General features: G+C 39.9%; 2 protein-coding genes and 1 long non-coding RNA gene across 5 annotated transcripts; 1 reads left to right on the forward strand and 2 right to left on the reverse strand.

Moving 5' to 3' along the window:
- Window positions 1-23,556: 23,556 nt before the first annotated feature.
- On the forward strand, window positions 23,557-30,495 carry LOC137744895 (transducin family protein / WD-40 repeat family protein). Of its 2 annotated transcripts, none has more exons than XM_068484708.2 (13): window positions 23,557-23,710; window positions 23,972-24,213; window positions 25,110-25,325; window positions 25,477-26,598; window positions 26,794-26,916; window positions 27,481-27,662; window positions 27,743-27,974; window positions 28,148-28,357; window positions 28,466-28,594; window positions 29,076-29,144; window positions 29,429-29,548; window positions 29,761-29,811; window positions 29,889-30,495. In XM_068484708.2, the coding sequence occupies exons 2-13, from the start codon at window positions 23,980-23,982 to the stop codon at window positions 30,069-30,071; spliced, it is 2,871 nt and encodes a 956-aa protein (XP_068340809.2). In that variant the 5' UTR covers window positions 23,557-23,710; window positions 23,972-23,979; the 3' UTR covers window positions 30,072-30,495. The 2 variants fall into 2 exon arrangements, with proteins under 2 accessions (XP_068340809.2, XP_088537528.1); XM_088681402.1 differs by having other exon boundaries at window positions 23,599-23,710; window positions 23,931-24,213.
- A 1,784-nt stretch (window positions 30,496-32,279) lies between these two features.
- On the reverse strand, window positions 32,280-33,490 carry LOC148692345 (expansin-A9-like). 2 transcript variants are annotated; one of them, XM_088682005.1, is made up of 3 exons: window positions 33,408-33,485; window positions 32,965-33,362; window positions 32,280-32,727 (listed from the first exon to the last, which is right to left on the reverse strand). In XM_088682005.1, the coding sequence occupies exons 1-3, from the start codon at window positions 33,483-33,485 to the stop codon at window positions 32,418-32,420; spliced, it is 786 nt and encodes a 261-aa protein (XP_088538131.1). In that variant the 3' UTR covers window positions 32,280-32,417. The 2 variants fall into 2 exon arrangements, with proteins under 2 accessions (XP_088538131.1, XP_088538130.1); XM_088682004.1 differs by having other exon boundaries at window positions 32,965-33,490.
- A 3,732-nt stretch (window positions 33,491-37,222) lies between these two features.
- On the reverse strand, window positions 37,223-40,912 carry LOC148692346 (uncharacterized). Its single transcript, XR_015954079.1, has 3 exons — window positions 40,676-40,912; window positions 39,768-39,853; window positions 37,223-37,857 (listed from the first exon to the last, which is right to left on the reverse strand). It is a non-coding gene; the product is annotated as an uncharacterized LOC148692346 (long non-coding RNA).
- Between the last annotated feature and the right edge of the window lie 31,177 nt (window positions 40,913-72,089).

Here is a 72,089-nt window from a genome sequence, read left to right on the forward strand (position 1 = left end):
ATCCCGACGTCCAAACTCGTCCAACGAAGTGTTCCGAGGTTCCTTGGGACCTCACTAAGACATCTACAAGCTTAGAAATTCCAAAAACACACTAGTTTAAGGTTTGCATGAATAGTAACTAAAACGGACCTCGTCGAAACGACGTGAAAACGTTAGAATTCTTACCTGAAATTGGTATGGTTGTGCTCCTCACAACCTCACGAGTTCAATGGTGCAATTGGTTTCTTGATTTGTGAAGGTTTGAGTATATGTGTGTGTTGTCCGTATATTGAAGAAAGAAGAAGAAGAAGAATGAAGAACTCGGGGAGAGAGAGAGAGAGAGAGAGAGAGAGAGAGAGAGACAGGAAAGAGACAAAGAGTGAGGGAATCCCGGGAGAGAGATAGGGTGTATGAGTGTGTGTGGTCCTACAACACCACACAACACAAAACTACACGTAAAGTAACGAACTAGGGGGTAAAATGGTAATTTCACACATACGTTCTAATAATCCCGGGACGGGATGTCACAGATTAGTCATTAATATGTATTAAATAAATGAATAGTTTATCATGAAGACGCTAATTGTCAGTCTGTTCAACACACATATGGATGGATGAACCCTAAATTGAATTTTTCTTTTTTATAGAGATGATATTTGGATGATGATAAAATTAAAAAAATACATGAATCGCACTAATCATAAAAATTGTGCACTAAAAATAGTTTAATAACAAGTGAGAATAAATAATCAGTTAATATAGGGTGGTTCTTTCAACAAATCCAATGGGTGCTCAAGTTAAATAATAAATAACATGAATATGACTTACCATGTTTAGAAGAGTTTAATATACTTAATAATTAAATTAATAACTAGACGATAAAAACGTTGCTTGCATATACCTTTGGCTCACGTAGCAACTCCCATTTTTTGAGGATTATGATTTTCTCTCTTCCTATTTTCATTCCCTTCCATCACATTCTTTATTTTGTTTTTCTTTTTTCTGAACCTAGGTTTTGAGTTTGACCTCATGGAGCTGTTATAGCGATGCCTGACCCACTAGTTCATCTTTTACGTGACATTGCAGTGTGATAGGTTCCTCACCGATAACCTTCGTACTGCATGTTGGTTCCAAAAATGTCGATGGCTTCTCTTATAATCAAAATTTTAATATGTTGATAGGGAGAAATTCTCTCCTGTGCGCGTGGGTGGGTTGTGCATAACTTGGATCGATAACGTACTTCTATTATATTAACAATATAATAACGATATAATATCTCTATATTATGTAAAAATATGTTGTTAATACATTATTATTACGGGTCATGCATAACTCATTCACACAATTCGCATGCGCAGGAGAGAAAATTTGAAGTGTTAGGTAATGATAAAAGTAGAGCTTTTGTTTATAGTTAGTGAAGGAGATATTTATAATCCTTTGGTTTATACGCGTCGTATTGTACATGTTGTCCATGAATAATATAGACTAGATTCTGGAGTTGTATTAAAATATAAAAGGATATGATAAAGATAATATTGTTAAGGATATATTGAATAATATTCAAATGGGCTTGGAGGGCATGATTATGCAATGATAAGCTAGATTAATTCTGAACTATTATTTTTGTCCTATGGTTAAAGAAAATCTAGGAAGGCTTGGCAGATTAAAATAAATTAAACTTTGGTGCATACGGAAAGGTCAATGGGTTGAAGAACCAATCGTGGCAAAAGAGAACATAAGAAACTTCCTTAATGTATGAGAGCTTATGCTGAACATTAATTAGCAAAGGAATATGAACAAGGAAGAGACGAGCAAAAAGAATTGGATATGGAAGTTAATTAGGAGAAGTAATCAATTTGATTTTTGTAGGTTATGTTTTCAATTTTGGGACGTAAATGGCTAACCCACGGTACAAGGATTACTATGAGTCCGTTAATGGTATATCAAGAACCAAATTAGCAAAAATTCACTAGATGAACTCCATGGTACTAGTCCAAGAAATACTTGGATAAAAATGAACTAACTATTACGATAAAATTTCTCCTGATGTTGAAAAGAACTGACTCCTAATCAACTGACTCCTAATCATGAACCTACTCTAATCATAACTTTTATCGTAAGTTTAATTCATTACCACTCTCTGTTATCGATTGACTATAACCTCAAGCACTTCTAAGGGAGTACATATTTTTTCAGACTTGAAATTAAAATATCCCCCTTCACCACTGTGCTTATTATTAGCACCTACCTTGGCCTATCTCTAACTCGTTTGGATGTGTTTTAAAATGACTGAAAGTGTTTTTTGTGAAAATATTTTTAAAACCAATTTTTAATAAAAATGCAAGTGAATCCTGGAGAAGCACTTAAAGTGCTTCTTGCATAAAACAATTCAAGTGCTTTTGGAACCTAAAACAATTTTCTTTAAAAGCATTTTCAGTCATTTTAAAATCAAAATCCAAACGAGGTGACAAATATGATCCCTTATGATTTGTCCAAACCAAAAAAATTTAGTAATATATTTATCTAAATAGAAAGAGATAGATACACATTAGCTAAAATTAATATGGGTCGGTAATTAAATTTGAATCGGTAAGTTGGTATGCAGCAAAACAATTGTCACTTTCCAACTCCCGTTTCCATTTTCAACTTCATCGATCATCAATCATGATCTCATTGTTAATTTGATGCCGGCAACCGACCATTTCCACCATCGATTTTAGGCTTGTTATTAATTCCAACTCTAATATTTATATTTGTGGTTTTGTTTCTATGTGTATGTTTCTTTCTCTCACACTGCACGGGGCATATAATTTCATGGAAAAATATCTCTCTGTCCTTTTTTTTCTTTTTGAAAACAAATATCTCTTTGTCTTGGACTCTTGGCCCTTAGTTCGGTTTTATAAATTGACATAAACAAGACTAAACTTACAAGTCATGACACGGTTAACACCTCGATCAATTTTTAGTAAGGATATATGATCTTATAGTACAGATCATATGTTCAAGTAAGGTCGTACAATTTATTTAACTGCAAAGTTATATTTTTTTAGTACAAATGATATTTTACACTAATCTATGCTAAGAAGTAAAAAGAGAAAGAAATAAGTTGAATAGAAATACGTAATCCCTGGAATATTCCACCACCTACCAATAATGATCAATTTTCCTTTTTTTTTTTACTTTTTAAACAAGCTATTATGGAACAATGTGACAACTATTCCTCCGTCATACAATGTTCATAGTTGTAATTTTATAAAAAATATTCATGAAGTCATTTCATTAGTTTTCCTTATTATTTAACTATCAAATCTCTATCCTATTCAACCAAACACGTATATATATAGCAACGCTCCTTTTTGCATGTAACTTTCACTAGTTGGCTTTGTTGACAATCTCATTTCATAACTTATGTTTAACTGACAAATCACATTCATCACAAGTGCGTAATTTTGGTGAAGGATTATAATTATATATGACTTGTCTTGTTTTTTTCATTTGTTTTCATTTGGATTACCGAACGATTAAATAGAGGAGCCCAAATCCAAAATTAAAACTTTCAGGTTCGGTTTGGTTTCGGGTACCAAATGTTTTGGGAATTTCGGTTTGGGCATTTTTTGGTCCAATTTCGAGATGGGATTGGGATTTTCTGGCATTTTTTCCACCCCTAGGTGGAGTGGTGCTGATTTTTAGTTGGGTGAACTAAAAATCAAGAGTGTATTTTTGCTCATTGTCTAAAATGAGGGTGAGGCTCATCCCATATTGATTACTATTAGAATAGTTTAAATTTCAAGATTCGTGTCTTAGATTAATGAAACCCAACTAATCTAATAACGGTAGTCAATGAGAGGTGAACATCACCCCACTTCAAGGGGAGGCAAAACACTCAAAAATCAACTACCCTAAGTTTTGCATTGGCTAGAGCCCACCGTAGCCTAAGGGTGGCTCCTCGGCTGGCTTTTACATGGAAAGATACATCCATTTGCCAAAAGGTATGGCTCTGAAGAAATATATCTTCCAATTCACTTATCTTTCCGTGCGATCTGTAATCTAACAACATATCTTTCCACCATAAAAGATCATATTTTCATTAACAAACACATGATTTACAAGCAGCTCAAATAAAATATTGGTAGAGCGAGTACAGCAAAATCTTGATTACATGTGTAGGTGCAAGGAGAACTCGACCATTTACAACTTTTTCCTTCAATTTTAAAGTTATGCATAAGCAGAGTTGTTTTTAGGTTTAATTCTTGAATTGTAGATCATCCTCACACGAGCAAGACGTTTGGATTAATCTAACTTTTCTTATCCACCAATTTTGCCATCCTCCTACGTTAAAATTTTAGATAGACGGGCCAAATGGTCCACCATTAATATTGTCCTCAATTTAATTAACCACATGCAGACTGTAGTCCAAGAGGTGCGAGGTTTTATCCTGAAAAACTTCAGTCTAATTAAAAATGGAACAATTTGTATATATATAAATGATAATTTGTTTTTGTCAAATTTCCGGTGTGAGATTTCTAACATCCTGAGTCATGATCTTGCATGTATGCATGCATGAAAACAATTAATAAATATATAACATGTACCAGTTTAAGAATAACAACTAATGTACGAACAGTGTGAATGTAGGCAACCTATCATTTCAGTCACATGATCGAATTAATTGAAGAGAATCAAAGAATATAAAATTACAAGAGAAATATGAGAGGTAAAAAGAGGTGTGTGAATAACATTACCCTAAATTTTTACATGACAAAACCCTCAAATATGAGGATATTCCAGTGGATTATGAAAATATTTGGTGCATATATTGTAGATACTATTTATATCTCTCACAGAAGCTAGTGGAGATTTATTTAGTGACACCATCTAATGTGATAATATTATTCAGAAACAAAAGGGAAATGACAGCTAGATTCAGCTAAGATTCACAAAATCCTTAATTAATTGATTAATTAATATATTAAAATGATGTTTGTGGAGCTTAAAATAATTCAAAAAATTCTAGAGGCGACACGTCAACTTTTGCTCAAGAAAAACAAGATTGCCCTCAATAAATGGGCAGGCTCCTCTTATACTTCCACGCGCAGTTCACACCCCTGAAGGTCCCAACAGCTGAATACGACTGCCCACAGCTCATCTGCCTTTGGCAAGGAAAAGTCAAGGCATTAAAGATAAGAATTAATTACCCAAATCCTATCAAAGCATTAAAGATAAGAATTAATTACCCAAATCCTATCTTTAATACATTCTCAATTGAAAATTGACTCCGTTCAACTAAGTAATCCCAATTTAAATCAATTAGGGATAATTACTTCATTATCTCAAGATATTATTACCTAGTTAATATCTTGAGAATATTTCTCCATAAACCTTGGCCAAAAGGATGCCGTCATGTGTAGGTTAAAACCCTAACACTATGGCAGGCCTTCTCCTCCTATATATACCCCATATTCTACCAAATTTAAGAAGCTTTTGCTACCCTAAAAAAGCCCTACACACTTTACTCTCCTTAGAGAAACTGACTTAGGCATTAGAGATCCATTGGCCTAACCCTCCACCTATTGGGCACGTGAGGCTTAGGTCTTTGTTCAAATGTGTTGATTGTTTTGCAGGTGCATTTTCGTCAAAACTGAAGACGGCGGAAATTTATATCGACAAAGTGGTGCTTCATTGAGAGCTAATTCAAATACTCGAAGAAGCCTCTTGCATTTGTTTCTTGAATTTTTTGTTACGTTGAATTTCCCACACATCGTATCAATTAATTTTTCCTAGAAACGTTTCCCAATCAATCCTTGGAGAAAAGATACAATGGTAGGAAATTTGAAAACCATGACGAACGGAACCTCGTATGTACAAGGATTTGGACTGGAGAATAAAGACGATGACATAGCCCTACTACGGCGATCCTCAAGGCTCAACTCGACCCAGCAACCACGGCAAGGCCACTAGGCCACGACCCAAGCTCCTGCAATTCTGTCCTTACAGCAGCCCAATCCCTAAAAGGCAGAGGGCCCATGTCTACTTCTTAGCTCACATGCAGGAGGCCTAGAGCCTGGCAGCTACCACAGCAGGCCTAGGGCAGAAGGCTTCGCCCACCACAGTAGCAAGCCAAGCTGCACCACAGGTTCAGGCCTACTGGAACCCAGCAAAGTTGCCTCAGCCAGTAGAAGCAGCCTATAGGCAGGTGACCTAAGCCCAGCTTACTACCAGCCGAACCCAGCCCATTGCATGTAGAGCCAAGCTCCTGAAGAGTAAGGCACTGCCCAATGTCAGCCAGCCTACGCACGACCCCAGCGCGCCTCCACGCATGCTTCGACCACCCAGTCGAGTTTGCCAGCCCGCAACCCGCTTCAACAACCTGCCCTGGGCCCCATCCAATCCAATCCAAAGCTACCTCCGGCGATCCAAATTCTGATCACCGAACTCGTGATCAACTCAGGGTTATTTTCACCCCACTTTTCTACAAGAATGCCCACTCTAGGCTCAAGCTTTGTACCTGTAGTCCACTACACTTCCACCACACATGGAGATGCCCCACTATCCAGATTCTTCCAATCCAAATGGTAAGCACCACCTGCCCGGCAAGTCACCAATGTAACAAGCGTCATCGTGCAGTAGACTATCTTGGTGAACTAGCTCCTAGATTGCATCGAGACGTAGTGTGCCCTTGACGAGGTGTCCCAAAGAAGGACGAGGGCAGAAGAACGTGACTCATTCCAACGATATCTCGGCAAAGAGTTGCTCAACCTGCCACGAACCATGTGTTCGGGTAGTGTGCACTCTTGTTTATGCCCTCGAGAAAACGTCTTTTCCCGCCTAGATGCGCAGAGAAACGTTCATTCCCAACTTTGCTCACGAGCTAGTGTGCATTCGAGCTTGGGTCCACACCTTGACAAGCACTCAGGACAATCCAGGCGAAGCGTCCATTCAAGGATAAGCCCACAAGGAAATCCTCCTACAAGGCACCAGAGTAGGCAGCCACATGGCCGACCAAGGAAAGCACGAGAACAGTCTAGTTTAAGTTCCACTAATAGCCCCCGCCAAGTTACGGCGAGCAGCATAGACGAGTAGGACATACTGAAGAGTAACATGGACCAGTAGGTCAACACCGGGGGCAATTGGAGGCTCCGCTGCCCCCACCAAGCACAAATCTATGAGGAAATACAAATGATCAGAGCAGAGCAGCTGTGCGGATTCCAGCGTATTAATATTACCTATGATGCCTTTCGTAGAGACATGGCCAACATAAGCAGGTCACCGTTTACAGACAAGATCGAGCAGACGAAGCCACCACGGAAGTTCAACCCGCCACATTTCACCTTGTTCAAAGGAGATGAGGATCCAGACAGACACTTAATACACTATCGAAGCACCATGACCCTTTACTGCAGCAATGACTCTCTCATGTGCAAAATCTTTTCCATTATGCTCCATGGTTATACGCAAGACTGGTTCCATACCCTGCTGCCATGATCAATCTGGAACTTCAGTGAACTTTCTTTAGTTTTCACTAAGGAATATTCATCCTACCGCTCGATCAAGAAGAAATCTGGCCACCTCTTCAACATGAAGAAAGACCCATCAGATACAATGATAGCATTGCATCCTCAGCCTTCTGGAAGGGGCTCCTAGCAGATCACCCACTTTTCGGAGAATTGATCATGGGCGAGAACTTAACCCTGGCAGACTCTTATGCTTTGGCAGAAAAGCACTCCCTCTAGGATAAGGCCAAATGCTCCCAGAAGTTGCTTGAACAGCCGCGCAAAGATGCAGAGCCAACTCAAAAGAAAGTAAGTGATAAACTGCTCAATAACAAGGGCAAGCCAAGAAGCAGACGCAGGAACCAGTCCCCGGCAAAGGAAGGCTCAGGGCCCAAGACGTACACCAAGGCTCAGCGTAAAGGAAGGCAAGTGCAACTAGTATGTTGACAAGCCAGCTGCCAGACCAAGGTGAGAAACAGGTGATAGGAACATATTTATGCTATTTAGTTATGTTGTTTCCTTGCATTTAGTTACTTAATTACTATCTATTTTAGTCTTTTAAGCTATTTTCGTATGTTTTTAGGTCCTAATGGCAAAAGGAGCAAGAAAGTGCATTTTGAGGCTATTTGGAGCAGTTTTGGGCATGGATTGGATAGCTTAACAATGGAGTAAAGAGGATGGACGAAATTGAAGTCAAGAAGGGCTAGGAAAGGCTACAAATCTGGAGAAAGAAGTCCAAATGCAAAGAAGATAAGGAAATAGCAAGAAATAAGGAACCTTATCCAACCTCATCTTATCCTATCCTAACCAACCTTATCCTTTCCTAACTCTAACATTATCTTATCTTATCCTATCCTAATCTTTTCCTACCTTAATTCCAACTTCAAAGAGGACTCATTTTCACATTAAATCACCTAAATATCAAGTTCTAGAAGCCCTATTTTCGTGCATTAAGTTTATGCCACATGTAACCCTTCTAGAAGTTCTAGAATCTGCCACAAGGACCATTCCTTGTCCTCCTTGGAATCTGATTGAAAGTATCCTTGTTCTTTGGTGATTTGGAGTCCTAATTCCTCTTCTTTTCAGCCCAAATTCGTGCCTCCCCTTCACCCTATAAATACTTGATGCCACAACACTAAAAAACCACCACCCTCTACCACAAATTCACACCACACCATCCACCACACCTCAAGAGCCTAAATTCACACAAATCCCCATTGTTGGCAGCAAGGAAGGAAGAAGGAGCCACCTGGAGCGTTTCTAGGTGTATTCAATCTTTGTTTTCAATGTTTAATTTATATTCTCTTTGTTTTGTTGTAAACATGAGGAACTAAGTTTGTTTTGGCTAGGGGAGACTTTGAAACCATGATTATATTTGCAATATGAATTGATTAATTCCAGTTGTGATTTCATAAATTGTGAATGCAATTTACTTAACCATTTGATGGATAACTTATTCTTGTTTGTTGATTAAGGGTGCACACTTAGTTTGCATGCATGAATTTGGGGCTAGAATATAAGGAAGTTTCACATAATCGTTACAAACTTATATTCACAAGTAGTTAAGGTTGTTTTCACAATCATGTTAAGTAAATTCCTAGCATGAGTATCGTAATGTCATAGTTACAAGTGCTTTGTCAATACTTATGATTTTCATAGAACGTAATGATCCTTGATTGTATCCCTATTATGATGTCATGTAGGGGACTTTTGAAGAATGCTTTGGGTTGTCGTATGATGTCATCCAATCCAATAACTTAAGGAGAATCTGAGGGTTAATTAGTGATGTCACGGTTAATCTGAGGTGTTGAGGTTCATGGTTTATCGGAAAAGCAACTGGAAATCAATTTGTATGCAAGTGTGTCATGTGTGGAGAAGAATCCTCTAGCTATCTAATCATCCATCGTTTTTCCCAAATTCGTCCAAATCCTATTCAAGTCTTTTAGTTACTTGTTTTTATCTTAAATTCGTCAAAAACCCAATCCCCTTTATTTAGTTGTGTCAAATCTGTCCTAATTAGTGTTTTTGAGTGTTTTGAGTCAAAACCAAACCTATTTTCGTCCAAGTTGAGTCTTAGAGTCTAGTTTGAGTCTTTTTGATTGTTTTGTGTTGTTTAGAGTCTTTTAAGTTTGTTTTGAGTCATATAAGTTTAGTTAAGAGTCTTTTGAGTTTGTTTAAGTGTTTTTAAGCATATTTTTGTATCTTTGAGTCAGTTTTCATTAGATTAGCAATCCCTCCTAATCCCCGGCCTAGAACGATCCCTACTTATATCTATACTACAATTGTCAAAAAGAGGGTTTTAATTTGAGTGTGCTATTATATATCACATCAACAGGCGTCGATGCTGAATCCCTAGCCAAGACGATCCAAATCAACATCTTTTACGAATTCGAGCATCTGAAGGCCACCAACAGTTCCAAGAAGAGGAAGATCCAGCAGGTGAGATTGGTCTTTTAGGTTCAAGCCATATATGCTATACATGAACCAATCGTCGGCTTCACCGAGCAGGACATTGAGGGAGTAGACTTTCCCCATAATAACGCCTTGGTGGATTCTGTTTAACTGGCCTATGCCATCGTTGATAGAATTATGGTAGACAACAGCAGCTCAATTAACATCCTACAACTGTCAGTCATCCAGAAGATGGGCCTGGAAAACACGATCAATCATAAAGCGGAGGTCTTGACCAGATTCAACAAACTTACCTCAACTGCCATTGGCACTATCGCGTTCGACGTAACCAGCCTTCCAATTATCTCATCGTAGACCTTCATGATTGTTAGCGACCTATCTCCGCATAATGGGATATTGGTCTAACCTTGGCTAGTGAATATTGGAGCTGTGACCTCGATCGAGTATTAGAATATCTAATTTTGCATCCGGGGAGGAGCAGTTGGAGAGATCAAAGGTAATCAGGGCATGTCTCGGTGATGTACTGTACAAGTTCTCAAATAGGCGAAGAAGAAGTCTTTCACCCTAACAGTAGCAGCTGAAGTGCAAAAAGACGATTCTACCTCCACCAAATAGCATTTATAACAGGCAGGTCAAGAAGATGGCGTCAAGGTCGACAATGCCTTGGTAGATGAATTAAGATGGAAACCCGAAGAGAACACTGAAAACATCATTCTTGACCCCCACCAACTGAAAAAAATGGCTAGGATTGGCTTACATCTGAGCTTGACAGAGAAGAAGAAACTCACGACTTTCTTTGACGTATTCACATGGTCACCTTTTAACATGCCCGATATCAATCCAGCGATAACTTATCACAAACTGAACGTTGATCCCGCAACCAAACCTGTAATCCAGAAAATGTGACATTTCGCACCCGAGCAAGTAGTGATTATTGAGGCAGAGATTGACAAGTTATTAGAAGCCGAATTTATTAAGGCAGTGATGTACTCAGCGTGTCTGGCCAACGTTGTGCTAGTGATGAAAAAAGACAAGGGCAAATGAAGAGTATGCGTGGATTACACTGACCTCAACAAAGCGAACCCCAAAGACAATTACCCGGTTCCCCGGATCGACCTGCTCGTTAACTCTACATCCGGAAACTAACTACTCAGCTTCTTGGACGCATACTCAGGTTATAATCAGATTGTGATACACGAGCCTGATCAGGTTATAATCAGATTGTGATACATTTGTGATCAAGCGAGACACATACTGCTACAAGGTCATGCCCTTTGGCCTCAAGCACGCAAGAGCAACCTACCAATGATTCGTAAACACGATGTTCAAGAAGCAAATTGGAATAACCATGGAAGTCTATGTCAACGACATCATGTTGAAAAACAAACAGTGGTCAGACCACATCAGTAACTTGGCAGAAACTTTTGACATCCTCCAAGAATACAAAATGAAGTTCAACCCAGCCAAGTGCATTTTTGGCATTTCCTCATGCCGATTCTTTGGGTACCTTGTAACCTAGCAAGGAATCGAGGCTCATCCCAAGCAGATCAAAGCGATCATGGACATGAAATCCCCCATAACTCTAAAAGAGATCCAAAGTCTAACTGGACGAGCAGTTGTACTTAATCGTTTCCTTTTACGATCCACCGACTGATGCAAGCCATTCTTCAAGGGAATTAAGAGGACTCAGAAAGACAAATGGGACGATGAGTGCGAGAAAACATTTTAGGACCTGAAATAGTACTTGACGTCACCTCCACTACTATCTAAGTCGGAAGCAGCAGAGAACCTGTACATCTATCTATCAATATCAGAAGTAGCAGTGAGCTCTGCCCTCATACGAAAAGAGCTGGGGGCCTAACTGCCTGTATTTTATACATCCAAAGCTCTCCTCGAATTCAAAACCGGATACACAAAGATTGAAAAGCTAATTTTGGCGTTAGTTGTTGCAGCCCGGAAGCTCAGACCTTACTTTCAATGGCATCCAATCATTGTCATGACCTAGTACTCACTGTGATTAGTTTTGCATAGTCCAGACGCTTCTCAACGAGTGATGAAGTGGGCATTGGAACTTGACCAATACGGCTTAGCATACCAACCCCAAACAGCAATAAAGGCCCAGGCATTAGTGGACTTCATAGCAGAATTCATCTGAAGCCTGAAAGACACAGCAACTCAGCTCAAAAAGTGCCCCAGAGGTAGTCGAGTGGGCCGTAGCTGCACCAATAAGAGATTTTTGGCATTTGAACGTCGACGGATCATCCAACTACCAGGGATCGGGAGTAGGCCTAGTTCTCACTACCCCGGATGGTTCCATGCTCGAGCAGACGATCACTCTAAGTTTTAAGGCGTCAAACAATGAAGCAGAGTATGAAGCCCTACTAGTAGGTTTTCGATTGGCAAAAGACCTAGCAGTGAAGAAGCTCGCGATCTATTCTGATTCCTAGCTGATCACCAACAAAACTTCAGGGGAGTACACAGTAAAGCATCTAAAGATAACCCGATACCTTGAGACGGTACAATAGTATCTTATGACGTTCCAGGCGTACATACTCACTTAAGTTCCATGAGTAGAAAATGCACACGCAAACACACTAGTAAGCCTAGGCTCTACCTTAGACCATTAGCTCAAGAGCTTCATCCTAAACAAGTACTTGGAGAAGCTGAGCATAGATGAGGAACCAGTAGTCGATGTGGCGCGGATCAACACAACTCTAAGTTGGCAAGATCCCATTACTGACTACATAGTCAACGGAACGTTCCCCGCAGATAGACTAGAGTCTAAGAAGCTCCAAATGAAAGCAGCACACTACTACATGTGGAACAGCATGCTTGTTCGTAGATTCTTCTCAAGATCACATATCCACTTCTTATCGCCTCCCGACGACCTAAAGATTTTTAGCTCAATCCACGAAGGCATTTGTGGAAACCACTTTAGGGGCTGCTCATTGGCGCAAAAAGCTCTTAACGCCAGCTATTACTGGCCTACCTTGCATCAAGACGCTAAGAAATATGTATAAATATACGACAGCTGCTAACGCTTCAAGCCCGTGCCCACACTACCTGCCAACAAACTCCACTCGCAGACAAGCCTTTGGCCATTCATGCAGTGGGCGATTGATCTGGTAGGACCAATGCCTCCTCCCATTAGGGGTAAAGGTATGATGATCGTAGCGACCGACTACTTCACAAAATGGGTCGAAGCCGAACCTATAACTACAACTACCTAGACGGACATAGAGTGCTTCATATGGAAGAACATCATCTGTTGCTTCAGCATCCCTCATTTCATCATCATAGACAATGGTCCGCAGTTCTTGGGCAAAGACTAAACGAAGTTCTTCAAAAAATATGGCATCAAGCAGCGTATGTCCACGCCCTAGTATCCGTAGGGCAATGGGCATGTCGAGGCGTCCACCAAGACCATTCTCGACTGCCTCAAGAAGCCCATCTCAGACAAGAAGGGCAAGTGGCCACACAAACTCCCTGGTGTTCTGTGGGCGTATCGCACCACAAAGAAACGAGCAATCGGCGAAACTTCATTCTCTCTAGCATATGGCTCTAAGAAGATTTTCCCTCCTAACATTGTGGTGCCAAGCATCAGCACTGTACTGCCAAATTTCAAATAGAACGAGAAGGAGATCGCCACAAACTTAGACTTGGCAGAAGAACAATGCGAGAATGTTATCACCCACATTGCGGCCTATCAGCAGTAACTCTTTTCCAGTTACAATAAGAGGGCGAAGATCCGGCAGTTCCAGCCATGAGACCTAGTCCTCAAAAAAGCCTTCATAATCGCCCATCGGGAAGGCTCCAAAAAGATGGCTCCCACTGGGAAGGTCCGTACAAAATCAACCGAATAGGCGGAAAGAACAACTACACCCTCACCACTATAAGCGACAAAGAGATCGAAAAACAGTGGAATGCCTACAACCTGATAAAGTACTATGTGTGACCTTACACCATTCCTCAGACCTTGTTCAAGACAAATAAAGCTTGAAGACTCAAGCAGCTCAATTGAAGGAATTATTCATAAGTATGGGCTGAATGCATAAACAAACTGACCACCCCTATAATAGAAGAAGACGCCCCTGCCCTTGCAGATATAGTGTTTGCTCTCCTACCCGGAGAGGGTAAATTGATCTGGGATATCCAGACGTGGATGGGTTTTACAACTGCTCAGTTCCCTCTGAATGCATCGACTACCTGTGCCAGACAACTCCCAGAATTGGCCATAATAGTCTTTCTCCTAAAAAGACTTAACCGACTGAAGAATTCAATTCCACGAGAACTCGGGTCTTTAACTAGAAGAGACATTAAGTGCAGGATTACTGCTCATGAAAGAATTTGCGTGACTAGATGGTCTGTCATTGAAGTGCAAGTCTTCATGAATGTAGCTTGGCTTTAAAGTGTTGCAATACTAGTTTAAGCGACCAACGGAATCAAGCTACAACTCAAAATGATGTGGCCTCTAAGGTGCGATTTTGTCAACACCTTAAGCCTAAAATGCCTTCGAGAGCTAGAGACGATGCTTAAAATGGTCACGTGGGTCATCTACTTCTATAAGTGAAGCGTTTGGCCGACAAACCAACGAATGGTAGCCCAAGGTGATCTGTAAACCAAGACTTACACCTGCTATAATTATGCGGACCCGTCTGCTTATTTAAAAACAACTCTTCTGGTTAAGTTTTGCAATATCTAAAGCTGAAATGTACGACTATAGCAGCTATGTTGATTTCCTTTGCTTTCTACGAGGAGCATGTGTCGAGCTGCTGGCTCTATAAGTTAAAAATTTCACAATTTATGCCAAGAAGGGTCAAAGATCGTGAAGCCTCTAAAGCCAAGATTCGCAACTATATCAGCTACACAGATTTCCTTTGCTTTCTACGAGAATCACGTGTCTAGCTAGCAGCTCTATAAGTTAAAAGTTTTGCAACATGCCCCGAGAAGGCCAAGGCTCGTGCAATCGCTAAAGCCGAAATGTATGACTATAGCAGCTACGCAGATTTCCTCTGTTTCCTTTAGAAGCACATGTCCGACTGCCGACTTTATAAGTTAAAAATTTTGCAATTTATGCGGGATGACCAAAGCTCGTGAACCCTCTAAAGCTGAGATTCATAACTATAACAACTACGTGGATTTCCTCTGCTTTTTATGAGAAGCAAGTGTCTGGCTGCTAACTCTATAAGTTAAAGGTTTTGCAACATGCCCTAAGAGGGCCAAGGCTCGTACAACCACTAAAGCCGAAATGTACAACTATAGCAGCTACGCGAATTTCCTCTGCTTTCTATAAGAAGCACGTGTCTGGCTCTATAAGTTAAAAATTTCGTAATTTATGCCCCGGGATGGCTAAGGGTCGTGAAACCTCTAAAGCCGAGATTTGCCACTATAGCAGCTTTGTGAACTCGCTTGCTTCTTTCAGAGGCTACAAGTTGGTCACTGGCTTTATAAGTTAGAAATCTTGCATTTTTCTTGTTGCACGTAAAGCTCCTTGAGCGTCAAAGCCGAGACTAAAACCTAAGTGAGGAAATGGGATCGACTGCTCCGTTAAGGCAGCTCACCCAGTCGCCCATCCTACAGTAAAGTTTTGCAAAAGATATGGCGAAATAGAAGGATAAAGCAAAGAAAGGAAAGGTGTTTAATAAATTTCTAGCAAATTGATAAACCGGCTCGAAGGCTAACAAAGTTCAAATAAAGCCAAACGAATAGGAAAATAAGAAAATTCCTAAGTCTAAGCAAAATGACTACTCATCGGCAGCCTGTGCAACCATTTGTCCCTCAACTACCATGCCTTCAGCAGTTGCACCGTTCTTAGCAGCTAAAGCTTCTATCAGCTCATCTTCAGCCACCCTTACCTGGACTGCCTGACCCTCAGCTCCTCCACCAAAGGCAACCTCGAATGAGAAATCAAGCAGATCAACCGGAGAAATGGAGAAAGTCTCGAAGTCCTTCTTGGAAAACTCATAATCCGACGGCCTATCCTGAAGATGATCTACACAGCCAAGCTTGTAGAAATCGGCTTGACAAGAAGCAAGCGTCATTTTGTGACCGACCTTCTTATTCTTCATCTGCACATTCTCCTCAACAAGTTCATTGTGAGCGTCTTGCAGCTTACCCAGTTCATTTTTTTAGGTTCTCGCTAGTAGACAGCGCACTTTGTAGATTCACTTCCTTAGACTCAAGCTTATTAGCAACGTGTTTGAAACGAGACACTTCAGTATGTATGAAGACAAGCTCATCTTCCTTGGAAAAGCAAGCAGATCGTAGCTTCGAATTGACACGCTGAAGGTCCTTAACCACCAGTGCAACACGACTGACTTCCTTCTTTGTAGCTTTCAAAAACACCTGAGTCGCATTAAGCTTAACCTTCAAATGGGCAACCTCCTGATGAGCGGTCTCCAGCTGCATAGAAGCAAGGGCAGAGACATCAGACCCTTTCAAAACGTCGAGTTTAGATTTGAGTTTCTTGATGTTTTCAACAGTCGAGTGAAGCTGAGCCTTTAACGCCACTTCAGCCTTTTTAGCACACTTGACAACGTCTTGATCAACACACATACACTCAGTTGCCAGAATCAAAGTCTTCTGCATTGTAGCAAGTAGGGAGGAACTCCTCGAGTAGGCAGGACGTTTCGCAAAAGAGTCTGAGTGGATAATAACTTTCCCAACATTGTTAACAAATTTGGTGCATGCATCAACGTCCTCCATCAGGTCAGCCTTCAGCAGCACACAAACCTCGGGAAACTCCCCAACCTTAGACTCAGTAGATCTCTCGCATTTGCTCGTGCCGGCAGACTTCCCTTTCTCAGCAAACGAATTAGTCACAACAGAATGAGGAACAAGCCCAGGTGCCACCTTAGCAACAGGATCCACTTTTCCACTCTTCATAGTGGCGAGCCTCTCAGAAGCCGAATTGGACTTAGCTCCCGACGCACACTTCGACACGAACCTAACACCGAAGACACCACCAAACCTTTCCGCTAGGTAATCCTTTCAGCAATGGTCATGGCCACCTTCAGAATAACAGGTTTTACAGGCTCAGACTCAACGATCGTTTTCGTCCCTTTGGGAGAAGTAAGATCTATAACAAGCTTCTCAGCAGCAGACGAGCCCTCGCGAGCAGCAGAATAAGTCATTGGCTTCTTCTCGATTGAAGGCTCATAAGTAGGTGAAGAAGATCTCTTCTTCCCACCCTCATTGGCAACAAGCTCTATAGCAGCGATCGGACGAGCAAACGCCTTATCCTTTATCCACTTTATCTCTTTCTTCAAAGGCAACTTGCCTTTTCCGACGAATAGAACTAAGCAGCCAGCGCTACTCACGGTACTCAGCAGGAATGCCCAAGGCGATGTGCACTTCATATCCACCGAAGTTCTTAGAGTTGAGCCAAATTTTGAATCTACACAAAGTAAGAAGGATAATCAGTAAACAGAAGTCGCAGAGTAGCTCAATAAAAATTCAAGCAGGCCAGGAATGAAGCAGTTCACTTACCATTGATAAAGACAGTCGGAACAATCAGCTCAGGAGAAGAGTCAGACTCCCACTCTCCACTAACCTCCAAGGTGTCTCTCGCCCACTCATGATCATATTTGCAGGAAGCATCAAGCAGTCTATGGTAAGACCTTAGCTGCCCCAGCCTTCCTTGTGGCGAATTTCAAAGAAGTACCATAACTCATTTATAGTCAAGCCAAGATCAAAGAACCTGCTCAAGTTTGAGAACCCCACCATCGCACGAACTGCATTTGGGGAGCACTGAGCATGCACGCATTTCATGGAGCAGATCACCTCCTGGAAAAGACGTAGCATGGGAAAAGTAAATCCTAACACGAAGTAATACGAATGGAATTTGATAGCCCTTTTCCTAGCTATGGCACCCTCGCTGCACGGTTTATGGCTGCTATCATCCTTCACCTGCTTGACTCGAACCCTGACGAAATCACATGCTTGTACATCTTAAGAAAATCCCGAAATAGCTTGTTGGAATTAATCTTGATATATGCAACCTTGAAGTAGCCCACCTAGTCGAAAGAACCACCTTGACAGTATAAAGGTGGAGGATACTCGTCATTTTTGCGATCGAAAGAAGACATCTCAAAGTCCCTACAAAAAGTGCAAAGAAAAAAATATTTAAAAGGCAACTTGTGAATAATAATAATAATAATAAAGGACTGTAGAGCCCAATGCCCCTGTGCTAGGCCCCACAACCCAGCTCTCACTCTTTCTCTCTCTTTCCTCCAGTACGGGCCCAAACCACAGGAGCCTAGCAGCCAGCCAAGCTCCACGACCCAAACCTGGCTCCCTCTCCTTCACGCACCCAGCGCACCACAAAGGGCCCAAGGTTTTTCAACCAAACATGCCAACAAAAGAAACCCAGCCCATGCTGATCTTTCTCTCATTCCGCCCACCATAACAGGCCCGTGCCAAGCTCAACCCAGATGGGCTAGAGCTTCGCGGCTTGCCTAGCCCAGCGCCCTAGCACATCGGCTACCTAGGCCTAAGTCGAGCCGATCACCTAGCCCACGCTAGCAGATCCTTGTGCCGCTCCACCAGCAGTTCCGTGGCATCATTGCCACGTGTTTCTCACGCCTCTTCGGCCTCCGCCGAGCTAATTTTTCTAGTCCCAAGACTCCAAAAAAATCAAGAAGAAGAAAATTCATATTTTTTCTTACCTTGGTGCGTCACGGAGAAGAAGAAGAACAACGAATGACAACTCTTTGGAAGGGCAAAAGAAGAAGAAAGCTTGGGGAGCGGGAAAAATTTTCCTCTAGTTTCTCTCTTCCTTGTTGGAATGATGATTGTTCTCCAAATGTATTTAATCCTCTGCTTAAGGCAGAATTAAATATGTATTGGAGGCAATTGGTTTTCTTTTCCTAGAAGAAGTCTATCTCCAAATCAAGAAAGGAGATCAAGTTCAAATTGGGAAACAATTTTACAAGCCCATGCAGCTTGGGATTTCTACACCTACTGCCATTTTCCTACGTGCAGCCCAATAGGTGTGGGGGCATTTGTGGAGCCTAAAATAATCCCAAAAATTCTAGAGGAGACATGTGGATTTTTGCTCAAGAAAGATAAGATTGCCCTCAATAAATAGGCAGGCTTCTCAAATGCTCCCACGCGCAGTTCACACCCTTGAAGGTTCCAGCAGCTGAATACAATTGCTCACAACTCATATGCCCTTGGCAAGGAAAAGTCAAAACATTAAAGATGAGAATTAATTACCCAAATCCTATCTTTAATACATTCTCAATTGAAGATTGACTACATTCCAGTAAGTAATCCCAATTTAAATTAATTAGGGATAATTACTCCATTATCTCAAGTTATTATTTCTTATTTAATATCTTGAGAATATTTCTCCATAAACCTTGGCCAATAGGATGACACCATGTGTAGGGTAAAACCCTAATACTATGGTCGGCGCTCTCCTCTTATATAGACTTCATATTCTACCAAATGTAAGAAGCTTTTGGTATCCTAAAAAGCCCTAAACACTTTACTCTTCCCAGAGAAACTGACTTAGGCATCGGAGATCCATTGGCCCACCAGACCTTGTGAGTGTGTGAGCCTTATGTCTTTTATCAAAGGTGTTGATTGTTTTGCAGATACATTTTCGTTAAGACTGAAGACGGTGAAAATTTACATTGACAAAACCTGATTATTCTGTCAATTGTTGGAGTATATGCGCCCGCGGCAGCTTCAGGAGATTGGTTCATGCCCATTTGAGTGGAGAAGCCATTCAGAACTTCATCAATATGATAAGGATGATTAAGACGTTGTATCTTCCATAAATCAATTACTTAGTCAGAAGAATAATCAATTAATTCAATTACTTAATATTTATCGATCGCTACTTTTATATAGATGCACAGGCATGCATGCAAATTGTACTATTAAATTATAGAAGATGGGTTTAAGTGTCTTTCTTTTGAATCGTTCTAATGATCTGTAAATTATATGAACTTTTTTTTCCCAAGCCTAAGGTATCCCACATCCCAAAAAGTAGGACTAATCTTCAGAGAAGCTTGAAGCTTTCAACTAGAGCATTACCCGTGTTTTTGTCAGTTTCATACCTCGAACAAAAGACAAAAGAGTACACCTGACTTGAAACTCTATAACAATTTCACCAGACCACTTGCCGCGGTTAACTGTATAACCATTGAGAAGTCTACATGCTGCATTAGAGCCACTTTAGGGCAAGGGCAACATTTGTTGTGGAGTATCCAAATGGATTCACCAAATTATAATTAACGTGTTTTCACTATATAAATATAGTCGGAATTGTTTGTTCTTCCATTTATGGTGGAGTATCCAAATGGCTTAATCAGAGGTTACAAACTTAAAATTAATGTACTTTTATTAGGTAAATATTATAGTCGGAACCGTTAGCTTTCCAATCATAGTCATGGATTCATGAGATTGGTAGATGGGATTTGGCACAGTGGCGTATGGACCAACCTCCCATCTTTGATGGGCTTTAAGTTTCAGATTCATAGTTTGATCTTTGGGCCTTCTTTCCGGCTTTGTCCAATTCTTTTTTGAGCAAAAATAATTTTTGGGTTTAAGTGCATTATAATTTATATATCACAAGTTTGGGGGTTATTTGCAAAATAAACCATGACGTTTTAGTTTTTGCATTTTACACCATGTGATTTCCAAATTGCATCAATTTAACGTCTCCATCAATTTCATCATTTAGTTAGATGTTAAGTGGTGATGTGGCATAAACTTAGCCTACATTTTAAGCACTTATGGACTGTTAATTTCTTAAAAGGATTAAAAGAGTAAAGTACTAAATATTGAAATTGACGGTCAATGAGTAGCTTAAAATGTGACAAAGTCTATGCCACATCACCACTTAACGTCTAATTAGACGGTGAAATCGACGCATACATTAAATAGTGTAAATCAGAACCATGTGGTGTAAAATGCAAAAATTAAAATCTCGTGACTCATTTTACAAATGACTTCAAACCTTATGGTGTAAAATGTAGCAACCGAATAAATTTCTATGGGGACAAAAAATTCCTTTTTTTCCTGTTTTTGGTAACTTTCTATCCACTTGTTGTTATGATTTGCAAACGTTTTATATATAGATTTCATTGTTAGCAAACATTTGGACTATTTCTTTAACTGGTAGACACAAATTGTTTTAGGTAATCCAAAAGTTTATTAAGCCTCTATTAATAATATTACTTATAGTAAGCCTAAATTTATGTAGAATAGAAAGTTAAGAGTTATATTTCACTTCAAATGTGGCAAATTGGTAAATGCAAGTTATCTTCAATGCATATAGAGTGGCCTTTTTTTTTTTTTTTTTTGGTTCTTTCTTTCTTTCTTTGAACATACATTATTGGGAGGGGTAGTCTCAGCCTTTAGTAAGAATCGACCTAAGACCTTTTACTTACAAATAAAAAAGAATACTAGTAGACTGTAGTAATCAATGGCTCAATGCATATAGAGTTAAATTTGACATTTAACTTCAAAAACACAAATTTTAACTTTTGTATCTCCTAAACCCCAAACCCTAAACTTTTTACATGCATTAAATAGATATTGAGTCAAACTAAATTCAAATATTTGACTCCATATTTTTCGGTTGGGTTATTATACAAAATAGTCCCTGAGATTTGCATAATTAATAGAAATGATCATTGAGATTGAAAATCAATAGAAATGGTCCTTGAGATTGTCCACCATCCATGATTTTGGTCATTCCGTTAAAAACGATTTTGGGCAATTTTCAAAACTTTGTAATTTAATAGTTTCTTAACCAAATTCGACCCATAATATATCAAAATGAAGATAGGAAGGTGTAGAATAAGATTATACCTATTTGGAAGGCCAATGGTTGCCAGAGATGGCCGGAAAATAGCCTGAAAGGTGACTGGTCCGTGGGAAAACTGGAAAACTTGCCAGAAACTGGGTAAACTTTAAACGTTCATAACTTCTTCAATACTCAACCAAATCGAGTGATTCAAAAACGAAGATAATACTTCTTGACGAGACGAAGAGAATGGTACCTTTTTCGAAGGCTAACTCACCGTGGTTTGGTCAAACAACGGCTCAAAAGTGCTAACCATTTTCGAGTTAGCCACTTTCGAGTAATTTTCCGGTCAAAACCACGGTGAGTTAGCAGTAAAGAAAGATACCATTCTCTTTGTCTCGTTGAGAAGTATGATTTTCATCTTTGAATTACACAATTTCGTTGAGTATTGAAGAAGTTATGAACGTTTAAAGTTTACCCAATTTCCGGAGAGTTTTCCAGTTTTCCTGCGGACCAGTCACCTTTCAGGCTATTTTCTAGCCATCTCCGGCAATTATTGGCTTCCAAATAGGTATAATCTTGTTCTACACTTTCTTATCTTTATTTTGATATATTATTGGTCGAATTTGGTTAAGAATTAATTAAGTTACGAAACTTTGAAAATTGCCCAAAAAGTTTTTAACGGAATGACCAAAAAATCATGGAAATAATTTGATGGAAGTGGGACCAACCCACCACCAAACACGAAACCTACCCTAACCACGATTCTAGCCCAAAATCAAGGAAGAGACCTTGAAATGGGTACGGCTCGAATATAGGTAGAGGCTCAAACCCATGGATGAGCTGCTCACAAAATGGTGGGAAATAACTACGCGGGGGGGGGGGGGGGGGAAGGAGAAGAGGTGCTATAGAAGCTAAGAGAGGGTAGAGGAGACGTGAAGGAATAGGCGGCGCGGGGAACGGGGAGGGAGTGGAAGGAATAACAAAGGTGGAGGGGTTGGCATAGGGTTAGGATAGGCGGAGCAAGGGGCCGGTGGCTGAGATTGCCGAAAACACAGGGTTTGGTTTTGAAAGGGAGAGTCGGGGAGAGAGAAGGGGTGAGAGATAGAGAAAGGTTATAATCTTTGTTTTTTTTTGTAATTCCAAATATGAGTATGAGTGGTAAATATTCAAAATCATGTCATATTGACTTAAATCCTATGAATTTAGTGTTGCAGAATCACTACATGTTACAAATATTTAAATTTCATATTTTATAAACTATTAATAAACAAATGTCTTTAATAATTATTTAAGTTAATGTTTATGGCTATCTAATATGTGTGTATTTATGAATTGTTGAGATTTGGATGGTCAGTTTTAATTGGTTTAACAATACTTTAATCCAACCCAACCCAACACAACCCACTTATTGAATGAATGGTTGAGTTTCTACCAGAAAATAAATTTCTAAACTTTAGATTTCAACTCATTTTCATTGGGTTGGTCAGTAAACCAACTAAAATGGCCATCTGATAAAAAAGAAGCAAAAATAGGAGAGGGAAAGAGAGATTTTTTTTTCTTCATATGGAAGAGTGAAAAAAAAAATATTAAAAACTTGTTTGAACATATTTTAAATGAAAATACTTTTAAAATGACTGAATTTACTATCAAAACCCATTTTTTTATTTGAACAAATGATAATATTTATGCTAAGTAGTGAGGAAATAGGCTAAGCCTCACATTTGGTTAGCAATAATATAGTTTAAATTCGCTTTTGGCAAGAATCGAACCTAAAATTTCTGACTTACAAGTGAAGAAGAATACGACTAGATCGTAATCTTAAATGGAATCAAAATCCATTTTAACTCTTAGCAATTTTAATAAATTTTAAAAGGATAGGGTATTAAGGTAATTGTAAACATAAAACCCTAAACCCTTCTTCCTCCCGCTCACCTCCTTCCTAATTCCCGTCTGTAATCCTCGACAACAGAAAACACTCCTCTCTGTAGTCCCTCCCTTTCTCCGTCTCTCTCCGCCGGCGCGCCCAGTGGCCATAGTTTCAGTCCGGATCTTCGGAGAACCAGAGGTATTTAGCTTTTAACCCAAATTGCCCACGATTTCTTTTCGACTTTTCCAAAATCGATAAAGTTTCAGGTTTTCAGTGGCTCAAATTGTTTATTTTTCTGGAATTGTGTTTAATCAAATTATAGAATTGATGGCGGTGAAATCTTAAAGTTGACATTTATTCAATTTTTGGCTTTTGGGTTTTGATGTTTGTATCCAATGTCTTAGAAATTACTTTTCAGTAAGCGCTTATCTGCTGCTTCAATTACTCTTCGGTATGCAGAATTAGCCATGGTGAAGTCGTACCTGCGGTATGAGCAGGCGGTGGCTTTCGGTGTCATTGTCTCCGTCGATTCCAACATCACATACAGCAGCTCCGGGAAGCACCTTCTTGCTCCGGCCTTGGAGAAGGTAGGTGTGTGGCATGTACGGCAAGGCGTTTGTACCAGAACACTAATCCCTGCTGCTGCATCGCGGGGACACTCTCTATCTGTCACCTCCATCGCATCCTCACATACTTCTCTGGTAAGCCTTCGAACTGAGTTGCTATGTGTAAGTTGGCTCAAGTAAGCAGAGGATGTAGTTTTAGTTGAATTTAGTCCACTTGATGATAAATTAGTATTTAGAGATTAAATCCTACATTCCTCGATCAAAGGCTTTGTTTCACATAAGGAGGAGTCAATTGGTCATGGTGGGAGTGGTAGCCCCCTTCTTACTTCATAACAGAAACAGGAGGGCATGATTCAAAGTACCCTTCTCTTTGATCCCTCAGTCTCATCACTTTCAATAATAAAATCCAAGAAAAATCACAAAAGCACGTATAGACTATAGAGCGTGTCTAATATCAAGATGCCAACTATGTCTGTATTCTGTTATGATCTCATATAAAGTCTGCAAAGCCATCTCAACTCTCAAGCTGTGAGTAGAAACTTTGTCTCCATGCTTAGCCCCCGTTGTCTTTTCAAGATGCCAACTATGATCTTTCTTTTTTGTGGGTCTCAATTTAAAGTTTTGGAGGGACCTTGTAATATTTGTATCACTTGTACCTTCTCATTGGGTTTTTTGAAATACAATAAACTTGGATCAATAAGCAACAACATTGTCACGATGTTAATTTTCTGACTAATTATTTTGGTTTAATCAACAAATGTTTGTCTATTAGATTTGACAAAACGCACAACCTCCTCCAACAAAATTGAAACTGAGTACCTCAAATTATTTATTTATTTATTTACCAATTGTGTAACTGTATTGGGTTAATGTCAAATTGTCAATCTCAGTCAACGTTTGATAGGAAACTACAATTAAATGAAGAGAAAAGTCCCAATGGAATTTGAATGTATTAACAAAAAGATATATGATTAGAGTTCTAAAAAGTTAGGTATGGTGGATATAAAAGGTGTAACTAGTTCTGACTGCAGGTAGCTAGTGGGTATGCTGATGGTAATATAAGAATTTGGGATTCCGACAAAGGAACCTGCGAGACCACATTGAATGGACATAAAGGAGCTGTCACCGCTTTACGCTACAACAAGCTTGGATCTATGCTTGCATCTGGAGGAAAAGATAATGACATTATATTATGGGATGTGGTTGGTGAGACCGGCCTATATCGCCTCCGTGGCCATCGAGATCAGGTTTGTATTACAGTTTTCCAAATTAAACCTATAAATTTTGGATTTACTGGAACGAGTGATGGGCTTTGCTTGTTGATCTTACTTACATCATTTCCGAGTTTGACACTACAGTGCTATAATTTATTTAGTCTGTTTCATTCATGTAATGTAGGTGACTGACCTCCTTTTCCTGGATTCTGGTAAAAAACTCGTCAGTTCCTCAAAAGATAAATTTTTGAGGGTATGGGATCTTGATACCCAGCACTGCATGCAGACAATTAGTGGCCACCATAGCGAAATTTGGTCCATAGACAGTGATGCAGAAGAAAGATATTTGGTCACTGGGTCTTCGGATCCAGAACTTAGGTTTTACACAATTAAGCATGAAGTGATACATGAGGAATCCATTTCTAATATAGGCGAAAATAAAATTGTGAATGATGGAGAGTCATTGACCAAAAATAAATGGGAAGTTTTGAAACTGTTTGGTGAAGTTCAGCGACAAAGCAAGGATAGAGTTGCAACTGTGAGATTCAACAAGTCTGGTAATTTGTTGGCTTGTCAAGTGGCAGGTAAGACAGTAGATGTATTCCAGGTACTAGATGAGGCTGAATCGAAGCGTAAGGCAAAACGTAGGCTTCACCGGAAGAAAGAAAAAAAATCTGCAAAAGGGGCAACTGAGGTGATGGAAAATGGCGACACAAATCACGGAGCTGGAGAAGATGGAAATAGTCCTGTGGTTACGGTTCCTGATGTCTTCAAGCTTCTTCAAACTATTCGAGCTAGCAAAAAGATATGCTCCATCTCTTTCTGTCCTAACACTCCAAAGAGTTTGCTAGCTACAATAGCTTTGTCTTTGAACAATAATTCATTGGAATTTTATTCGATTGAAAGCAAAGCAACAACAAAAACACATGCTATAGAGCTCCAAGGACACCGGTCTGATGTCAGAAGTGTTACACTTAGCTCAGACAACACGCTCTTGATGTCAACTAGTCACAATGCGGTAAAGATTTGGAATCCAAGTACTGGTTCCTGCCTTCGAACTATTGATTCTGGATATGGCATGTGTGGTTTTATCGTTCCTAATAGCAAGTATGCACTTGTCGGAACTAAAGGCGGAACAGTGGAAATTATTGACATTGGAAGTGGCACTTGCATTGAAGTAGTGGAAGCTCATGGTGGCACTGTTGGCTCCATTGCAGCCATTCCTAATGAAAATGGTTTTGTCACAGGAAGTGCAGATCACGATGTGAAGTTTTGGGAATACCAAGTTAAACAAAAGTCTCCCCAAGTATGTAATATATACCTTCTTTCTACTTGCAGTTCTAATCTTGTAGTATTATCAGCATGCTTTTTTCTTTTGGGATACACTACTTAGTTCTGGAGCATGAGACAGTTCTAATCTTGTAGAATCAGTATGCTTTTTTTTCTTTTTTTTTTTTCTCATTAAAAATCTTAATATCCGGATTCACTATGTTTGAAACAGGACTCTAAGCACCTAACGGTGTCAAATGTAAGGACTATGAAGATGAATGATGATGTCCTCGTGGTTGCTGTCAGCCCTGATGCAAAATATGTTTTGGTTGCTCTGTTGGACTGCACAGTGAAGGTCAAATTGACTAATCTTGCCCACTTAATTTTCATTATGTCTTCATTTGGTTTCAGTTGTTTCTTATGTTAGATTCTTCGTAGATTGTAATCCAACAGAATATTTAGTTTTGAAATTCAACTCTAAGAAATGTTGTACATGTGAATAGGTGTCATTGTTTAGTTTGACTTTTGCTTAGCATCTACATTCTGTATCTACGTTTTCAGAAGTAGTACCTCTCTTTTCATGCATGAAATCCTTGATTAATTATGTAAAGATCAGTAGCATAGCATCTGAAACTAAAATAGTGAGGATACGGATATTAGATTGATTAAATCGATCATGATGTCTATAAACTATCTTTGATGAAAACTTCTGGTATGAAATGCTCAGGATTAGTTTTGATCAAATTATAGGGTTTGGAGAAAACATTTTGTATCCTGAAGATTTATTGTTGTTCCCCTTAATATTAATTGTTGTTCCCAAAAGGTTTTTTTTCTGAGGGTTGTGTTATCTCTCAGTTGGTAACATCTGCATTACTTAGTGCCTGTTGTTAACTAATGCATTTATGCTTCCTATTCTTAGGTTTACTATATGGATACGTTGAAACCTTTCCTCTCCTTGTATGGTCACAAGCTGCCTGTTCTGTGTATGGATTTATCATCTGATGGCGATCTATTAGTGACTGGATCTGCTGACAAAAATTTGAAGATTTGGGGTTTAGATTTCGGTGATTGTCATAAATCCATATTTGCTCACGCTGACAGGTATAGTTTTTGTATGAACAAACATAAATTTTGATGTCTGAAGTTCATTGGCAATTTTAGTGAATTGTTCGATGATGCAGTGTCATGGCGGTGCAATTTGTACGAAATACACATTACATGTTTAGTGTCGGGAAAGATCGCCTGGTCAAATACTGGGATGCTGATAAATTTGAGTTGCTTTTAACTCTTGAGGGACACCATGCTGATGTTTGGTGCCTTGGAATTAGTAACCGTGGTGATTTCATTGTTACGGGATCTCATGACCGATCAATACGTCGTTGGGATCGTACTGAAGAGCCCTTTTTTATCGAGGTAATTGCTTCTTGTGAACGATGAAAGAGACTTTACACTTGAACTTTTGTTTTTACTTTTTTATATTCTGTAGTTTGTCCATCTCTTCTGGTGATGCTGATGCTTTAGGATAAAAATGGGACTTCTGTATAACATGCCTGTTGCTTTACTAAAATTTTCATTTGAAAATGCAGGAAGAGAAAGAGAAAAGGTTGGAAGAGATGTTTGAGTCTGACCTCGATAATGCATTTGAGAACAAGTATGCACCCACGGAAGAAATTCCTGAAGAGGGAGCTGTGGCCTTAGCAGGGAAGAAATCAAAAGAAACAATTACAGCTACTGATTCAATTATTGACGCACTAGATATAGCAGAGGTAGAATTGAAGCGAATCGCCGAACATGAGGTATGTTTGGTTTTTTGCTCTATAATCTCTACCAGTTTGATCTGTAGTTTAACACTGCAACATAATCTCCGTGGTATCTCAATTCAATTCTCTCACCATGCCTTTCAGGAGGAGAAAAGCAAGGGGAAAGTTGCTGAGTTACAACCAAATGTTGTTTTGCTTGGGCTTTCTCCATCTGATTATGTTCTTCGTGCCCTTTCAAATGTTCAGACAAATGATCTGGAACAGACGCTACTGGTATGCTTGTCGTTTTCCTTACATGGCTACTCATTGGAACAAATGAAAGTCCCTTACTGCTAGCTCAACATTTTAGTAGTTTGACTTATTTGTTTAGCTGGTATTTCTTCAAATGCATATTTGGTTTAGTTTTGTTGAATCAGTAAATGGAATGTGGTGTTACTAAAATGAATGAGGTCCTTGTGTTTAGCTTCCTTTTGGATATATATTTTTTTGTGCCATCCACTTTGCCTGAAGAAGCTCGTACAACTGTACTTGTATATATTCAAATTCTCAATTAAAGCTGCTGGCAATCTACTCCAATGAAATCAACTGATTCAAAAGTCAGAGTGCACTGTGCATCTTTTGTTTTCTGAAGCCATTTTAGCTTCTCTCCCTGGGATTTTACTATATATCTTTATATGGTCAAGTGTAGTCGTAACTTCACCGTTTCAGTTCCAATGTAAATCAGGAAGGCTAATTTGAACTGCATTATTTGCAGGCTCTATCATTCTCAGACGCTTTGAAGCTCTTGTCTTTCTTGAAGGACTGGACTTCAAATCCTGATAAGGTTGGCGTCTCTACACTTGTTCAAAACATTGGCATCCATTGATATTTATTTGTTGCACATGCCTTTATCTATCTTTTTAACCCAGTTTTTTTCAAGTGTTTATTATTTAGCACGCATGCTTGTATTTATTACTGTAAGCATTCAGCACGCATGCTTGTATTTATTTATTTTACACAATTTGTAGGCGGCTATTGCCTTAGGGCTGACATGAAATGTTATAAAGGAATGAAAAAATCTTAAAGTTTTAGTGTTTAAAGTGTTTTCAACTTTTATTTTTTTTGCAGATTGAACTCGTTTGCAGGGTTTGTACATTCCTGGTGCAGATACATTATAATCAGTTACTTAGTACGCTGGCGGCCAGACTTGTGTTGTCAGAGTTGGAAGAGATTTATCCAAGAGTTAAGGTAATCGTAATGTTGCACATTCGTACAGAAAATTGTTATTATGTTAATATAACATTTGTTACTACTGCTGCCTTGTTCCAAAAGTTACATGAAATTAATTGTGTATAAAAGAAAAGGATGCTACGGAAGTTCCCCTTTATGTAGTTTCTGCGTAAAAACTTTTACAATTTAAAGATTGGCGTTTAACATGATGAGGATTTAATCTCTCTCAGGAATGCAAAGATACTATTGGTTACAACATTGCAGCGATGGAGCATATTAAGGTGCGGCCATTAAATTTCTGGCTATATGTTTTATCGTCTAAGGAAAATACTTTTACTCATTACGTTTCATGTTTCAGCAACTGAGGGCTTTGAAATCAGGTGGATTGTTTCAAGATGCAAAATCAAAGTTACAGGAAATTCGTGCGCAGCATTCTAAGCGTCTAGAAGCAAGGACAGATACGAGAGAAGAAAATGGAAGAAAGAGGAGGAGAAAGAGCAAGAATCCAAGTGACGTACATGTTAGATTGTTCGACAAATGAGTTAAGTCTACGATAACCGGCTGTTTTGAGAAATTTGTGTTGTGGGATTAATGCACACTAAGCGTATTAGTGTTGAAGTATTCTTCACTGACTGGAAGGGCCTCGTGGATGCCCAATGCTACTGTCAGTTTCATCAAGACAAGTGCAGAAGTTTCCTCAAATTGTTTACGTTTCGTTGTTTGCATACTGCACTGGTGGTGGTTCATCCCAGAGTTTTCAAGGCACTGAAAATCGCTCGGTGTTCTGTTGGGAATCTTGTAGTGGAAAGGATAGGGGAGACTCCAATTTGGTAACCACTTTAAATCAGACTTCTTGTTGTAGTTTATTAACGGTAGCCGAGGAAATCTTACTAAACATTTTATCTGGTTGATGCCAACACTGTTCCAATTATGTTTTTGTTAATCAATTTTAAATTTACCATAAATCTAAGGGAACTTTAATGAAAAACTCCTGATAATGCTCACTTTAACGAAAAATCATATTTTTACACTAAAAAATCAATTCTAGTACTATTTATTTTATCCTTTATTTTGTATTTATCGTTAAAATTCAAAGTTTTTAAATCATTTTCATTAGTTTTCTTAAATCTAATGGTTTAGAACATCTGAAATCAGAAGTAAAGCACTCGCCCCCTTAAACCTGGTGCAGCGATACCTCTCTTCACGTCTCTGAAAAATCATCTATGGTTAAAGCGACGAATTTTAGTTATATTTTATGAAAAAGGGAACTAATTTGATCACCTATATTTTAAGTTTCATTTCCTCACTAGTGACTTCCTTCTGGGTGCTGCTTGGTTTGGTATTGCTGTACTTTGAAAAAAAAACTGATTCTGCTGTGCTGTGAGAATAAGCGGCTGTGAAATAAAGCAGCAGAGTGTTTGGTAAACTTTTTTATAAAAGTGCTTTTGAAAAAATAAAAAACAGTATTATAATGTTTGGTAAACTTTTATGTAAAACAAATGTGAAAAAAAGCCGATTTTTCAAAGCTGGGTTTTGCAGCTTCTTGTTTTTGGCTTTTTTTCACCCAAAATTGTGAAAAAAAGCTGAAGCTGAATGTTTACCAAACACAAAAACAGCTTCCAGCTTTTTTTGATACCAGCTTTTTTCAGAATCACGTCAGTACCAAACCAGGTCTAAGTCAGGGCGGTTAGGTGGGGTTTCGATCATGCCCTTCGTTAGCCTGTTCGACGGCTCGCTCCCTGATTCCTCGAGCACTCTCCTTTGCTCGGAGCCTTTTGTTGATGACCTCGCGGGCATCCTCACCTCTGCTCCCGACGTCGCTTGGGGGAGGGGGAGGATGAGGAGTAGCCCCAACTCGGGACGTGCTCCCGATCTTCTCGGTTGTCTGGTTGATCTATTCCAGGAGGTCGTCATGCTTCTCCTTGAGTAGGCTGTTTTGGGCGTGGAGAAGATTCCTTACCTCATTCACCTCTCCAGCACCGGCAAGTATGTTATTCATCTTCTCCTCCAGGCCGGAGAGCCAGGCCCTCTCTTCTTGTCGTCCTCTTCGGAGGGTCGTCTCGGGTCTGCCCTAAAAGACCCTATCTCTCATTCTTCTACTGCTCATCCCGCGCGGTTGACCTCGATCACAGAAAGTTCCTAAGATCGTTGGGTGAAAAATGCAACCAAATTGCATGAGTTTCTCATAGATAGCGCCAAACTTTTAACACTCAAAATTTGCAAATTAACAAATTAAAATACTAAACTCTTTGGTGGGCTTGGGATATGGACTAGAATGAAGGGGACTAAAAAATTTAAGTGGTTCACCCCTCAAAATTGAGTTACATTCATTGTGGTCCTCATGTGGGCCGGCAAATGGTATTCTTTGGTAGTGTAATTGCCATGGTTCCGGTGCATCACAAGGAACAATTGTGAGGAATCAAGATGGATTGATGTAGTTCCTCTACGCCTTGGACACTAAAATATTGAACCATGAACGAAGAAAGGCATGCGAGAAAACCAAATTGAGAAATAATAATTTTCAACTGATCTAACAACGACATGTCTGATCGGAAAAATAAAAAGATAAAAAAGTGATGTAAATTCAACCATCAATCTTATTTTACCACCAACACCTACTAGTGAAAATGTTTGTGACAAATGAATATACGGTGGGTCAAGAAATATGAGAGGCGGGTGTGTACTCAAGAAAAGTATTGAAAGAGGACAAATTATAAAAAAGTGGTATGGTATATACGAGTGCCTTGCTATTATTATTACAAGGTCAGGCAAGAATTCCATGATCAGTATATATACATTTGTAAGGACAAGCCAAACTAGTTCACATAATATGGTGCGGAGGAGTTCAACATGCACGAAGCATCGAAGCTTATAATGTGCTTTTGATCTATCGGAAGTTCTTCCCTTCAAAAGTCTGGCCAAACTGCCAAGTCTTTGGGGCAACATGCCATGAAGTTGAGTGTCTTCTGTCACTGGCTTCAACTCGGAAGGTCAGTGACTCACCGACCATCTTGGCACCGGTAACCCACCGCTGACCCCACATCCGACTCATTGCTGTCCATTTGAGCTTGTCGGAGCCCTTCACCTGCACGCTGATGATGTCCCCAGCTCCTCCCACGTTCCATACCAACACTTCATTGAAATAAGGGTTCCCAGTTATTGTGAATCGCATGCCTCCTTTCTTCTGGCATGGAACCCTATAAAACAGTTTCTAGCAATCGTTAAAATCTTTTTTACAACGGGAAGTATTCTCGTTATGCGATTAATATACGTACATGTTATGTTATCATGCTTTTTAATATTGACCATCGAAATCCATATGTTAGTAATGTGAGGTTTAGATTGCGAGTCTCGCAACATTAGTATTCGTAATAAAACAATTTATATGTATCAAACACTCAATCTATTTAATGCATGCATGTGAATTTAATCACCTGCGGTACGTGACTGGAATAATGCCCGCCTTGTACTCAGCAATGTTGATGAACACAGGCTTGGCTATATCGAAATGCTCGCGTGGCGGATTGCACCATCCTCCATTGTCACTAGCCTGATTCCAATTTGGTGGGCAATTGTTGGTTGCAGTAACAGTGAGAATAGGGTTCCCTGGCTTGCACCATTGGGGCTCATCCACACACTTGATTTCATAGCATGCACCACATGACTGCCCATTGTTGAACAAAGCATTGCTCAGAGCCACTGTCTCGAGGCCATAGCCTTCTTGAACCACGTCGTGGTAACCACAAGCTCCGCCAAACGTTCCCGAGCCACCTTCGTAGAATGTGGCATGAGCTTGCTTCCAAGGGCCAGCAGTGAACCTTGGCTTATGGTGCTTTATGGGGTAGTGAACTCCAAACCGGCCGCGGTTGGCAGCAACCACATGGAGATGGTCAGCTAGCACAAAAAGAAAGACAGCCAAGGAACCCAAAAGAGCTCGTAGATTAGGCAATGTCATGATGATTAATTTCTTTGTTTTTAATTTGAAGATTCTTGTGCTGCTTGGTATATGTTATATAGTACAAGATTGTTGTTATTTTTTCAGTTGCAATTGTTTCTAGTTTACTCTCTACCTCTCATTCAAATGCCATTGCCAGCAATACACTACCTGTATATATTGTATATGGTTGTAACTCCTCCCTCTCTTTGTTGCTTGGAGATGTCATAACTCAAAATCTGAGAATTTTTTTAACTAGATAGAAAGCCAAAAAACAACTTAAAATTATTTTTTAAATCTTACTTTATACACCAATCTATTTATGGTCTCCCCCTCATAACTTCATCATTTCTTTTCTTTCTTTAACTAAAATAAGAATGACTCGATGGGTCTCTATGACCCATTGTCGCTACCCAAAAAAAAAAAAAAAAAAAAAAATACAAAAATGCCTCGATAGACAGATAATTTTTCATCGGCTAAACACTGGTTTTGTCATGGATGCCTTAAGCCGATGGAGGTTCATTGGAAAAGATTAGTTTGGCAAAACCCACCGCTTGAAACCTTGAACGACAATAACACAATTCCGTTAGGCAAAAGACAGTTATCCTGACGGAAATATCTGTCGGGTGAACATGTGTTGACCAGATTGACCCAATGAAATGACTTGCCCGACGAGGATATCTGGTAGGCTAGCAAAGAATTAAATAATGTAATGAACTTGACTCGAAGAAATAGTTGTTAGGTTAACTCTAAGAAACCAAATTTTAAAAATATTGAATATTTTGCATGACGAAACATCCATCAGGCTAACATTTTTTAATTTTAAAAACCAAGATTAAAAACAAAATACTAGACGCACCTAAACACCATAGATACCAGCCCCCCAGGTATGGTCGCAGAGGCATGGAGGCCTTTCTTACGCACATCGAGTCGGCGTCTCTACCGACCCGTATTATTACTACGCTTAGGATCATAGGACCAACCATACGCTTTGTATCATGACCCACCCGAAGCTGAAAGACTTGTGGAATCGATGTAATATTCCCAACAATGTCATCATTTGGTCACCAATCGTAGGAGAAATACCTAGCCGACAGTTACACGGTTGAGTGGCCTTCTCTGCCGAAATCTTCAAGTCTGGTTTTTGGCTACCTTTACACCCCTTCCTTCATCTCGTTATAGTTCATCTCGATTTAGCTCTCTACAAAATCAATCCCAACGCCTTTGTTTCTTCCTTAGCATGTGATTGAGCCTATCCTTACCCTCATTCGACACTTCTATAAATTGGGGAACAACCATGACCATGTTGGGTTCTATAGCTTCTACCACTTGCTGGACTCTTGCTTACTCTTTGCCGACAACCCCTTAAACCAAAGGCCCTACAAGGAAAGTTGGTTCGTTGTAAGCAGCAACAAGAGACCTCATCTGAGGTAGAAACGACCAGTGCTTTGGTCGCTAGGTGCTTTGTGGGTAAAGATTGAAACAAAAGTAACTTTTTGTTGTTTTCTAATTTTACGAGTCTCTGTATCTCGCGGTCTGTTTAAGTTTTCTAACTCCCTGAAAATCCCTTTTGCAGTTGATTGGTCTGGTTCCGAGGAAGAATAACTTTAGTTGGTAGTCATTACTTCCTTGCCTTCCAAAGAGATTTCTACTGCCGCTATACTGATTGCCTACAGAGCCAAGGGAAAGAGAGCTCTCCTGTGGCATTTGGAAGCAGCCTGCCCCCCAGGGTGTTAGGAACAGCGGGTCGAGCACTTCTCCTGGCAGACGTTGCCAGCCTCCAAGGGTGGTGCTGGGTACCTCAAGTCCTGGCAGGGGTAAATCTTTGCATAAACGCCTGATTACCGGTGACTTGGATGCCTCTATCTTTAAGAGGTTGGCAAGTAGTGCTTCTGCCCCTCTACGGTTAGAGGGGTCAGGTTCGACCGTTGTGACATTTGCGTGCTCTAGGACACCTTCCCCCAGGAGATTGATTTCTTCATGTACATTTGCAAGGGAGTCATTCGCAGGGATAACATCGTAAACGCTGCTGGAGGTGTTGAGGGGAACGCCTAGGAGCAGTTGGCCTTTGCCTTCGATCTCCAAGCTGGGGTAAATTTTCTTCCTATCTCATATTCTTCCTTATGCATGTAAAACATTTTTTCCCTGGCTAACTTTCATCGTTTTTCCCTTTGCTGGCTTTTTTCGCCCAATTCCAAGGGCTCCGACACCTATTTAGGGAGAAGCAAAAGTGCACCGACCATAAGCAGAACTTGAGAAGGTTGTAGGATGATGTCCAGGCCAAGGAAGCGGAGCTTGGTCCCCCAGAGAGCGGCAGAGGCCACTAAGGAGGAGGCCATTCCGCTGCAACTGAAGACCAAGCATTTGGCTAAGTAGTAGAGCGAAGCTGCCACAAGCAAACTCAAGGTTATCTTGGAGTTGGGTAAGGTTAAGGATGCCCCTCGAGCATTAAGGGAAGAGAATGAGAGCCTGTAAAGTTCCTTTGATGAATCCTCCGAAGTTGGTGGTCAATACATGAACCACCACCTTTAAACTCCGGTCGGGCAGGAGTTTGCTAACAAGCTTCGTTCCATGTACCATTACACTACCCATTTTCTGCTTACCCAATCTAAAATGCTTCATTTCTGAGCCCTCAAATCCACATTGTGGTCATCGCGAACTCTTTTTCTTGTTATCTTCTTCTAAAGACTCGTCCCTCTTGCTCGAATGTTATCCTCCGTAAACAGACCAAGGAAAAATCTTACTTGTAGAGTTTAGTTGATTAGTGTTACCTGATTCTCGGAGCAAGTTCTTCAAACTGCTGGGGTTTGGTGCAAGTGATCTTCCAAACATTGCGTGAACTCCTAGTTCGTCACATTATGGCCAATTTGGGATTGCTGTTTTCTTTAAACTGCTTATGTTGTGCTTTAAGAATAATTAACTACAAAATAAAGCAGTTGACCGTTTGGTAAACTCTATTTTAAAAAATATCGTGAGCATGAAAAGCAGTGTAAAAGAGTTTGCTAAATTTTAATGTAAAAGTGATATAATTGTATATAACGACAAAAATGGACATGATAGTGTGGGCAGTAACGACGTTAACGGTGGTAAGGGTAATGGTTGTGATGGTAGTACCAATAAAAGCATGTTGTGGTTGGACTACAAAGGTAACAATGGTGGTATGGGCGGCGGCAACTGCGATGGTGGCAGTTATTGTTGTGGTTGTGGTGGCATTGTTGGTAGTTGTATTTATGGTTGTAGTGGTGACGGTGGCGGCAAAGATGATAATGACAATTATGGTTGTGGTGTTACTTGTGGCAGGTATAGTTGTGATGGTGGTGTGTGATTGTAATTATTGGTGGCAAGTATAGTTGTGGTGGTGGTGGTGGTGTGTGATTGTGGTGTGATGGTGGCGGCAATAGTGGTGGCGCCAATAATGTTCGTGATAATGACAATGTGGTGTAACGGGTTAGAGTTTGTAGTGATATGCGGAGGTGATCATTTTGTTCTTCAAGGATAAAATGTGTTTAGAAGGATAAATAATATTTTTCAAAATTAATGAGCGTGTTACAATAATTAAAAATAGTCATTAAGGGCTTAACTTTACTTTTTATCAAAGCAGCTTTAAAAATCAACATGTAGGTTGCTTTTAAAAGTTGCTATATGGAGACCATTGCTTTTAAAACATGTAGGATATTTTATTTTTATCAACTTTTTTACTGTTTAACTTTAAATTGAAGTAACCTTCGGTAAAAAAAAAACAAAAAAAAAGGGCAATACCAAACTGGGCCTTAGTCTTCACTTTGGCCACCAAGGCAGAACATAACCTATGGACACTTGATCACCTCTAACAATTCCCACCCTTGTAGGATCGAGAATTTCATCACTAGCATCCTCTGGTTGATTGTCATGTCCATTTCTATAAGGAACAAGCGTCCCAATATCACATTGTAGGAGGAAGGGCAGTCTACCATCGTGAACATGGTCGTCAAACTTGCCCTCCTAAGATGGACCCCGATTGATAACGTGAGATTTATTTCCCCAATTGGGTGTACCATAATATTCTCAAACTCTATAAAGGACACCACATGCCCACACAGAAGATCCCTGTTGACCTCCAATTGGTCAAACATCGTAGAAAAATTACATTCACCGAGCTTTCGTTGTCGACGAAAACCTGAGTGACGTCATAGTTGGTTGTCTCAGCCGAGATGACTAATGGGTCGTTATGAGCCTGTAGAACTCTGAACCCATCTTCCTCGTTGAAGTTGACAAGCTCTACCGAGTGCTTTTCCACCTTCTGACAGAGTAGATCATTTAGATAGGATGTATATCACCTTCCTGTAGGTTGGATCACAATTTGTAGGGGCGCCCGACGCTTGAGAAACGCTAGGCTGGGCTGTAGACCTGTTGGCTACATGTAAGATGTGAGTGTCAGGAAGAATGAGTTCTTGTTCTCAACAAACTAATAGCTCAGTGTATGAGTTATCATGTTGAGGAAATTCCGATCCTATTTGGCTAAGATTAAGAGTCCTAATAACATGCAATTATATTCAAGTAACTTTATCAAAACTTGACAAGTGTTCAATACCTATGATGACTATACCAAAACCCTAAATATATATATATATATATATATATATATATATATATATATCAGGCCTATTGACCCTATTTGATAGCAATGACTCTCGGCTGCTTGAATGTAGAAGACTCATTTTGAAACCGGCGTCTTCTTCCTCCTCTTTGGAAGATAAGTTTATTTCCCTTAATTGTTTGATTGGTTTATTATAATCATTTTATGTTTTATCTATGATCCTAGTAACTTGTTTTTCAATTACCTCTTACATGTGGTATCAAAGCCTCTCAACTCGTCTAGGATTCAGAATTTCGATCATGGTTGGTTTTGAATATAATGAATTACTTCTGCATGTAGTTGTATTATTTTTGTCTGCAGATAGACATGTTATTCGTGTCATGTTTCCCGTGTTCGTGTCGTTTTCGTGTCATACCCGATATCTTAATGGGTCGTGTCGGTAACACCCGTAAAAATATACAGGTAAAATGACCCGACCCAATAATATTAACGGGTAATATGATTCGACCCGTTACCCGTTAAGGAAAATTTATTTGAAATTGCAAACTTAAATTTTTTTCAAGGCACCAACTACTACTAACTTGAATGAATTTCAAGAACCATTTATTTTCAGAAAAATGATAGAAGTGAAGATAGAAAACAAACAACAAGAAGAAGAAAAAGTGGGCAAGATTCATTCAGATATAGCAGTGGCAAGACATCACACTGATATGGTGCCCAATATCTTATCAAAGCACTTATAAAATATAAAAGGAATATATAGCGAACTAGCATATGAGTTTTCAACTATGAACAAATTTTTTCTCTTTCAGAAACATGGAATAACTGAGCTTATAAGAACAACAATTTGCTAGTTCCTTCCATAATAATTATTAATTACAGAGGGAGATTATCATATAGAGACAATGTTGGAACCCCCAGTCCCACATCGGACAGAGGGGGAAGAGAAGAGTGCTTTAAATAGAAATACCCCTCTCTAATTAACACCGAGGCTTTTTGTGATAAAACCCCACACCTGAGGATTGTGCAGGTGGTTAAGTGGGGACAGTATCGGTGTTGTTGGAGTGGGCCCTCGGCCCGTCGACCTGAAAATTTCCACATGGTATCAGAGCCAGGGGACGGGCCCGTACTGCCACGTGATTGGGTGGGTCCCCATTCGCCCCGCGTGATTGTCCACGTAGGCCAAAGATGCCACGTGTTTGGGTGGGTCCCCATTGGCCCCGCGTGATTGGGTGAGTCCCGACATGGCTCCACGTGGTTGCCGATGTGTGGAAATTCACGTGTGACCCATAAGTGGGGTCTCACGTGCGGGGGAGTGTTGGAACCCCCAGTCCCACATCGGACAGAGGGAGAAGAGAAGAGTGCTTTAAATAGAAATACCCCTCTCTAATTAACACCGAGGCTTTTTGTGATAAAACCTCACACCTGAGGATTGTGCAGGTGGTTAAGTGGGGACAATATCGGTGTTGTTGGAGTGGGCCCTCGGCCCGTCGACTTGAAAATTTCCACAGACAATGACATGATTCAGAAGCACACTTGGGTTATGGAATGACACTATTACATGACTATTACACAACTTTAGATCTCAGAGCTCACAATGTAATTATGCAATGCAGATTATCTCAGGGAGCTATAAATAGGTTCTACATCAAATTCACCAATGCATATTTCAAATGATAAGAAATTCTATCTGATAAAATTGAGAATTAACACTCAGGAAATTCTACCTCAAGCAGTCTACAATAAACTGGCGCACAACAGGATGGTTGCAATTGAATGTGTTACCGCATCCCGAATAATTATAGAAGTCTCCCTGTTAAAAAAATAGGACAATAGATTGAGTTCACATCGTATGAATGAAGCGACGTCAAATCAAAAAAGATGGCACGAGAAAAATGTCACAAAATTCTGCAGTTTATGACACAAACTGGACTCTAGGTCTGGGGCATGCAACGCAAACCTGACCTTGTTATGGTTTTCCAATTCAATACCGCATATAAGGTAAATGTTTAAAGATCAATATCCATAGGCAAACAAAATATAACAGCACTATAATGTTGTGCTGCTTCATTTCAGATTGACCACATAACAGCTATGTAATTCATGAAAAATGTACTCATAGAAAGAAGAAATCTCTGGAATGAAAAACCAAATAAGGGGATAAGTATGATACTGATAAAACCAAACGAGCTACTATGCAAGGAGAGGTGCCAAATTGGTCCAACACAAGACTGTGAGACTGGTAAAACACTTGTGTTTAAAACAAATTTACATCAAGCAACAGGGTGCACATCTTGTACTTAACAAGCAGTAAACACAAACTCAGCAAACGAAATGCAGAAACTCAAATACCGCCTGAGCAGATTTCAACAGAAAAAGTAAATCAGATATCAGTAGCTAAAATCCAGATTCCCCATATCAGTTAACAAGTCATATAATCCAAAGTTAAATCACTGCATGTTGGAACTAATCAAAGATTGTCCTATTTTAAAAACAAAACATGGGGTTTTTTTCAAGAGATGAAAATTCATAATTTCGAATGAAAAATAAGAAACAAAAACAGAAGATTTATGAAGATACAACATTAAACAAATGAAAAGAACAGAGATGTAGAGATGTAGAAACAAAATTGAACCTGGAGGGGAATCTGGAGAATGCAGAGATGTAGAGACGAGCAGAGATGACAAGATCAAGAATGATTCCGTCCAGGCATCCACTGCACGAGGGAGGAGAAAAGAGATACTGAGAAAGGCTACCGGAAGAACATACGGCACGAGAGAGGGGCTACGAAGAACAGGCGGCAAGGCCAGAGAGAGTGTTAATTATGGGAGTGGGGGAGATAGAAAGGGCATAGGGCTGGCTTTTGTTTTGAATTTTTGATCACATCAGATGGTAAAATTGGAAAATACAAGGGGTTTTTTTGTCCCAAAAAATTCTAATAATATAAGTGAAATAGAATCCAACGGTACATATTTACTCTCATTTATCTTACGACTGTTATTTAAGTAAAGTCTTTAATAGTTTTTTAATAAATGTAGAAGTGTAAAAAAATATAGAAAAAAAATATATAAATGCTCGTAATGATAAGCTTTACAACTTTTATAAAGAACTTAACTTCAAAATTCGTCACGATAATCATATAAATCATAGATCAAAATTTAACTGTTGATTGTTGTTTACATTTACGCTTCATTTTTCTCATCAAATTTTATTTTTTTTCAGATTTTATTTTTTGAAAACATGATCTATTAGAGGATGCAAGAAGATGAATGGTTTGGATCATTGATATTATGTTCAGAGTTTTACGGTTAGTGAAAATATTACTTAATGTTTATAAAGTTTCTACAAATTATATGACATCGACTCATATTTCAGTTAACCGTAAACATCGAAACGTGATATCAAAGATCTGAACCATTCCTCTTCTTACATCCGCCAGATGATCATGTTTTCAAAAAAGAAAAATTTTAAAATGAAATTCAGTAACAAGAATAAAGTGTAAATGACAATCAATGGTTAAATATAAATTTAAGGTTTATGGATTATAGTGTTGGATTTCGAAGTTGACCCCTTCATGAAAGTTGTAAAGTTTGTTATTATGAATGATTGTATTTTTTTTTTACATTTTTTACACTTCTACAATAATTATTATTAATTTTATTAATTTTGCCCTTAAATAAAAAAACGTTATTCATGAGGGTTTGGAGGATTTTAAAAATCTAAATGATAATTTAAGTGTAACCATTATCTACTCGTGGAGGAATAATGATGAATCACGAGTGTATATATATTTTTTCACATTTTTCATACGTGTATTGTATGTATGTCTTCTTAGTTCTTACCTATACAAATACTATACTAGTTTATTTTAATTTTGGACAACATGTTAAGTAAAATTTATCCTAGTAATGATAATAATGAGCTCTCATAATAAAAATAAATAATGACCAAAACTTTTTTTTTTTAAACTTATATTGAATAATAATACAAAACTGTCACATCCCGACCCAGGCCCCCACCACATCCTGGACTCGACTTCACCGTAGCACGATATTGTCCGTTTTGGGCCCTGACCACGCCCTCATGGTTTTGTTTCTGGGAACTCACACAAGAACTTCTCACTGGGTCATCCATCCTGGGATTGCTCTCGCGCGGTCTCGCTTAACTTAGGAGTTCCTACGGAACCCGAAGCCAGTGAGCTCCCAAAAAGCCTCATGCTAGGTAGAGATGAGAATATACATATAAGGCTTACAGGATTCTCACCCCTGGGCGATGTGGGATCATACAATCCACCCCCATTATGGGCTCGACGTCCTCGTCGGCACACTTTCGTCCAGGGATTCGCTCTGATACCAAATTGTCACATCCTGGCCCGGGCCCCCATCACATCCTGGGCTTGACCCCACCGTAGCACGATATTTTCCGCTTTGGGCCCCGACCACACCTTCACGGTTTTGTTTCTGGGAACTCACACAAAAACTTCCCGGTGGATCACCCATCTTGGGATTACTCTAGCGCAATCTCACTTAACTTCGGAGTTCCTACGGAACCCGAAGCCAGTGAGCTCCCAAAAGGCCTTATGCTAGGTAGAGATGGGAATATACATATAAGGCTTATAGGATCTTCACCCCTGGGTGATGTGAGATCTTACAATCAAGTCTGAGCAAACATACGAGAAATAACAGAGTGTGTACCCCCAGAATCAATTAATACTCTAGCAAAATGGCTAAGAATATTTAACGTACCCATAATCAGATTGGGATTGTTCTAAGCGTCCTGTAGAGTAATATGATAAACACGGCCCTGTGTCTGCTGTCGTCCTCCACGACCTCTGTTACCTTGGTTTCTATATCCCCTTGTACCTCGTCCTTAACCAGGTTGGTTAAGCTGCCTTGATGATATGGCACTGCTGGAAGCAACTTCAACATTCTATGATGGTCCCCCGAAATACCACTGTGATCCACTAGCTGGATATGGTGCATAACCTCCTGAATACTAAGCGTAACTGCTCTACTGATACGAATCGTGTGGGTACTGATACGGTCATCTAGAATACAGGGCTATATCTCCCTGATAATGATATGCTCCACCATAACCCGTCTGGTTATAACCACTAGACCTTGGAATCAGCTGAATAGGAACTGGTGGTGGCAAGGCAGATGGTTGGGATTTCTGCTGGTTTTGTGGGCACTGAATAGCCCAATGTCCCATCTGGCCACAAGTAAAACATCCTTTGTTACCATGCCTGCAGTCCCCAAAATGTTGACTGTTACATCTATGGCAAAATGGACCACCAGAACTGCTAGAACCTCTATGTCCCTAAAAGCGGGAACCGCCTGAACGGCTGCCCCTCCGCAGTGCAGTGGCACTCAAACCCCCACTAGAAGAACTATAACTAGTACCACCTCTCTTAAAACTCTGAGTCTTGCGAGCTCTCGAAGATGACTGAATAACATTAGCAATAGCTTCCCCAAGTTGGTAATATCGGGAAAACTAGACTCGGCTAAAGTACGTGGCTCTCTACGAGGTGACATAGTTCTGACATAAGACATCAAATAATTAGTATACTCACAAGTATTTACAGGACTGCGAAACCTAGGCTCTGATACCAAACTATTGAAGTTAACGAGGGAAAATGTTAAATTCGAGTGGGATGATAATTGTGAACAGAGTTTCTAGCAGCTTAAGTATTGTCTCACTTATGCACCTATTTTGACACTTCCAGATGACGGTGGTAACTTTGAGATTTATAATGATGCTTCCTTGAATGGATTAGGCTGTGTGTTGATGCAGAATGGTAAAGTGATTGCTTATGCGTCGCGACAGTTGAAGCCTCATGAGATGAATTATTTGACACACAATCTTAAGTTAGCAGCCATTATCTTTGCCTTGAAGATTTGGAGGCATTATTTATATGGAGAAAAGTGTAAGATTTTTACAAATCATAAAAGTCTTCAGTATCTTTTCACCCAGAGAGATCTTAACGTTCGACAATGGAGGTGGATAGAGTTGCTCAGCGATTATGATTGCATGATTAAGTATCACTCTGGTCATGTAAATGTAGTGGTAGATGTGCTTAGCAGAAAATCTTGAGGTCGAGTTAATGCTTTATATGCTTGTTGTGTTCCTCTTCTCACAGACTTGAGATCCACTAGAGTGAAATTAGGGGTGGAAGATCAGGATGAAGCTTTACTTGTTAACTTTCAAGTCAGACCGATTTTGATTGATCATGTACTCGAGGCTCAGGTGAATGATGAAGAAATTCAGGAGTTAATTCAGGCAGTGCCACAGGGGAAAAAGAAAGATCTCAAAGTGCAGGAATCTGATCGCATACTTATGCAGGAGAAACAGATGTACGTACCGAATATTGTTGAGCAAAAGAAAGATATTCTTGATGAGGCACATGTTTCAGCTTATGCAATGCATCCTGGAAGTACTAAAATGTATCATACCATTCGGCCTTTCTACTATTGGCCTGGCATGAAAAGTGAGATTGCCGAGTATGTGAGTAAATGTGTAATTTGCCAACAGGTTAAAGTTGAAAGGAAGAGACCTTTTGGGTTGATGCAGCCACTTCCACTTCCCATTCCCCAGTGGAAATGGGAAAATATTACTATGGATTTCGTGTACAAGCTTCCTCGTACATGGAATGGTTATGACAGCATTTGGGTGATAGTAGATCGGCTTACTAAGTCAGCACACTTCATACCAGTTCAGGATAACTATTCCTTAAGCCGATTAGCTGAGTTATTTATCTCAGGAATTGTTAAATATCGTGGGGTTCTGGTTAATATCATTTCTGATCGTGATCCTAGATTTACTTTTAAGTTTTGGATGGCATTTCAAGAGGCACTTGGTTCGAGATTGCTTTATAATACGGCATATCACCCCTAGACTGAGGGACAATCAGAGAGAACTATCCAGACATTAGAGAATATGTTGAGATCTTCGATATTACAGTTTGGTGATGTTTGGCATAAGCGTTTAGATTTGATGGAGTGTGCTTATAACAATAGCTACCGTTCTAGCATGGAGATGTCACCTTTCGAAGCACTCTATGGTAAATCTTGTCGTACCCCTCTTTGTTGGTCAGAAGTTGGTGAGAGGGTATTAGTGGGCCCGGAAATGGTAGACGAGACTACTCAAATCAAGGAATTAAATCTAACCTGGAAGCAGCCTAGGATCGACAAAAGAGCCTTGCTGACAGACACACCTCTGATAGAGTGTATAATGTGGGAGATTGTGTATTTTTGAAGTTATCCCCGTGGAAGGGTGTTGTATGGTTTGGTAAGAAAGGTAAGTTAAGTCCTCGATATATCGGACCGTACCAGATCACCAAGCGGGTTGGTGAAGTTGCTTACAGACTTGAGTTGCCTCCAGAATTGTCAAAGGTGCACGGTGTCTTTCATGTTTCTATGCTTCGCCATTATGTTTCTGATCCGTCACACGTATTACCTCCTTAACCATTAGAAATTAATCCAGATTTGACATATGATGAGGAGCCAGTAACGATTTTAGATTGGAAGGATAAGGTTTTGAGGAAGAAAATAGTGCGCTTGGTAAAAGTTTTATGGAGGAACCACTCGGTGGAAGAAGCCACATGGGAGACAAAGGATTGCATGCGAGATATGTATCCACGCTTGTTTTATGAACATTAGTGGCTGTTATGTTAGTGTATGAAATTTCGGGGACATAATTTTCTTAAAGAGGGTAGGTTGTGATGACCCGTCCTGAATTATTATATATTTTCTCCTTAATAGCATGGAAATGACGATGTTGCCCTTGAAATGTTGTAATACGATTGTGTAATCGGGCCAAAGGAATTAACCAACCGTCATATCTCTCACAAATTTAGACCCAATTAGAATTTAGGTTTGTTTTAGTTTTCTTTTTCCCTAAACCTCATGGCCCAATCAGGGCCTTGGTTCTTTTATTTTGCCCTATCCCGTGGCTCACACACATACACATGTGCAACCATCTGCTTCTCCCTCTTTCTCGAACTCTCTCTCTTTGTACACTCAAACTCATAGCTCTCAAATCCTTCCAAAACCTTATAGATCATCTTTAACTTTGTCACCATCATCTTCCTCTTGACTCCACGAGCCTATCCATACCTGTAGTTGAGAGAGCAATTGGCGGGAGCAGGGGATACCCGAGCTCCGGTGAGGAGTGAAATTAGCTATGGCGTGATTGAGGGTGTTTCACTTAGTTTCGAGGTTTAGTAAGGTAATTACTTAACTTATCTAACATGTTAGACTAATTTTGGTTAAGTTTGGACGTCGAAATAAGCTCGGTAGTGGGATTGCAGGAGTAGCCAATTTTTTAAGGATTTTTCTGGCCATTTTCTATCAAATTTAGGACCCCAAATAGGTAAGAACATACTTTTCTCGTTCAGGGCTTCAATTTGATATAAAATTCTTGAAATTTGGTGTTGAAATGATGGAGATATTAAGATTCAAAGTTTTTCTAGAAACCAGCAAGTGCAACAGCGGCCAGCGACGAATTCCGACGAACCATAGGAGAAGACAGAGCATATTTCGTCAACTTTGACGGAATATTCTATTTTTTTAACAGAATATTCCCTACCAGCATTAGGGTTACCATCAGCGTGCCAGGCACGTGCCTACGCGTGGCCGGCACGTGAGGGCGCGTGGGATGTCGGAAAATTATTCTAAAAATATGGGGATTCTTGTGGTGTTGAGTAGGCCACGATGGTATATTCAAACACCCAAATTGAGCAATGTATGAGAAGTTATTTCATAGTGATGGTTATGTGCTTTAAAATAACGTTAAAATAGTTGTTTCACATATAGGTGAGACAATTCCAGAGGACGAGCACAACCAGGCGAGACTTGGGGGTTACGACCCGGCTACATACTAGTGAGTGGGCTTTTTGGTTTTATATTATATATATATATATATATATATATTATGCCTTATGTTTCCCAGAAACTATTTAAATGGTTATTACGTTTTAAATACCATGTAGTATGCATTACATATTAGTATATGCTATAATATAGTTGTGCATATTACTGCTTGACACTGTGTGTGACATCCCACATCGCCCAAGGGAGTGATCCTTAAATGTATATTCCCATCTCTACCTAACACAAGGCCTTTTGGGAGCTCACTGGCTTCGGGTTCCGTAGGAACTCCGAAGTTAAGCGAGAAGGGGGCTAGAGCAATCCTATGATGGGTGACCCACTGGGAAGTTGCTTGTGAGTTCCCAAAAACAAAACCGTGAGGGAATGGTAAGCCCAAAGCGGACAATATCGTGCTACGGTGGTAGAGCGGACCTGGGGAGTGATTTGCCTCGGGCCGGGATGTGACAATTTGGTATCAGAGCCTAACCCTGGTCGTGGTGTGCCGACGAGGACGTCGGGGGGGGGGGGGTGTGACATCCCACATCGCCCAAAGGAGTGATCCTTAAATGTATATTCCCATCTCTACCTAGCACGAGGCCTTTTGGGAGCTTACTGGCTTCGGGTTCCGTAGGAACTCCGAAGTTAAGCGAGAAGGGGGCTAGAGCAATCCCATGATGGGTGACCCAATGGGAAGTTGCTCGTGAGTTCCCAAAAACAAAACCGTGAGGGAATGGTAAGCCCAAAGCGGACAATATCGTGCTACGGTGGTAGAGTGGGCCTAGGGAGTGATTCGCCCCGGGCCGGGATGTGACACTGTGGACGCTCAACTAAGCTTCAGATGAGTATATAATGGTGGTTGTGATGGTAATGTGTATGATTATGATGAGTTGCTTTTAGTGATTTATATTCTGCATCTCGGTGTTAGTGCTTCGTCTGAGGATAGGGCCTAGCCTTCATGTGATCGTTTACCTCCCGCACCACACACTCACCTTGGATCCAAGGTAGGTGCCAGCCTGTCGTATAGACCACATTAAGTTCCGACTCGTAGGTGACTTGCGATACTTCGCACAGCCTTCACGTGATCGTAGCACTTGAGCGTACTTATTTACACTTAGCCTGTTGTGCAGACCATATTAGAGGTTCTGACTCTTGTGCATGATTTGATTTGATTGTTGAGTTATAGATTCAGCCGTACATGTCACGTTAGGTGACTCCGACTGATATGTCACTTTATATTAATGCAATTTACGCGGCTTACTTATTCATGGTTAAGATGATTGTCATGGCATACACATGGTTTGTTATTCTCGAGTATAGTTTGCATATATGTTTACAGTATTATTTTCTAGGAAACTTATACGAGTTTTACGGTGAGGGGTTATTATATTTGAAAAGATAAATGGTTTTGAAAAGTTTTGTTTTTGCCCACTCACACATTTTGTTTTACGCCCTCTAGCTTCTAGATAGAAGTTCGTGTTGGTGGCTCACGAGGACTTCACGGCAGATTCTGACAGACATCCACCAGTGTAAGGTTTCTTTTATGATCTGTACAATTAGTAATTAGACTTCTGGACTGCATCCTGATACCTATGCTTTGATTATGTGTGTCCTTTACTCTAAACATTTACACTCGTACTTATATGCTAGTCTAGTGTAAATTAGTTAGTAGGTTTTTGTTTATCCGTATTTTCATATCACGTTCACTTCCGCATAGCGCACATGGATACGTCATCCTCTCGTGACGGCCAGCATGCCTCGATTGGGGTCGGGGTGTGTCAAAAACTATATAATATATATTGTATATATTAATATGGCTATTGTATTTTATAATAAATCTTTTAGTAATTAAACTTTAAAATTATTAAAATAAATTTTTTTCTTAAGGGCTTGAAACAAGTTACCCGCGTGTATACCCATTAAGAACCCGTTAATAACGTGTTCTTACTGTGTCACCCGGTAATGACCCGATTAGTTATCGTGTTGACCCGAAACCCATTATTTTCGTATCCTTTTCATGTCTTGTAAAAAATTACCAGGTCTATCTGTAGATACAAATCTGCCAGGGAATTTGCAAATCTTGGGGGTTCAAATTAAAGGTAATCTGTTTGAACAAGTTTTTGACAAACTGAAGGCACAATTAGTTTGCGTTTTAGTTAAAGGTCTTTTACTTATCGATCCTAAGGATTCCGCTTATTTTTTAGAGTATTTTTATAATTACTTTTCTGACTTCATGATTCTCATCTAATTATCAAAAATGGTTTTGTTTTGCTTTCATGGGAAAACATAAATATAAGTTTTCTTAGCCATGTCAAGATAATGATTAATTAAGAAGCAAATTTGATTGCTTTATTTATGGCTATACCTCTAATATTGTTGACCTTAAAAATTACAAAGCCTACGTGTTGTGCAGGTCGAGTAACTAATAAGCTAACTAGGTCCTTCGGTTGAATGCGGGGCGTGCCCACTCGTCGGCCGAGCTCGGCTGAGGAGTAAAATTGGTTGATGTTGCGTTGAGCGCATTGCTGACTTCTTTATCTTGCGACTGCGGCCGAGGAAGGAATAAATCTCGGTCTTTGGATTCTCGAGCCTAAAGACAAGGCTGCTAGTTCTATGAAGTTCACGAATCGCCGGCGTCGGATTCGGTCACGGTGAATATATTCGTGAGAGTATAAGCACGTCAAATTGACACCAAACTATATGGACACAAGTATTCAAAGGTAATGTATGTCTTGATGGTGAATGTGGTTCAGCCGTCAAAATGCCGAACTCTGAAACTCACTTGTGAGTATCCAATCATAAAATCATTCGATGTTCAATGCGCCAAATGTCGTAACTCGTAACACCTTACTTTGCCGAGAAGGCTAATAAGATGACCTCTGCCAATAAGGATTTAGAAACCCTTCTTGACCGAGACTTGGATACGTAATCAGTCGGCCTCGACGCAGTGTTGTTTATCCAAACTGAAGGTGCTCCTCGGTCGGCTGATTCTACGACAACAATGTTGTTTATCCAAACTGAAGGTGTTCGCCGGTTGCCTTCACAGTGCTGTTTATCCAAACTGAAGATGTGTCGGTGGGAAAAAGAAAATAAAAAAATCTCAAGATGTCTGAGAGGTTTTGCGCAGGGCAGTTGTGTGTTGAATTGAAGGTCTTTGAATTGCACCTCTTTTCTCTATTTATAGCAACAAAACCCAATCCTAACCATACTCGAACTAGGACTCCCTACCCCAATCCATCTTATCTCGGCCAATCCCACTTCTATTAGGATTTTGAATTCAACCTCTTACTAGGCCACATTCACTTCCACTTTCCGGTATACTTATCTAGCCGAGAATCCTTACTGCATCAGAACTTAACCACTTCATTCATCTGCTTCGCAATAAGGCCCACCTACTTCCTATTCATCTGGAATATTCTTTTCCAAACAGGGCTTGGCCGACTTTTAGTTAGGCGGCCCATGAACCGGTTGGTTTGTAGAAATCCTCGAACAGAGCTTCTGGGCCGAGAATAATTCCATACTTGGCCCAACCCAATAATTTTAGGTCCAAACAAATATATATATATATATATATATATTTTGCATTGGATTGAAAGTTCGAAGGCTTGACACATATGCATCTAAATAATTTGATTTAACTATTATTATTTTTTTACATGATTAATATCAAGATTGGCTTTGATCCGCTTGGATGGCATTTGTGTTGCTCCTGGGCAATGGTTAGGGTTCCTTGTTTTGGAATCCCATTTTAAATTAATAATTATTTTGCACGCTTCTTTCTCCTAGCGCACCGTGTCAATGATCAGGTTTAAAATTTCAGTTGTTTTCGAAGGTTTTTCAATGTGAATCACTTGCCATTAGGAGATAACTTGAGTAAGCCATTGTGATCTTATATCATGTTCACATTTTGTGTTTTCTGGGCTTTCAATTCCTAACGCCTAGAATGAGGCTTTGAGGATTTTCCTGAATTGCATTTAATTTCGTTTATTCCAGTCCGCTGCATATTTTTGAGTAATGGTTTACAAGAATAATGGTATGGCCACTTTGGTGTATTAGTTGATTAGTTGAACTAATTTGAATATAAAAGTCCATCTGCTTTTGCAAACTAACTTTCCCATACATATTAATTAAGTTGATTTACGCTTCCATCTATCGTTATGCCTAAAAACATCCCTCTTCAGGAATAAGAATTTGGTAACTTTTGATTTCCCTTATGCTTCTATGACTGATGGTTGGGACCAATTAATGTTGAGACTTTCTTTTCTAATATCAAATATGAGTTGTTGGATAAATAAGTCTAATTTCTCCTTCGTTTAATATTATATATATATATATATATATATAATATTACAGTTCATGTTTGCTATGTTTGTCCTTTGTGATTTTCATCTTCAAACATAAAATTGCAAAGTTGAGACTCAAGTGCTTTTGGGAAATTTCTCAAATACACACACTAATGACTGGGCCTTTTTGGTTTCCCTTTTTGAATTATGTTCTTATCTTAAGGGAAGATTTTGATACATTATGGACATGCTAAAGGTTATTTTAAAACTACTATTGGTCAATTGTGAATCATTATGTAATTTTATCATGCTATGTTAGTATATGATTTTTATAATTAAAAGTTCTCACGTCATTTTGGCATGAAATGAAATTATTGTAAAATTTAAAAAGGAGATTATGCTACTGAAAGTTATCAAATTTCTGCAACATTGTCTGTTTGTGATATTATTTTGATATACCTATTCAACTCCTAAATTTATGAAATTTTAGTATGATATAAATTGATATATCTAGTTTAAATCTGGAAATTTGCACGATAATTGGCTGCAAAATGAATTATTGGTGAATTTTGTTTTAGTCCTGGGTATGTAGTGCGGAATTTCTACAGTTTCTGCAGCACATTACATTTCAATTTTATTTTTGGCCCACTTTTTTTAAATCTCAAAAATTATAAAATTTTGTGATATTTCAGCTTTATGTATCTACTTCACTTCTGGAAATTTGCATATACATTGGATGGAAAATGAATGTTTAGTCAATTTTTCATCGCAGTTGCACTGCAGATTTTCTGCACTTTCTGCAGCATATCCCATTTCGAATTTGCTTCTCGTACGCTCGTCAAACTTCAAAAATTATAAAATTTAAGGAAATAGTAGCATTGTATGTCTACTATATGTCTGGAAATTTTTATGCATATTGAATAAAAAAGGAGAATTTAGTGAATTTTTAATCTCAGGTCTGCATTGCAGATTTTTTGCAGTTTTTGCAGCACATCTCTTTTTGAATTAATTTTTTACTCACTTGTAAAAAATTTAAAAATCATGAAATTTTGCACAATGGTACCCATATATTTCTAGTTCACATTTGAAAATTTTCATGACAATATAACAAGAATTGAAGTTTTAGTGAATTTGCAAACTAAGGTGGTACATAGTGCTGAATATTGGGAATTAAAACAATTGATTATGTTCTAAAATATTATTGTCACTGATTTTTGCACATCTAATATTACTGATTATTTGACAAGTTTATTGTACCAATTGTCCTTGTTTTATCCAAATTCTCAATAGATATGAATTCTATTAAGTAATACTTATTAAATTTTGGTTGAAAAGTGTATTGGTTTATTTTGCTTAAACCAATATTTTGTTTGGTCATCAATTCTGATTATGATGATAATTGTCTTTTAAGACAAAATTGGAAAGTGGCATTAGTTTAATAATTGATCATTTTGGTCTCTATCGTATAACTGAATAATCATGCATCCTCTTTCGAGAACTCTATTGTTCAATGTCAATAATGACATACTTTTGTGTTTGATTTAATCTTTTGAGAATCATTGAGTATCCAACAAAACGATTATTTAATACTGTTCTCAATGATTATTTTGAAAATCAAAATTCTAATTTATATGGTGAATACTTTTGTCCCAATGGGAATTTCAGGAAATCACTCACCAATTATAAATTAGTATTATAGCAAATCATAAAGTACTTCTAACATATTTTCATATGGCCAAAGTTGTTGAAGCTATATGTATTTTGTGTATTTTATGTTTTGGCTAGCTATGCAGGTATTTTTTTTTTGCATGATTAGTTTCTGCCCAAAGGTGTAACAATCATGCAATTTGGAGTTGGTTCGATCCTCAACAACTCGATTACTTTCATGATGAATCTTGCAGAATCGAGAATGAGTAGGTAAATTTGCCAATCTTTTACCTTAATTTTCTTTGAGTTCTAAATTGGATTAAAATTATTGTTGAAAAATTGATGTCACATCCCTGCCCGGGCGGGACGACTTCCCGGGCCCCACTCCACCGTAGCACGATATTGTCCGCTTTGGGCTTACCATTCCCTCACGGTTTTGTTTTTGGGAACTCACGAGCAACTTCCCAGTGGGTCACTCATCATGGGATTGCTCTAGCCCTCCTTCTCGCTTAACTTCGGAGTTCCTACGGAACCCGAAGCCAGTGAGCTCCCAAAAGGCCTCGTGTTAGGAAGGGATGGGAATATACATTTAAGGATCACTCCCCTAGGCGATGTGGGATGTCACAATCCACCCCCCTTAGGGGCCCGACGTCCTCGTCGACACACCACGGCCAGGGTTAGGCTCTGATACCAATTGTCACATCCCGGCCCGGGCGGGACGACTTCCTGGGCCCCACTCCACCGTAGCACGATATTGTCCGCTTTGGGCTTACCATTCCCTCACGGTTTTGTTTTTGGGAACTCACGAGCAACTTCCCAGTGGGTCACCCATCATGGGATTGCTCTAGCCCTTTCTCGCTTAACTTCGGAGTTCCTACGGAACCCGAAGCCAGTGAGTTCCCAAAAGGCCTCGTGCTAGGTAGGGATGGGAATATACATTTAAGGATCACCCCCTGGACAATGTGGGATGTCACATTGATGTTATTGAGATATCTAAGTGTTTATTTTAATCGACTTTGTTTTAGAATTAAAACATAAATTTTGAGTTTGGATTCTCTTATTAGGTTTCATTTTAATTTATGACCTAATCTTTAACACATATGTGAGTCTTCTCTCATACACTAAAATAAAATAAAACAAAATTTGTAGTCATTACATAAGTTTTTGTTTATGGAACTTTTTAATTCTAACCTACTTAAAAAAAAATTACGTATTTGATCTTTATTGATTCAACTAGCCTATATTTTGTTATATGAAAACCACTTTCTCTAGTGTTTAAACTTGCAATTTTGAGTGTTTGCCCAAGTGGGAGAAATAATGTATTATGGGCTTCACACTTATCAATTTTGCATGCTTTTAATGGTCATGGTTTTGGTAGATAAAACGTACATTATCATACTTGTTTATATTTTATTTGTTATATATGCAACTAATCTTGCAAGAAATTCAAGAAGGGTTAATGAGTATATTTTGCTCAAAAGTGTTTTGCTTATTAATTCTTGTTTGTTGTTCAAGAAATTGGACTTGTGATTTATATGTCACTACTACAAAAGGGGATATCATTGGCAGTGTAAAACCGACAAGAAACACCAATTACTGTCGGATTTTTGGTAAAAACCCAACATTAAATCGTGCAATGTTAAATAGAGGAACCGACACCAATACTACCGTCACTAAAAGGGTAATGACGTCGCTTAGCCCCCTTAATCCGCCACCAAGAAGCAAAGTAATATAAAATAAAAATGAACAACAGCGTCGCTTAAAAGCAACATCGGCTCTTATGTCGCTTATAAGCGACATGAAAATCTGATATGATGGCGGTCAAAACCGACATTAAGTAACAAATAAACAATAAAAATATCACACTTACTGTCGGTCCAAACCGACATCATGTAAGTTAAATAAATAAAATAGTCGATCCACTGTCGGTCGTAACCGACATTACCTAACATCTCCATAAATAAAATAATTATGCTGCCGTCGTCCATAAAATCACCAAAACTTCACTTTTTTTTAGGCCAACTCTTCACTTCTTTTTCATTTTCTTCTTAAACAACAAAAAAAATCATCATAATATTCACTCACATCTGGATCATCATCACCATACACTAGATTCGACCAACCATTTACCAAACGTAGTAACCTCCTGACCACCTGAAGCAATGGATTACAAAGAATGTGATTGAAAAAATAAACAAATACACACAATGTCAGCTAACTCCGGCATGAAAGCACGTCGTCGTTAATATAGTTTTATTTGGGTTTGGATTGCACTTTGGCATATTGGGCACGACTGAAGATCTTGTCCGTATTCGTAACATGTCTGCATCGAAAACATAACACTAAGAACACGGTACTAAAAATATGATCGTCTCAACTCATCTTGAAACTACAATTCAAAAATGTACCTGATGCCCGCATGCAAATGGGGGAAACCTGTTCAACACTATATAAGCTGTTAACCCATAAGAGTGCTACAAACCCATCAAAACAGTATTTAGAGGTGGCAGCTGAGAAGTTTGCATACCTGATTATCATAGGTAGAACTGGGAGCAGGTGGAGTTATACCGACGAAACTACTATCTCCATAATAAGGAGGAACACTTGGCTCGTAACTGGTATGGGAAGGTTTTGTGAAAGATGGCAAACTGAAATTGGTAGCATGGGAAGTTTTTGAGCTGCTGAAAGATGACGCTCCATACACAAGAGGGGGCAGAGGAACCCTCTGGGGAATATTGCCCTTCCGGCCTTTGCCCATTTCAAGAAGAAGAAATTTTGTAAAAAAATTACATAAACATAGGTTTTTGAAAAAGGTTTAGAGATGAGAAATAAGGACTGCATTGTTACCCCAATATATTGAGCTCTATTGTTGCTTTTCTCTAACACAGTGACTGAAACGCACTTGGTGTCGATATATTTGGACTTCGTGTCGTTTAAAACCGACACTAAGTCAAGTAGTCTGACACACTTACTGAAAGGCAAGTGGCGTCGAAATAGGAAAAAAAATGTATCGGTTAAAACCGACGTGAGCTTGACAGACTTGATGAAAGTGGCATCGAAATAAGAAAATTTTACGTCGGTTCAAACCGACGCGAGCCTAATAGACATGACAGTGATTGCAAGTTGCATGGAAATAAGAAAACGTTGCGTCGGTTCAAACCAACGTGAGCCTGACAAACTTGACTATGATTGCAAGTGACACACCCCGACCGAGATCAGGGCGTGCTGGTCGTCACACGAAGGTGACGTAACCATGTGCACGTGCGGAAGCTAATAAAGTAGTAATATCAAAGTACGAATAATTTAAAAACTAGCATACAAAGTACTAAAACAAATGCTAGCGTAAGTGAGACACAAGTTCAGAGCAAATCTACAGCAGTCCAAAAGAAAAGATGCGACAATAGTACACCCGAAGGTGACCCTACGCTGGTGAGTGTCTGTCAGAAATGCCGGAAAAGCCCTCTGGGAAACCACAGAAACTGCTAAGCAACTAGAACCTGGAGGGGCGTAAAACAAAAGCGTGAGTGGGCAAAAACAAAGCTTTTCGAAAACCATTTAGTAAAATACATTCTAACCCTTCGCCGTAAAACCTGTATACTTCCCAGAAATTAACATATATACGTATGTATAGATATGCCAAACATGCTCAAGGGTATGCCAATCATGCTCAAGAATATGCCATGTCAAAACCTCATAATGAAATGCAAGTGCTCAGGTATATCTCAAAACGATAACATATAATCTGGCAGCCGGAGTCACCTAACGTGACCTGTACGGCTGCATATAGAGCTCAAATCTCAAACTCAATAACTGAACCTGCCCACGAGTCGGAACCACCTAAAGTGGTCTGTACGACAGGCCTGGGTGTAATACATATATACGCTCTAGTGCTACGATCACGTGAAGGCTGTGCGAATAATCGCGGGTCACCTACGAGTCGGAACCACCTAAAGTGGTCTGTACGACAGGACTGTGCACCTAACTTGGATCCAAGCTGAGCGTGTGGTGCGGGAGGTGAACATCACGTGAAGGACTGTGCCCTACTCTGGGCGGGAGCACTAACACCGGGGGTGCAGGTTATGAGCTCTCTAAGCATCTCAAACCACTACTGAAATATAAACATGAATAACACTTACCTGGCACTTACCTATGCGTCCACAGCACCCAATATGCATATGAATGTGTATGCAACTAATAATGCGGCTAAGGGTGCATAATCAATAATAATAATTTGCATGGCATAAGACAAATGACCCTTTTTACTCAATTTCTGGGAAAATAATTGTATATAGGTATATACGGAAAACAAAAGCCCACTCACTGGTATGTGGAAGGGTCGTAGCCCCCCTACCTCGAGTGCGCACGCTCGTCCTCGGGATACGTATCACCTATATGCGAAATAACTATAAAAAGGTTAATTTTAAAGCACATAACCAACTTCTCGTAATATCTTCTCATACAATGCTCAAATTGGACAAATGAATATACCAACGTGCTCTACACAACCTCAGGATCACACCCATATTTTTAGAAAAAATTTTCAGCGCCGCACGCGCCGGCCACGCGCAGGCACGTGCCTGGCACGCTGAAGGCGTCAACTGACGCCGCGAGGAATATTCCGTCAGATTTGACGGAATATTCCGTCACCTTCTCCGGCGAGCCTCCGGCGACGTCGCCGGCGCCGGAAACTGGAAAAACTTGCAATTCGTGTTCTCTCACTCGATTCTCAACCATTTTCCACGATTCTAACACCAAATTGAAGCTTAGGACTAGTAGAACACGATCACACAAGCTTTAAAGGCTAAAAATCACGAGATCTTACCTGTCACCAACCTCCAAAACCGGCCAAGTTCGAACAGGACGATTCTAACATCTAAATTGCTCCAACGAGTTACTCCGGGACTCCTTGGAACCTCACCAAGTCATCTATGGGCTTCAAAATCCCAAAAACGTGGTGAAATAAGTTTGCATGAATAGTACCCTGATGCGGGAATTATACGCACACAAATTAAACCCTCTTTTTGACAATTGTAGTATAAGTATAAATAGGGATCGTTCTGGACCGGGGATTAGGAGGGATTGTTAATCACTTGGATTTGACTCAAAAACGTAAAAACACAATATAAAACACTAAACTAGACTCAAAGAATGCGAAACTAAACGCTTAAAACACTAAAACAAACCAAAAGACTCAAACATCACCCAAAACACTCAAAGCTGCCTTAAAAACACTTTCTGGGCAGTTTTGAGCACTTTGGTGAATTTGGACGAAATTATGTAATAAATTGAATCAAAACACTTAGAAACATAAACTAAGACACTTTCTAACTAAATTGGACAATAAAGTAAAGGGGGATTAAGTTTTGACAAAATTAAACTAAATGAACAAATTGTAATTAAAGCAGAATGTAAATATGAATATGATGAAAGTATGGATGAATGCTAGCTAAGGGGTTCATCTCCACACATGTTACACTTGCATAATAAAATGATTTCCAATTGCATTTCAATAAACCATGAATTCTCAATGCTCCAAGTTAATTAGATCCGCTTAAATTAACCTTCAAATCTTCCTAACGTTATTGAATTGGATGATTGCATACGACAACCCAAAACATTCCCCACAAGTCCCCTACATGATTGCATAATAGAGATACAAGCAAGAATCATTACGCTCTATGAAAATTATAAGTGTTGACGAGGCATTCGTTACTATCGAATACGCATGAAACTTATGCCAAGAATTCGTTTAACGCGATTGTTTATAAGCAACCTCCACTACTTGTGAATATAAGTTCGTAACTATTAGGTGAAACTCACTTATATTCTAGCGTCATATTCATGCATGAAAATTAAGCGTGCACTCTCAATAAACATACATAAATAAGTTATCAATCAAACAGTTAAACAAATTGAATCCACAACTTATGAAACGCAATTAGAAGTAATCAAATCAAAATGCAAGCATAAACATATATTTCGAATCCCCCCCTAGCCAAGGGGGTTTAGTTCCTCATACGTACAAAACAAAGAGAATTGAAATTAAACATTGAATTCAAAGGAAAAGAAACACCTAAACATTCCAACAACTCAAACTTGAATTGTATGAACGTTTAGGCCCGCTTCTGTTCCTCTTTGTTGTAGCACAAGGTCTAAGGTGAGTTTTGGGGATTATGGATGATGTAGAATGGAGTGGGAAGTGGTGGAATGGCTGAATGGATTGTTGGGGAAGGCAGGGCTGAAAGGGATTGTTTTTGTGGTGTTTGGATTAGTAGGGAAATGGATGAATTTCTGAATGTGGAAGAGTGAATTAGAATTGTGTGAAGTGTGTATGGTTTTTATAGGGAGATGAATGGATGGGAGAGGGAACATGACAGCTAGGTTTGGATGGGAGAGGGAACATGACAGCTAGGAACTTGGTGGAAATCTGGAATGGTGATGGGAGATGCATGTGGCTGATTTATGCATGTGATTAAAGGGTGGGAGTGCATGTGCTTTGACATAAATGAAAGGGATAATGCACGGCTTTGAGAGGAATTGTGCTGAAAATGAATTAAAGGGTGCATGTGGGTTGGAAATATAAAAGGGGAATGCATGTGGCTGCAAGGTGTGGTGAATGATGATGAATGCATGTGGAAGTGCAAAGGGGGAAAGCTGGAAATGGGATGGGATGCACGGCAAAGAATGATTGTTTTGATGAATGGCTGAAATATGGATGGAATGCATGGAATTACGCACGGCAATGATGGTGTTTTTTCTGTGGTGAATGGTAATGCAATGTGTTTACATGTGAATTAAAGCTAGGGTAAATGATGATGAATGCATGTGAATTATTTATGAAGGGAATGCATGTGCAATGAAGTGGAATGACAGCTAGGTTGAATATGCATGTGGAATGAATATGTGGCTGCATGTGGATTAAAGGGGGAGTGCTAGGTTGGTTGGTGGCTGCCATGGAGGTGTGGAATGATGATGGGTGGATTTCTGGGATGGTGGATGCACGACACAAAGTGTGGAGTGAATGATTTAATGTGCATGTGGCTGAATGCAAAGGGAATGCAAAGTGAATGAATAATGAATGCATGTGCACGGTTTTTGGGAGAAAGGTGGATGAATGTGCATGTGTTGGCTCAATTATATTGTTGGGAAAACATGTGGATTAGGTGGAAAGAGGTGGGTGTGCATGTGGCTTGGCTGGAATGCAAAGGGGGAAGTCACGGCAATGATTGTTGTTGTGATAAGTGAAGTGTATGGTTATGGTTATGATAAGTGTATGGTTAAGGGTGAATGATTTAAAGAATGGGAACAAAGCCCTTCCTTGCACGGCAAGGAAGGGAGACACAAAGAAACACACGGCATTGTCCTAAGGTTGCAAGGAATGTTGTTTTTGTGTTCTAAAATGCGTAGGAGTCTTCAATGTTGCTCAAACATGAGGTCTTTTAGGATTTAACTTTCCTACTTCAAGTCTTCAATTTCGTCCATCCTCTTGGCTCCAAGCATATGATATCCATTCCAATCTCTAATTTGCTCCAAAAGGCTCCAAAAGGCATCCTTTTGCATACTTTGCCCTTAGAACCTGAAAACACACAAAAGAAGCATAAAGGACTAAAATAACTAAAGAAACATAACGTAAATGCACGAGAACAAGCCATTTAAGTCGCATGAATATGCTCCTATCATACCCCAAACGGACCACTTCGAAACGACTTGAAAACGTTAGAGTTCTTACCTGAAAATGGTACGATCGTGCTCCTCTCAACCTCACGAGCACGAATATGGGTTTAGTTCCCTCGATCTGTGATGATTTGAGTCAGTTGTGTGTGTGTCCGTACGTTTATGGTGAATGGGAAGGGAGAGAGAGACACGGGACAGAGACAGAGAAAGGGATAGAGAGACAGTGAGAGTGACAGTGTATATGTGTGTGGCCCAACACATGCCACACCACCCAAAACCACCAAACAACATAACGAAAACAAACTAGGGGTAAAATGGTCATTTCACATGTACGTTTAATAATCTCGGGACGGGATGTCACAACCTACCCACCTTAATAGAATTTCGTCCCGAAATTCAAAACAACCAAATAACAACCCCTAGTGTTCAAAGAACAATCGAGGATACAAATCCCTCATCCGATCTTCTGTCTCCCATGTAGCTTCTTCGACTGAATGATTCCTCCACAAAACTTTCACTAAGTTCACCGTCTTGTTCCTCAGAACCTTCTCCTTCCAATCGATGATCGTCACAAGTTCCTCGTCATAAGTCAAATATGGATTAATCTCTAGCGGTTGAGGAGGTATCACGTGAGACGGATCAACAACATAATGTCGGAGCATAGACACATGAAAAACGTTATGCACTCTAGCCAACTCCGGAGGCAACTCCAACCTGTAAGCTACCTCACCGACTTGCTCTGTGACCATGTATGGTCCAATGTACCTGGGACTCAACTTCCCCTTCTTTCCAAACCGCACGACACCTCTCCACGGTGAAAGCTTCAGAAATACCCAATCTCCGACTTCATACACTCTGTTTGTAGCATGCCGATTTGCTAAACTCTTCTGCCTGTCCTGAGCTGCTTTCAGGTTAGACTTAATCACCTGAACATTCTGAGTAGTCTCCTCAACAATCTCTGGACCCACTAAAACTCGTTCTCCAACCTCTGACCAACACAACGGTGTGCGACAGGATCTACCATACAATGCCTCAAATGGCGCCATGCCGATACTCGCATGAAAGCTGTTGTTGTAGGCAAATTCCATCAAATCCAACCGCTGGTGCCAAGCATCACCGAACTGTAACACCGAAGCTCGCAACATATCCTCCAAAGTCTGAATAGTTCTCTCTGACTGTCCGTCCGTCTGTGGATGATATGCCGTACTATAAAGTAGTCTCGTGCCCAAAGCTTCCTGAAAAGCCACCCAAAACTTCGATGTAAATCGTGGATCACGATCCGAGACAATACTCACCGGGACACCATGATACTTCACAACCTTCGAGATAAACAACTCCGCTAACCGGCCCAAAGAATACTTCTCTCTTACTGGAATAAAATGTGCCGACTTAGTGAGCCGATCAACGATCACCCAAATGCCGTCAAAGCCATTATGTGTACGCGGGAGCTTGTACACAAAATCCATAGTGATATTTTCCCATTTCCACTCTGGAACGGGAAGCGGCTGCAACAACCCAAACGGCTTCTTCCTTTCCGCTTTAACTTGCTGACAAACAGTACACCTACTCACATACTCAGCTATCTCCCTCTTCATACCCGGCCAATAATAAAATGGTCGAATGGTATGATACATCTTAGTAGCTCCTGGATGCATGGCGTAAGCCGAAATATGTGCTTCATCGAGAATTTCTTTCTTCAAATCCACATTATTAGGCACGAACATTCTACCTTCTAGCATCAACATGCCATCTGAATTGCGAACTCTGAGGTCTCGCCTCCTTCCTTGATCTCGAGCTTGAATTAGTTCTTGAGTCTCCCGGTCAGCTACCTGAGCTTCAAGCACCCGATCTACTAGAATTGGCCTAACTTGGAAATTAGCAAGTAATGCCATTTCTCGATCTTCTGCTTCTAACCTCACTCCCGTAGCACGCAAGTCCACCAAAAGAGGAACACGACTAGCGTACAAAGCATTAATACGGCCCTGTGACGTCCTGCTAAGTGCATTGGCCACTACGTTTGCGCGACCAAGGTGATAATCAATCGTGCAATCGTAATCGCTGAGCAACTCCATCCACCTCCGTTGACGAAGATTAAGTTCCTTCTGAGTAAAAAGATACTGAAGACTCTTGTGATCTGTAAAGATCCTACATTTCTCGCCATACAAATAGTGTCTCCACAATTTCAGCGCAAAGATAATAGCAGCCAACTCTAAATCATGTGTAGGGTAATTCAACTCATGAGGTTTCAACTGCCGTGAAGCATAAGCAATCACCCTACCATGCTGCATCAATACACATCCCAGACCATTCAAGGAAGCATCGCTATAAACCTCGAAATCACCACTATCGTTTGGGAGTGCCAAAACCGGTGCATGAGTGAGACAATGCTTCAACTGCTGGAAACTCTGCTCACACTTATCATCCCACTCAAATTTAACATCCTTCCTCGTTAACCTCGTCAGTGGCAAGGCAATCACCGAAAAATCCTTAACGAATCTCCGATAATACCCCGCCAAACCAAGGAAACTTCTCACCTCAGTGACGGTTCGCGGTTGCTCCCAGCTCTCCACAGCTGCAACCTTCTGAGGGTCCACCAAAAGACCCTGAGCAGAAATGATGTGCCCCAAAAACGCAACTTGATCTAACCAAAACTGGCACTTGCTAAACTTAGCATACAATTGGTGTTCCCTCAACCTCTTCAACACCAAAGTAAGATGTCTAACATGCTCCGCCTTCGACTTAGAATACACCAGAATATCGTCGATGAAAACAATAACAAACCTATCCAAGTAAGGCTGGAATACCTGGTTCATTAAATCCATAAAAGCAGCTGGTGCATTTGTCAACCCAAATGGCATAACGAGAAACTCGTAATGACCATAACGAGTCCTGAACGCCATCTTAGGGACGTCATCCCTACTAATCTTCAGTTGATAATACCCAGACCTCAAGTCAATCTTAGAGAATACACAAGCACCTCTCAGCTGATCAAACAAATCATCGATACGAGGCAATGGATAACGGTTTTTAATCGTCACCCGTTTCAATTGCCTGTAGTCGATACACAGCCTCAAAGTTCCATCTTTCTTCCTCACAAACAAAACTGGAGCACCCCAAGGCGAATTACTAGGCTGAATGAATCCCTTATCCACTAACTCTTGCAACTGAACTTTCAATTCCCTTAACTCTGTGGAAGCCATACGATAAGGAGTTAAAGAAATAGGATTAGTACCTGGAAGCAACTCAATAGTGAACTCCACGTCTCGATCTGGGGGTAAACCAGGTAAATCCTCGGGGAATACATCAGGAAAGTGTCTGACCACTCTCACATCCTCAACTCTGCTAGGAACAGCCTCATCTAGCACCACATGAGCTAGGTACCCCTGGCAACCTTTAGACAACAACTTTTTTGCTCGCAACGCCGAAATAACGTTGTGTCTCACCCCACTCTGCTCACCCACAAAAGTAACCATAGGTAGTCCAGGACGATGAAATGTAACTACTTTCCCGTAACAGTCAATATTGGCACGATAAAAGTGCAACCAATCCGTGCCCAGAATCACATCAAAGTCAACAATATCTAACGGGATAAGATCGGCTGACAAAACAACACCCTCTACAATCACTGGACAGCCTGGGTACACACAATCTACGATACATCTCTCTCCTCTAGGCATAGCGAACTCTAAATCATACCCTAGAGGTGTGAGGCGAGGTTGCGTCACTTGAGCAAATGTATGAGAAATCACGGAATGTGTAGCTCCACAATCAATTAAGACTCTAGCAAAACAACCAAGAATGTTTAACGTACCCATAATCAGATCCGGGTTGTTCTGAGCATCCTGCAGAGAAATATTGTGAAGACGCCCCTGGCCCTGCTGACGTCCGCCGCGACCTCTGTTCGCCTGAACACCGCGTCCCTGAGCACCACGCCCCTGACTGGGCTGACCCGACTATCTCGAAGACCTTGCACTACTAGTGGCAATCTTTCCCTGCTGATACTGTCCTCCCTGGTACCACTGAGAACCGCCGGCTGCAGCTGGAGGATACGGCATATAGCCGCCAGAATACTGAGGATAGCCACCCTGAGAATAGGGATCATGGGGATACTGATACTGTCCCGGAGCATAAGGGACATCATCACCCTGATAGTGGTAGGCACCACCTCGACCTGCCTGGCCGTAGCTACTCGAACCCTGGATCTGCTGGATCGGTGCAGGTGGTGGCATGAAAGTCTACTGCGGTTTCTGCTGCTGACTCTGGGGACAATTCGCAGCTCTATGTCCCACCTGTCCACACGTGAAGCAACCACTGCTGCCACGCCTACACTCGCCGAAATGCCGGTTGTTACACCTGCGGCAAACTGGGGTTCTGCCTCGACCACCATCGCCCTTCCTCTGGCCTCTAGCGCCACCAGAAAATCTACCTCCACGACCCTGTCCTGTGGCACTAAAGCCACCACTAGAAGAACTCGAACTAGCACCACCCCTCTTGAAGTTCTGAGTCTTACGAGGCCCGAGCGACGTTTGACCTTTACCCTTGTCATCTTTCTTCTGATTGCCGTCTTTTTCTTCTTCGTCACTGTCGCTTGACATATTCTCAGAGTCCTCAATCCTCAACAATATCTCGTAGAAATCCTGGTAGGACTCACAATGTGTAGTAGTCGCCATCGAACGCCACCTCTTCCTGGTGCCTAAGCGGAAACGGCGAAGCATCTCCGCTGGATTACCAGCAACGTCAGGATGGTAACGAGACAAATCAGTAAACTTGCGATAGTACTCATTAGCCGTCATCTTCCGCTGCCTCAACTCGGTGAACTCCTGCTTCTTACGATCAATGTACTCAGGGGGCACAAACCTCCTCTTGAACAAATCCTTAAAAACATCCCAATCGGTCCTCTGAGCTGGAGTCAACCTACGAAGCTCCTGTTCCCACTAGGCTGCAGACTCCGTACCCAGAAACCATAAGGTCGTCTCGACCCACCTCTCAACAGGAAGGTTCCCCTAATTGTGCAACACACGGAAAGTCTTCTCTATGTGCTCTAACCATCGCTCTGCGCCCTCATGCCCCTCATTACCTTCGAACTTATCCAATTTCAGATTGTACATAGTCTCTAGAGGAGTCCTCTGGGGAGGGCGCATCACTGACTGAAGGGCTGTAGCAATAACTTCCCCCAGCTAAGCAACATCGGGGAAGCTAGACTCAGAAGAGCGACGTGGTTCCCGACGAGGCGGCATAATTCTGACAGAAAACACCAAAACCATTAGAATACTCACAAAGACACAGGACTGCCAAACCTAGGCTCTGATACCAAACTGACACACCCCGACCGAGATCAGGGCGTGTTGGCCGTCACACAAAGGTGACGTAACCATGTGCACGTGCAGAAGCTAATAAAGTAGTAATATCAAAGTACGAATAATTTAAAAACTAGCATACAAAGTACTAAAACAAATGCTAGCGTAAATGAGACACAAGTTTAGAGCAAATCTACAGCAGTCCAACAGAAAAGATGCGACAATAGTACACCCGAAGGTGACCCTACGCTGGTGAGTGTCTGTCAGAAATGCCGGAAAAGCCCTTTGGGAAACCACAGAAACTGCTAAGCAACTAGAACCTGGAGGGGCGCAAAACAAAAGCGTGAGTGGGCATAAACAAAGCTTTTCGAAAACCATTTAGTAAAATACATTCTAACCCCTCGCCGTAAAACCTGTATACTTCCCAGAAATTAACATATATACGTATGTATAGATATGCCAAACATGCTCAAGGGTATGCCAATCATGCTCAAGAATATGCCATGTCAAAACCTCATAATGAAATGCAAGTGCTCAGGTATATCTCAAAACGATAACATATAATCTGGCAGCCGGAGTCACCTAACGTGACCTGTACGGCTGCATATAGAGCTCAAATCTCAAACTCAATAACTGAACCTGCCCACGAGTCAGAACCACCTAAAGTGGTTTGTATGACAGGCCTGGGTGTAATACATATATACGCTCTAGTGCTACGATCACGTGAAGGCTGTGCGAATAATCACGGGTCACCTACGAGTCGGAACCACCTAAAGTGGTCTGTACGACAGGATTGTGCACCTAACTTGGATCCAAGCTGAGCGTGTGGTGCGGGAGGTGAACATCACGCGAAGGACTGTGCCCTACTCTGGGCGGGAGCACTAACACCGGGGGTGCAGGTTATGAGCTCTCTAAGCATCTCAAACCACTACTGAAATATAAACATGAATAACACTTACCTGGCACTTACCTGTGCGTCCACAGCACCCAATATGCATATGAATGTGTATGCAACTAATAATGCGGCTAAGGGTGTATAATCAATAATAATAATATGCATGGCATAAGACAAATGACCCTTTTTACTCAATTTCAGGGAAAATAATTGTATATAGGTATATACGGAAAACAAAAGCCCATTCACTGGTATGTGGAAGGGTCGTAGCCCCCTGCCTCGAGTGCGCACGCTCGTCCTCGGGATATGTATCACCTATATGCGAAATAACTATAAAAACGTTAATTTTAAAGCACATAACCAACTTCTCGTAATAACTTCTCATACAATGCTCAAATTGGACAAATGAATATACCAACGTGCTCTACACAACCTCAGGATCACACCTATATTTTTAGAAAAAAATTTCACCGCCGCACGCGCCCCCACGCGTCGGCCAAGGCACAGCCACACGCGCCGGCCACGCGCAGGCACGTGCCTGGCACGCTGACGGCGTCAATTGACGCCGTGAGGAATATTCCGTTAGTTCTAACGGATTCCGTCAACGGCGTCAGGAATATTCCGTCAGATTTGACGGAATATTCCGTCACCTTCTCCGGCGAGCCTCCAGCGACGTCGCCGGCGCCGGAAACTGGAAAAACCTGCAATTCGTGTTCTCTCACTCGATTCTCAACCATTTTCCACGATTCTAACACCAAATTGAAGCTTAGGACTAGTAGAACACGATCACACAAGCTTTAAAGGCTAAAAATCACGAGATCTTACCTGTCACCAACCTCCAAAACCAGCCAAGTTCGAACAGGACTATTCCGACGTCCAAATTCCTCCAACGAGTTACTCCGGGACTCCTGGGAACCTCACCAAGTCATCTACGGGCTTCAAAATCCCAAAAACGTGGTGAAATAAGTTTGCATGAATAGTACCCCAAACGGACCACTTCGAAACGACGTGAAAACGTTAGAGTTCTTACCTGAAAATGGTACGATCGTGCTCCTCTCAACCTCACGAGCTCGAATATGGGTTTAGTTCCCTCGATCTGTGATGATTTGAGTGAGTTGTGTGTGTGTCCGTACGTTTATAGTGAATGGGAAGGGAGAGAGAGACACGGGACAGAGACAGAGAAAGGGATAGAGAGACAGTGAGAGTGACAGTGTATGTGTGTGTGGCCCAACACATGCCACACCACCCAAAACCACCAAACAACATAACGAAAACAAACTAGGGGTAAAATGGTCATTTCACATGTACGTTTAATAATCTCGGGACGGGATGTCACAGCAAGTGGCATTGAAACAAGCGGGAAAATTCTTGTCCAAAAAAAAAAAGTTTAACCCAAAATTAAAAAATAAACAATTAAGTTATCTCATATAATATTTTAATAAATAAAATTTAATTTATATATAATACTTAATAAAAAACATAAATATAATTTTATGATAAGATATCATTACACACGAATTGAAACATAGTCTAATTAATACATAAAATAATTAATATATTTATTCCCTGTCATCATCTGTTAGCTCGTCGTTGGCATTTGCATGATTAACGAACTGGGTAGGCAACGGTAATGATTCAAGAAAATGAGTCTCTTCCACGCCAACCCTTGTATCGAAATTTTCATTATCAAGAATTCGATCATCCAAAATATTAATTTTACAATTTTATAACCCTAAAAAAATACTATAATAATCCTATATATTAATTTAACAATTTTATACCCTAAAAACTATAATAATTATATATATATATATATATTAAATTAAATTTCAAAAATTGGTGACCATTGGATCGGCTTAAATATACATACCATTTAATTTCTTAAGTGCTATACGTACAAAATAAATTAATTTAAATCTACTTAATAAATATATATATACACACACCATTGAACTTGATGGGATACGAATTCTACGAAACTAATTTCAACCATCCAACTGTCAAACTTGTTTGTATATGCTTCGAGATCGCATACGCCAAAAATTAGAGAAAACAAACATTCAGAGATCAAGTAACGAGATAAAAAAAATTCAACGGTTATAAATGAAAAATGAAAAATTAACGGTTATTTTAACTCCGATTTTGATTATTTTTTATAGCTACACTCGTTGATCGTATATGAATACAAACAAAATTTTGATTATTTTTTATAGCTACACTCTTCAATTTAAAATATTTACACTAGTGGATACCACAAAATCTTATGTTATACTTAAGGAAAGTATAAATAAACTCTAAGTGTTAGTGAATCTATCATTTTGATGGGATACGCATCCTACAAAACTAATTTCAACGATCCAACCGTCAAACTTGTTTACATATGCTTCGAGATCGCATACGCCAAAAATTGCAAAAAACAAATATTCAGATATCAAGTAACGAGACAAAACTTTTTGACAGTTATAAATGAAAAATTACAATTTAACAGTTATTTTTAATAGATAACACTAGTGACACATCAGCTTAAGTGAGCTGATGTGTTGTCTTAAGATAGTTAAGTGGTGTAAATATAAGTTTGCTTTATGTAATGAGCTATATATACTATCCTAAAGTGATAAGGTCTGTAATGTTCATTCTTCACATAAATAAGAAAATCAGTCTTCCTCTCTTAGCTTTTATCTTCAAGCTCTCTCTGTTACAATCATGGTGGTTTATGATTGCGATCATGGTATCATCGTGAGCCATATGCTTAGTAGCATTTAATTTCTTCGTATCTCGTCGTATACGCTTCGTTTGGTACTCATTCTTTGGTTCGTCCACTCTGTGATCTATCTTTGGGACTTTGCGATTTTTGCTATCCATTGAGAATTTTCTTTCAGATCTGATTCTTGTTGCGCTCTGTTATTTGTGGAATTTAATCGATCTTGCTGCTATCTACGTTCTTGTGCACTTCAATTTTATTTTTAGTCGTGTTGGATGTTCTGATTGATTTGGACTTTGAAACCCTAGCTCTTGATCTTTGCAATCGCTTTGAATCTATGATTTTTGGAAGATTAGTTGTTGCTGATTCTCTGCTTTATTGTTACTTCTGCTAGAAGTTGTCATTTGTCTGGAATTCATTAATTGTGCAAGTTTATCATGCCTATCTCTGACTCTTTGGCTATGGATATTCTTCGCAACATTTCTGATTTCATGTCTATTAAATTGGATGACACAAATTATGTGTCTTGGAGTGCTAAAATCCAACGATTGTTGAAAAGATATCATTTGCTTGGGTATATTGATGGTAGTCTTCCATGTCCTGATTCTACCAGTGAGTCATTTCAACAATGGGTTGATCATGATACCGCTATCATGAACATACTTGTTGCTACCATAACTGAGGAGGCATTTTCTGAAATAATGAATTGTGAGACTTCCCTTGAGGCTTGGATTACATTGCAAGAACGTTTCTCTTCTGTTTTTGAGGCAAGTCTTATGCAATTGAAAACTAATTTGCAAACCATTCAGAAAGGATCAGACTCTATTGAAGTCTATTTGAGCAAACTTAAGACCGCTCGCCAACGTTTAGCTTGTGCAGGTTTTACTGTCACTAATAAAGATATTGTTCTGATTACATTGAATGGCTTTCTAGTTGAATATAACACTTCCGCTCCCATGTTCGAGCTCGACCGGTTGCTATTACTATATCTGAGTTTTGTTCTCTACTTATTACAGAAGAGAGTGATATTTCTAAAACTAATCTTATCATGAACGCTCCAATGCTTGCTGCCATGATTGCTAAGTGTTTATCTTTTTCTACATCTTCCACAATTGAACCTGTGCTTAATTCTTCCAGCAAGGCTTATTCTTCTGTTAACTCAAATTTGTCTAAACATATGCTTGGAAGTTCATCTCAACCACCATATTCTCAGGGCAATTCATATGACGTTTCTTGGTCTCGTGGAGGCTATACTGGTGGTCGATTTAATCGTGGAAAAGGAAATTACAGAAACAAATATAATGGAGGGTGTCGATATAATGGAAGTTATAGTCGTTTTCAATATTCTGGCCCTAATTCTACTTCATTTCCAGTTGGTGGACCTCAGTTTTCCAATGGGGGACAATCTTTTCACCCTGACATTTTTCAAAATCCTAATGGTGGTTATAATGGTGGACAATTTCCTTCATTTCAATTTGGTGGATTACAGTTTTATAATAGTGGACAATTTCCTCACTCTGGTGGTTATCAAGGTTCTTATGGTGGTTCCCCTCAATTTTCTCATGGAGAAGGATCTTCTTCACATGGAGCCGGTTTATACTACTATGTTCCTCCACATAATGGACAAGGAGTCCTTCGTCCAAGTGCACCATCATATCTTGCACCACCACCATCTCCACCAATTTCTAGTGTCTCAACATCTAGCTCATCCACAATACCTTGTCAGATTTGTAAGCAACTGAGTCATATTGGTGTTGATTGTCCTCATCGCTACAATTATGTTGTGCAAGGAAAGAGTCCCCCTTCAGTGCAAGCCTTCAATGCCATGCCTTCAGTGCCATTTCAACCTCCAAATATTTGTCTATTTTACATATTGGGGATGCTACTTTAACTCTTGGTTCTCGAGTTTTCATTTGTGTAAGATGTTGCATGTTCCTCAACTAAGTCAGAATCTTTTATCAGTAAGACGATTTTGTTTGGACAACAAGTGTCGTTTCTTATTTGATGAGGTTATTTTTGAAATTCAAGACAAAATGGGGAAGGTTCTGTACCAAGGCCAGAGCACTGATGGCTTGTACCCTATTCTTGTCCAAATTAAGCTTGATCCAACTTTTATCAAACGTGTTTTTCTTGGTCAGAAGATCAATTCACACATGTGGCATCAATGCTTTAGTCATCCTGCTAATGATGTTACTTCTATTATGTTGTCTCAGGCTAATATCTCTTGTTTTATAGATTCATCTTCAATGATTTGTCAATCTTGTTTGAAAGGTAAAATGACTCGTTTGCCTTTTTCTCCTAGTGTAAATAGAGCTAGTGAAGCTTTTCATAAGGTCCATACTGATGTTTGGGGGCCAAGTCCACATGTTTCTATCTCAGGATATCGGTATTATGTTGTGTTTGTTGATGACTGTACTCGTTACTGTTGGATCTATCCACTTGTGAGTAAATCCAAGGTTTTTGGAGTTTTTGCTCAATTCTATGCATATATTTCCAATAATTTTTCAAAGTCTATAAAGATGTTACATAGTGATGGTGGTGAGTTCATTAGTAAAGTGTTTCAAGAATTTCTTGCATCTAAAGTCATTCAACACATGAAATCATGCCCATACACTCCACAGCAAAATGGGATGGCAGGGAGAAAGCATTGCCACTTGGTTCAAACAATTATTACTTTTCTTTCTACAG

The sequence above is a fragment of the Pyrus communis genome, chromosome 12 (genome assembly GCF_041283825.1).
Source record: "Pyrus communis isolate YQ-2024b chromosome 12, ASM4128382v1, whole genome shotgun sequence".
Taxonomy (NCBI): Eukaryota; Viridiplantae; Streptophyta; class Magnoliopsida; order Rosales; family Rosaceae; genus Pyrus; species Pyrus communis.

Coding starts and splice junctions, on each gene's coding strand:
- LOC148692345 (XM_088682004.1), bottom strand. CDS start 33,485: ATGACATTGCCTAATCTACGAGCTCTTTTGGGTTCCTTGGCTGTCTTT. Junction 32,728..32,964: donor ATTCCAGTCACGTACCGCAG/GTGATTAAATTC, acceptor ACTGTTTTATAG/GGTTCCATGCCAGAAGAAAG.
- LOC137744895 (XM_068484708.2), top strand. CDS start 23,980: ATGGTGAAGTCGTACCTGCGGTATGAGCAGGCGGTGGCTTTCGGTGTC. Junction 25,326..25,476: donor TCCGTGGCCATCGAGATCAG/GTTTGTATTACA, acceptor CATGTAATGTAG/GTGACTGACCTCCTTTTCCT. Junction 29,812..29,888: donor CAGCGATGGAGCATATTAAG/GTGCGGCCATTA, acceptor TTCATGTTTCAG/CAACTGAGGGCTTTGAAATC.